Raw genomic sequence first — 72,089 nt, forward strand, 5'->3', positions numbered from 1 at the left:
GTATTCCAACTTTAATTTTAAAATCAAAGACACTGGAGTGATTTAAAAGTTCCAGTTTAAGCCATAGATGAAAATGTATCTGGTAAGAAATGCTTTACGTCCTATTTCTTCATTATGAGAATATTTAACCCAATTCTTTGATTTAAAAATATCTCTAATAAGTCATGATGCAAATAATCTTTCCCCACACCTCTTCTTTCAAGATATCTAATTTATTTCATCACAAAATAATAAATCTCAGGCTCAGAACTCATTTCTTAGCCAAGAATGGTGCCACTGAAATTGTTCATTGCTCCGACTGAAATTTAAAGATGTTTAGGAAGGGTAAGGGCATGACTTTCCCATATATGTTTTAGTCCTACATCTAACATTTCATAGAAATAAATCAGGTTCCACATATTCCTGCGCTGACATCACAGGCAATAAAGATCTGCATCTTTCAGCCTGGGAAGAAGGAGGGCTTGGGATCTCCCCCAGCTTAGCATCTACTTGCGTGATGTTGGCAGGTTATGGGTGATCTTTGTAAGTAAGCCTTTGTTTCTTCATATTATATTATAGATAATTATATTTGCATCGTAGTTTTAATGGGGTAATTAAATGAGGTGGTATATGTAAAGTATATAATAGATTCTCAATGTTATTATGTACCAGCTCTTATTTAAGGTAACAAATAATTGTCCTTCAAATAGAAACATTCATAATTCATGAGTGTCCCTTTTCTACCAGTTGTCAGCATTGTCATAAATCTTGCAGAGTTATAAAATTAAATCTACATTTTTCATGAATTGAAATGTTAATGCCCTGTTAAAGCTACTGAAATGTCTCATTCTGCCACTAATTGGCTCTGTGACCAGGGACAAGCACTTAACCAATGTGAGTTTTGCCTTTGCGTTTGTAAAATGACAAGATTGCACTGCGCGAGATGAATTTTAGAGCCTCTTGCAGCTCTGCCATTCTTTTCTGTGAATCTTATAACTCAGTTAAGTTGCTGTGTGATATATATGAATTGTCATGAGACAATCACATCTCGATTTTAACTGAATTCATATTCCTCTCAAAAAAAAAAAATGCTGCCATCTAAAACTAGTCTCCCAAACAAATATCAGGATAAAAGGAAAGAGACAGAGAGAGTGAGAGATGACAGTTACAATAATTCATATGCTCAGATTTTTTAATTTTGGAAATCTCTAAAAGTATTTCAAAATTTGAAGATGAATTTTGTGACACAGGTGTTGCGAAAGAAAAGCATGTAGCAGGACATGGTGGACGCTTATCCATTAGATTTACAATCTACTGCTCCACATGCAAAGCTCTAAACCCAAGACGCCTTAATTACTGGAAATCTTAATGACTGCTGTACTTCTTTTTTTCTGAAACTGCAAAACAGACTTGTCTAATTAACTATTCCTTTGGTATTTATTTTGAAACCAACTGTGCATTTCTTGGTCCCTTCACATACAAGCGATGCCAACTCCTACACAATTCCATAGAATTCTTGTACAGTTCTCACTTGCTGTGCCCAATTTTTTTTCTTACTCTCCTCTCTATTACCTCATAAATGGTGAACATTTCAGAAATTATGATCCCATTAGAAGGAGATCTCTACACATTGCTCTATAAGACATTGGAGGAAAAATTCAAAAGATGCTACTGCACAAAAGTGGGAAAAAGTCCCATAAATTAAATTTCAAATGGACAGAAGAAAGTTAAGTGCTGTGTATGAAGAGCCCAGATTCTCTATGACAGACGGCACACAGTGCTTGCTGCTCGGGGCTTACTCCATTGCCAATACACAAACAATAAACCTGCTTATTGATTTTAAAGAGATCTGTAATTAAGTATGACATTCGAACAGATAAAGGTTTACCAAGGCAGCACAGCCAGGATTTAAGGGGTCTTAAAATGGGATACTATTTAATTGATGTAAATGTCATTCCCAGGATGGCAAAACTTCAGGAACTCCAACTTGTATGTGTGTGTAGGTGTTCGTGGCTGTGAGTACATGCATGTGTGCACAATGAAATCTAAAGTTTGAAGTGGTGTGTACCCATCTGAAATTTTCTTGAGCTTAGAAAAGCAAAGGTTGCAACCCCTTACATTCAGTTGCCCTGGGCAAGCAAGAAAAATATCTGTCAAGACCCAGGTCTCACTGTTAAGGCTGGAGTTGAGAAATGCCCTCCAAATGCCTTCAAGTCAACATTAGCTATGACAGAAGCAAGACTATTATTTAACGGTAGCAGCAAATGTCAAAAACAAACTGTGCCTGGCATTTTGACAAGACACTTTTGAAAGAGAACCACTTCTTCAGCACTTGTGTAACCATGGGGGAGAACGTGACAATTAATATCCTGAGGTCTGGTAATAGGATTTCCAGGGTGCTTGGTGGTTCCTTTCTGATACACATGAAAGGCGTAGGCAAGTGGCGGACATGGGCAAAAATAATCCAAAGAGATGAGGCCTGGAGAAAAGGGCTGATAGGTTAGAAATCGTGTCGTGTGGCTAATTAAAATGTAACTCCTTCTATGGGAAAGTGCACTCTCACAGTGGTGACACTATAAAGTATAAGGACAGAGCCATCATCCCTAGGCAAAAATAAGATGCTGACAAAACCTATCTACTATTCCCCATATCCTTCCTTCTCTCTGGTGTCCTCATGCCACCCTGCAGTATCTCACCTGAGCTTCCCTCCCTGGATGACACCCCAGCCTAACCTGGCCAAACCTCCAGCCGAACAATTACTCAGTATAACAACGACCAGCCAGCGTTCTGTCCTGCTTCCTTAGGAACCTGCTCACTGGTGACTAAACTGGTGAGGGAAGCTGTGGACAGTGGTCTTCAGCTGAGTGGATTCCTGCATTCTGCTCCCTTCCATCTTGATAAAAAAAAAATTAGGGAAGTTATCCTGATGCAGAGGGGATGCCAACGTGCTGGAAGAGTACAGTACCCGTACTTTGAAATGAATAGACAGGAGGGAAAGAAGAACTAATATTTCACTGGACGCCTGTTTACATATTACTGCATTTAATGTTAACAGCCCTCCAAGAAAGGTGGGAGTGTATCTCCATTTTGTAGACGAAAAACAAGTTTCAAGAGCTTGGGGGACTTGCCCAGGGTCCCAGTCTGTAAATAGCTCCTTGGGTGACACAAATCAAGCCTGAGTTTGTTCAATTCCCAAGGCTCTTTCCTGACTCTGCTCAAACTCAGGATTGCGCCTTGATCAGCCACAGGATGTTCTTTTTCAGTAAAAGTCTGAGGACGATGGGAATGCTCTGAGCTGCGCTAGACGGGGTAGCCTCAACACGCAGGGCTCCCACAAGTAACCCCGCGGGCAGCTGGGGGCCCTGCCTGAGCAGAGCACGTCCTGCTGGTAGGCTCTTTCGGAGCCACTTAAACCCCCAGAGTGAAGTGAAGCCATGTTTTAAGTCCGTCCTCCCACCACTTCCTCAACCTGCAATCTTCACCACCTCCAGAATGGACTTTGGAGTCTTCAGAGAACATCTACCTGTCTGTCCATGTGGTGTTCCTGTCCATCCCATGCCCAAGAGAACTGTCCTACCCTCCTCGAGCTGGCCTGACCCACCGGTACCTGTGCCCCTGCCTTCCAGATGCCTTTCCCGGGCCACCGTGTTAACATCCTCTTCCTACTCTAATAGCACTTACCGTCTACACAGCTCGCATGCATGGATCCCAAGAGGCCAGTACTTAAGTATTGTGGGCACGTCAAAAGCTAGACCAGCCAGCACAATAATTCACACAGACTTCTCTCAGACTGAACTTTTTAAAAGGTCAGAAGTCAAAACCTGTTAAACATTTTATCTCCTTTCTATGCTGTCAGATTTCCATATGGGACTGTGTCTGTGAAGGCTGAGGTAGGATGTCTGCTATCGAGAGAGCCTTCGGGTTCAAGTCCGGGCATTCCCTGACGGCTAAAGTCGTCAGACTCTCCAAGTATGCTTATGTTAACTTCCTAGAGAAGCCGGACCCCAGAGTGAAGCAACACGTGAAGCCCACGTCTATGAAGTCAAGGTCACATTCGTGTCAGAGATGCCTCGGTGCCAAGCCACTTAGTGATGGTCTTGGAAATCTGCTGGAAATGCACATGCAAAAGAGTTTGCAGGGACTTGCAGGGACAGTACCAGGTGCTGGTGAGAATCCTTGACTGTTGGAGCAAGGTTAGACCAGAGTTTGAAATGCTGCTCCGCCATTCAGAAAAACGTGGATGTTGGCAGCTATAAAACGATCCTTATCTGTGTGGTAGGGACATTTGTAGGAAGCACTAAGGAAACACTTGATTCATTCCCTCCCCCTCCCCCTCCCCCCCTCCCTTTCATTTGAGAGGAAAAGACAGAAGTGGACTCCTTCCTTCTTCCCCACCCTTCCAGGACTTGGATACAAAGTTTATGTTTTATGTATTTTAAAGGCTACGGGGCTTCCCTGGTGGCGCAGTGGTTGAGAGTCCGCCTGCCGATGCAGGGGATATGGGTTCGTGCCCCGGTCCGGGAAGATCCCACATGCTGCGGAGCGGCTGGGCCCATGAGCCATGCCCGCTGAGCCTGCACATCCGGAGCCTGTGCTCCGCAACGGGAGAGGCCACATCAGTGAGAGGCCCGCATACCGCAAAAAATAAAATAAAATAAAATAAAATTTTTAAAAAGGCTATAATTTTAATTTTACCACCAAAAGAATTTTCATTTCCTTATAACTGTGTTCACTATGAATCACTCACAAAGAAAAATATTCTAGTGGGAAGAGAGTGCTACAAAATGCTTTAAACCAACTGAGGTGGACATTACCAATGATCACCTATATTTGGTTCTCCTGTCAGGGGAGGGTTTGCACATCCCAGCCCCCTTGCAGGTAGTTGGGGGTCACAGGACCACAACTAATCCTAACAAAGATTTAAGAATCACTAATATACTTTTTCTGGGGAAACAAAAAGTTGAATCTGACTCAACTTTATTATGAGTTTTACATATATTCTAGAAGACTTGCTTCAACATATCCTGACCCGCTTTCTCTCTTGGACAGGCATGATATTGACCCACACTAGGTCTGAGGCATAGAAAATTCCACAAAGATTTGTCTTTACAAACATCTTTAAACTTCGTCTTCAGTTTGTCAGTGTGCAGGCTTCCCAAGTCCAGTGTGTGGAGACCAAGCACAGCAGCTGCCTCCAGCTGATCCCAAGATGATGGGGCGGCAGTCTGTCCTCCCGTAATGTCCTGCTGCAAAATTTCAAGTTTCTGTGAAGGCAGAAGGACCTGTTTCAAAACAGAACTGTCACCGTCATAACTTGGCTGAGCAGACATTCCCAGAAGATCTAGGAGTGCCATGTGATGACTATAAAGGAAATAGAAGTGACTTTCATTCAATGGCAGAAATTCCCAGGGAATGCATTTTAGAAACTTTTCTTCTAAAACAAACAGATTCAGCAGTTGGGTTCTTTCTCTCTTTTGTCTGCTCAATTGCTTATCACAATGAACTGGTCCATGATCACATTCTGTACAAGTTACTCAAAACGTGTTTCTAAGAGAGACAAAATCTCGCAAACTGAACAAACTCGTGGAAACACAGTAGTACTGAGTAAATTTATTAGTTTCAGAGCAGTAGTAAAAAAAGATTATTTTAAATGGAAATAAGTTTCCTAAGTGCTCATTACTTTTAAAGCCCACCTTTGGGGAAGCCACAGAACTATTAGCAGTTACAAATCCTGCCATGACAAAGCATAATAAAACACACTTGTGCCAGCACAGAATTCTGATTTAGAATCAAAACCGGCCCTTGTTCATGAAAATCCTTATAGACACCTCAGCCAGAGCAACGGTGAAAGGGAAAAATTGCCCACATATGGCAATCAGTTTCGACACGAGGCTCATCCATAGCCCAGTCTTTCACAGGCACATTGTTATCTATCTGATCTGCCATACCTGGTCCTTAACAACACTGTCTTCAGAACAGTTGACATACCCTGGAAAAGCCTGTCTTGTAAATCACAAAGAAGGATGACAGGTTTCACAGATTTCATCAGTGATCAAAAGAAGGGAGGCATAGGGGCTTCCCTGGTGGCGCAGTGGTTGAGAGTCCGCCTGCCGATGCAGGGGACACGGGTTCGTGTCCTGGTCCTGGAAGATCCCACATGCCACAGAGCGGCTGGGCCCATGAGCCATGGCCGCTGAGCCTGCGCGTCCGGAGCCCGTGCTCCGCAACGGGAGAGGCCACAACAGTGAGAGGCCCGCGTACCTCAGAAAAAAAAAAAAAAAAAAAGGGAGGCATAAAGGAACAGATACAAGGATATTTACACTTCCTGGCACAATGATCTCAATAAACTAAATGTATTTCGAAGGCAAAAAAAAATCTCCATACCCCAATTTTTATTGAGACCAAGTAGGAAACCACTGACTTAACCCATTTATCTCAGCTCCCAACTAAACTGAATTTTTGAAATGTCAAGACAAATGATCAGGCACATGGCAAGATTTTACAGTATAAAAAATTGTGGGGAAGATTGAATCAGGGGGGCAGACTAGTCAAGCTGTAGCTTTTCCTTCCTATCCCAAATCCATAGAAACAGCAACAAAAGATTTTTAAAAGGTAAAGGAATCTATAAGTATGCTGCTAGATAAGGAGAAGTATCCTCCATGGACTAGCCACTACAAGGAAGCCCTGAAAGCAAGAAAACAACTGAGAGCAGTAGGTGGAAAGAAACCACAGCTCACTCAAGGAAAGGATTTGCTAAAAATGAAACTAGGGACATTCAAAGCTCATAGGTGGCTAATGCCTGGAGCCAGAAATACCAAGGGCAACAGACCTCATGCGTTGGAGCAGGCTCCTGCAGAAGCAGCCATCTGGTCAACCCCTCCACACTTCTACTCGCTGCCTTGGACCGGGCAGAGACAGACAGCACAGTATCTGCCCCCAGATGCAAGCAGTGTGACACTAAGTTCAGAGAGGCCTGGGAGTGTGCCCAAGGCAGACCAAGGAGCACTCACACCCAGAGACAGGCTGGCGCAGGCTCATCCTGCCCTTCCCTGCCATGGATCTTTAGAAGCATTTAGAACTTTAAAAGCTTAATTAATATCCTCAGAAAATACAAGAATGACCCCACACTGCCACACATACACACACACAGAAATAGAGATCCTGGAAATTAAAACTGTCATCACTGAAATTAAAAGTTCAACTGATGGGCTGAACGCTGAATGGGTACAGCTGAAGAGCACCTCACTGAGCTGGAAGATCCAGTTAAGTAGTTCTTCTAGAATGTAGCACAACAGAGAAAAGCTAAGGGATATATAGAAAACAGGAACAAAAGGTCAAAGATCTCCCAAATAGAGGAATTTCAGAAGAACAGAGAAGGTGAACAAAGAAATAATAACAGCAAAGACAGAAAAAAAATTGTCCAGGATTAAAGAGATGATGTCTCTGATTGAACAGGACTAGTAGAAGACGCACTCCTAAACACCGTGTGAATTTTTAAAGCACCTAGGATGATGAAACAACTCAAAATAATTACATAAAAGGGGGGAAGGGACTCTAATTAGCATTCTGATACAATCAAGGCATCTGGATAAGTGTTTCACTCTAATGGTCATGAGCCCACAGAGGAGACCTTCCTTTCCACCCAGCCTCTGCGACCATTCTAGTACCGTCCATACTGGTATGAACAGCTGGTCACCCAGGCCTCAGATCTCCAGCCACTTCTGTAAACCATGGAAACACAGGTGTTCAGATCATACCCTGGACCTCGAGATCTGGAAGTGAGCCATTAAATCCCCCCCTGACTACAAACCCCAAGTCGATCACCCTTCCCATCAAACAGGGTTTTGGCCTCCTTACACGTGCTGTCCTTTCACCTCACACCGTTCTCCCACGCAGTCAGGTTAGCACTGCTGGTTCAACTTCCTTCCCCGATTTGCCTGGATCCCACGATAAATCTCTTGACCTTGCATTAGGAGCCTCCTTTAATTTTCCACAAAGGCTTGCGCCGTGTCTACCAATGAACTCCCCACTAGACTCAATCTACTCCATCACAAATGGCCTAGCCCCTGGGCTACTGAGCCCATTTAAACATGGCACCACCATGTTAACTGACTCCACTGCAAATATCTGATCTCCAGCCTCACCTGGGTCCTGGATGGTCTCAAAACTCTCTGAAAATTCTTTCTTCACCTCTAGTCAGTTCCTGGGTCCGTTCTTCAAAGATACAGCCCAAATCTCCATGATTCTTTCAAAGTTCTCTAGCTGTCCCCAGCTCCTCTTACTAGTAATAAATGACAGTACATGATCAGGCTTTTCTCAAATATATTTTGTATGCAATGACATACTTTAAATGTTAAGATAAAATAGGTTCGAAAAAACATTTTTCAACATAAAACAATCAGATATCATCACCTGTACTTCTAAAGTCAATTATTCCCTCCAACTGTATTTCATTCTACCAGTTACCCTCTGACTGAAACCCCCCTCCTATTTTGGCTTCCACATCACTCTCTTGTTTTGCCTCCTACTTCTGACTATACCCCCTTTATCTCCTTCACCAGCTTCTCTGCCAACAGGCCAGTGTGTCTCAGGTCTCTTCCTTTTCACTATACCACGCTCCCTAGGTGACCTCATCCACTCCCACAGCTGCATTAGTGTCATATGCTGAGGACTCCCTCATTACACCCCATAACCCAGGCTCAAATATCCCACTGCTTATACTCATCTTTACCAGAGGCCTCCTACATACCTCAGCCTCAACATATCAAATCAAACTTCCATTCACCTACTTCTCTGCATTCCTTTTTCGGTTTACAGAAATACCATCCACTTAGTTTTCCAAGAGAGAAAAATTAAGTCACCTTTCACATTTCCTCTTCCTTGACCTTTATACCCAAGTCACCAAGTTCAGATGACTTAACCCAAAGTGTATCTCAGTGTGTCCCTCACTCTTCATTTCCAAGTCATTACATCTCTCTCACCTGGACCCTCCACCTTATATTACATGTATCCATGTAATATATTACATGTATCTACACCTGTGAGAGACAACCTGGGCTGCACATTAGAATCACCTAGGGAACTTATGAAACTCCTAATGCTCAGAGCACACCTCAAGTCAATTATATTAGAGTCTCTGGGAGTGGGATCTAGGCATCAGCATATTTTTACAAGACTCCACAGGACTCCAATATGCAGCCAGATTTTAAAATTTTCCAGACGTGAGCCCACAGACTGAAAGTGCATACTGAATACTAAGCAAGAAAAATAAAAACAAATTTTAAAACTAAACAAGTAAAAGTGAAACTAACCTCGAAGATGAAGGGAAAATCATGAAAAAGCTCCTGGAGAGAAAAGACAGATTCTCTACAAAGGAAAGAAAATTACACTAATAGCAGACTTGTTGTCTGCAACATTAGATGACAGAAGACAACAAGTTAAAAAAATCTTCAGAGTGGTGGGATTAGGGGGAAACTGTGAACCTAGAATTCTATGGCCTGCTAAATTTTTCTTCAAGAATGAAAGAGACTTTTTCAGGCACACAAAGCGAAGACTCTACTGTCCACAGACCAACACTGGAAGAATTACCTTACAAAGAATATATGTCATTATGCAGGTAAGTGAACCGAAAGATTAGAGAAGTATTTAATGATATTGACCAAGTCTGGATTCCACCTAGAAAACAGATGTGTGAAGTAGAGGCACCACTGAGAGGTTCCAATGACCTTAATGAAGGTAAAACAGTTCAGTGCAAACAAATGAAGATTGTAACAAAAGTATTACCAGGGTTCTTGTTAGCTAATTTTAATTATTTGCCTGTGCTTTCATAGAATTTAAGTTTCAGTTTTCAACTATTCAATTTTTAAAACTTTAAATAATAAAAGCCAGGAAGCACTGACAATATAGCAGTATTAAAAGATGTTTACCACTTTCACTGCAAAAAAAAAAGATGTAATATATTTATACACTTATCAAAATATCAAAACAATTTTATTTTTGTCATAAATCTTTTCTTGTTTTCTAGGTGATATGCAAATAATTTAAGAACTCAAAGTGATAATCATTCAATTCCTGTAACACTAAACTTAGTTTCTTTCATTATTTCTGAATAAATTCAACCACCCATGTTAATTTTAATAAATTAATCTTCAGTAATATAATTCTAAGATTAACCACAAGGATGGAAAAAAGACTCTTAACCAAGATGATAATTAGATATTTAATACACCTTGCTTTAAACAGCAAATTTCAAAGTAAACACATCATAGACCTTATAACTTATTAAAGAATTATAGTGCTTACAAAGTTGATTCTAAAAATATACCTTATTTGTTCTAAATGAATAACATTATCTGGAAGATAGAATAATAAATTACAGTAGTATGTTTACCACCACTATAGTTAAGATTGTGTATATATATTCAATAGGAAATCCTCTTAGGATTTTCACACTTTCAGCCTTAAAACATAAGAGCACATTAAAGTTTGGCATACAAGATCTCAGTCTGACAGAAATGGTTTTAAAATCAAAACTGGAAAAATATCTAGTTGACAATAAGAGAGCATGAGCACATGCACATACACACACACTCTCTCTCTCTCCCTCTCTCAATCCTACACACTCACACACATACACACCCCTCCAGAGTAAGCAGATTTCACCCTTGTGTATCAGACAACTGCCATCAATTTCAAAAATAAAAACTGGGGGAAAAGGTTAACTAAGACTATGTTTAAATCACACCTCAAAAGGCTCTAGCTGTTGGAAAAATATGCACAAAACTGTTACCAGGATCTTTACCATGCACAATATGCCATCCCAATACATTCTTAAACAACACATTCTTGAACTGTTCATTAATGGGCACATGGATACATAAGAAATTATGTGCCCATCCACTCCTCAGATGCAATCCACTGACAACCAATCATATGAAGCAGCCCAGCTCAAATGGTTCTCTTTACAGAACCCAACAGATTATAGAACCCAAGACAACTAGAAACTTCATTTTGACCTGTTCAGGAATTCTTATGTGTTCCATGTGCAAAAGCAGTGGAATACTGTACTGCAAATGACAGTTAATATCACTTAACACTTTGTGGCACTCCAGAAGGTCATTCTGTATTTGTAAAACATAGTTACTCTAGTTAAATTTTTCAATGGTCCTTACTTTTAATTATATGTATTCTTCCAGATTTAGACTCAAAACAATTTGATGCTGATAAACTCTCCTGCCGATCAGTTTCACCTCCAGTAAAATCTGTTAAAACAAAAATTACTCTTTGGACTCTCTCCAGTAATGCAGGTATGAAAATGTTCCCTGGAAGTTCTTTTTCATCATATATTAAAACACCCAAAGCTCTCTGAGACAACATTAAAATAGAAACTAACCACACATTAGGGCACCCATAACTCGTACTGCTATATATTAGAAAAATAAAAAGGCACAACAGTAAGCAAAAGAGAATATACCGCTTTCCATTTGCTTTTTTTTTGGCTTTCCTCATATTTTATTTCAGTAAGTCTATAAACTGTTCAAAGCATTCTTATACTCTGCATGACGATAACTGAATATTTTGGCACATCAACATTGTGATACAATATATGGTATGTCTAAAAAATTAAAAATTTCATCTATTAATCAACATGTTTTTTAATGTAGTGCATATATATTTTACAGTTATTTAAATCAAATACATAAAGGTTTGTACTTGATTTACAGATGAAGCAATCACAGATTGCAGTAACATATGTATGTGTGTATATATATGTATATGTGTGTATATATATACACACACCAATTAAGGGAAAAACTGCATCCTGGCAATTTTATAGTCCCAAGTATTGTTGGTATAACTATCATTTACATGCCCTTTTCGTCTTGTTTTTCTGTACAAAAGATATGTTTTTGCCTTCTTCATTCTTGATGAGATTTTTCTGCGATAACTTTACATTCATACTGTAAAAATTAAAAGGTTAAAAGGTTAACAGATTAATGTTTATTTTGAATAGCAATTTCCATATAAACTAAAAAGGTCTAAACTTAATAGTTTATTAACATATGTCCACTTTATTCCTCAAAGAATCTGAGAATTATACAACTATTAGGATTAAATGACAATTATGAAAGGAAAAAAGAAATTCGCATTCTAGAACTAAAAGGGGCATAGCCAAAAGCAGGGAAAAAATGATATTTCCACATTACAAGCAAATTATAACAGTATATGATTTAGGTCAATCCTAGAATATGAAAGGAAGCAAAATAAATTTCTTTGTGTGCTCACTAAGGCATATTAGCAAAGGAAAGGTCATGAACTTAAGGACAGGACTCATATTGTAAATTCAGATAATATTTTTTCAAATAACTTTAAAATTGAAAGGAAAAAATCTACTATATTAGCAAAAGCTTCTGGTCAAAACAATATTTTGAAAGGACAGCTATGAAAATGTCTACCCATAATTCAAAATAAAGTAAACCAATGGAGTTAGGATAACTGGGTGGCTAGACTACCGAAAAGACAGCAATGTAAACCACTCAATTCTCTCAGCTGGCTAAAATGGTAACAGTGACAGCACTTATTCATGAAACTGCTGTGGCATCTGAATGCCAGTCCCTGACCTCTGCCATCTCTGACTGGGCTTATCAACAATGTCTCTTTCCTTCTTAACTAAAATCAAACATCTTGATCTGCTGGAGATAGTCCTAATTTATATTTATTGTAGCAACATAGTTATAAGCAGCGCTTCTTCTCACTTTTAAAACTGTCCCTTTTGCATGGAGTAGAAACGTAGATTAGTAAAATAAATAAATTAATTAATAAAAATTGGAGGATAAATCATATCACCCTATCCGTAACACATTTTAGCTTTTCTATCCAGTGGTTCTTTCCATTTTTAATACACTTGTGATTAAATTCTTCCAAATGACTTATTCTATTGCTGTATGGAGAAAACTTGTCTTACATCTCAATAACAGAAAGGTAAGTAAATGAGCATGAGCTTACCATTGCCAGTTGTCGACCAATGTTTCCCATTGTTATGCCTCCAGCAAAAAATATACATGGTAACCAAGAGCGAACATAGAGAAAATCTGGAGATGTATATCTAGAATAATAGAAATATTTTTAACAACTCACAAAGGAAGTACAATGACACTTATTGAGATACTTACAATGGAAATAAGTTACGAAGTAAGTTACTCTGTAGATTAAAGTGGCTAATGTAATTTTAAAATCTCAATTCTGAGATTTTAGGAAACAAGCACCAAAAAGAATACTTACTGATAAACACCATTATAGACTAGCAGTTGAGTGACCAAAGTTGCCAAGAAAGCAATTCCTATTCCAAGGCCAAAACCACTTCTAGATCTATCAAAAGTCCACCACAGTCCAATGGATAGTGCAGCCAGTGTGAGAGACAACTGTATGTTGTTATCAAAATCCACTTTCTGAGATCACTGTTAAAGAGTCATCTTAAAATTTGTAACCAAATAATATCACCCATTCATTTTTCTAAAATAAAAGATGTTAATGTTGAGAAGGGAATAGACTGCGTAGTCTAGAGTGCATTCAGGTTTTTAATACAATGCACGAGACTAGGGAGGATTAAAACTATTTTGGTATGTACTAAAGACGCACAGAGGGCATGATACTTCACTAATAGATCTCACCGACGTGTTAATCTCTCCAAAAAAATGGTACAGTATATACATTGCCGATTATCAGATCAGATCCATTATTTAAGAAATGCTTTCCTTGCAAAAAAATGTAACTAGAAGCCTCGAAACACAAGTATTGCTAAAGGAACACACTTTTGCCAAAAAGGAAACCGATATCACTTCTCAAACAGGTTTAGAATTACTTGAGAATCATACAGGAACTTGCAAATAGAAGAGTTGACAGCTATTTAACAGGGTACCACATTCTCTGTGTGATTTACTGACAGACACATTTTATAATAATGCAGTTCAGAAACAAGAGTACCAAGGACACACTGTCCCTTTCTATTATGTCAACTGTTCTAGTTTTAATTTGTTGAGGATAAAGCCTTGAAGTGAACATTATCTTGCAACCTGCCAAGCTATTTTGGTGCCTGAGACTTGCTGGTATAGGACAGTTTGCTCAAATGATGTTTTATTTCCATCACCTACTTAAGCACCTATTCACAAATGTACAGCCCTTTTCTACTTCAAAATCTCTGGGCAAAACGAAGCTTTATAAATTCAATTTTCTCATTTCTTTGCTAGAGGATTACACTAAAGGAATTAATTTCAAGTGTCATTAAAAGAGCATTATCTATGTCCCAAAGGCCACATCTTGGCTCTATATCCAGCTCCCCAGAGGATACTATATATCTTGCCAAACTGGCCATGCTGCAACTACAGAGAAGAGAGGGGAAGTTCCAAAAATACATATAAAACCATTTTCCACTTCCTTTAACACCCTGCTGTTTACCACCATTCCCCCATCCTACCCAACCAGCGGGTATCCTGAACACCCAGACTGCCATTCTTGGTCAGTCCTTGTTTAGGCTTGATTTATCAAGAGACCTATAGTCTATGGTATGCTTTCTGAAAAAGCTTTTATCCTTTAGTGAGTATACCTCAAATTCCAAAGAAACACTTGTGCACTCTGATTTCTCTATGCAATAAACATTCTTGTAAAGACTGGAATTTGACATTAACTGGGTTCTATCTTTGCTGACTAAATTAACTTTGCTAAGAGTCAAAGCAAAATAAGGAGGCTTCTAGGGTACAGGTAAAACATCAATCTTAAAAATAGTACAATGTGATTTTCTAAAGTCTAAGTAACCTAATATTAAGTCTGTGTTATATATTTTGTAAACATTTTGGATTCTGCTTAAAGGATGAACAGAATAGCTAAGATGGCTATATTTAAGGATTTCATTGAGAGGAAGAAAAGAATGACCAAAGTAAAGAATTTAAATTAGATATATAAGTCTTTTTAATTCCAGAAAAGGTTATCTAAATTACTCAACTTAAAAATACCTGAACTGTCTAGGATAGAAAGGTCTAATCCACCAGACAGAGACAAATTTACACACTTGTGGGGCTCCTGGGTAGGAGAAGGAATGTTCCTAGACTCGAGTCAGGATCTCCAGGGTCTGGCCTCAGCTCTGGAGCAGGCTTGCAGTATGTATGACTTAGCAAAGTACGAAACCTCTCTAGCTTTCATTTCTCTTATTATCTTTATAAAGAAAATGTGGAACTAGGGGATTTCTACGTTTTCTTCTAGATATAATATTCTACGAGTCTACCTTTTTAAAGTCCTCCTAACCACTAGATTTGTTTGTTATAAAATCCTAATTCTTAAAGATTTCACCAAACTAAACATGTTGGGAAACTCTTTAAGACAAAAGGGTAAAAAACAAAATAATAAGAGCCACTGAGGGACTTCCAAATTCACAGATCTCCAAGAGCCAGCGCAACTAGGAACAGAAAGGTAGACGTGCTTTCAGAATCTAGGACCCTGCTTCTCTCCCTGGGTCCTCTTCTCCAGCTTCTCTAGAATACCTCAGTACATGCTGCTAGAGACGCTGGAATCTCCTGTTGCCCTGTGACCCACACTCTCTCCAGCTAACTGCCAGCCCTGAGCCCAGCGCAGAGTTACAGGGGGAAACCTCGGGCAGCCTGAGTCACACATCTTCTTTTCCCCCAAGAGAAGGCTCCTGCCACCTCCATCCTCTAAGCCATCTCTTCCAGAAAAGGGAAGACTGAACTAGCATTTCCCAGATCCTCTTCTACAAAGGGAAGTTGGGAGGTCAGCGGGGCGGGGAGGAAGTAGGGAGGATGACAGGATAAAATCCTTATGAGGGCAAAAACTTTTGTTCTGGGGGTGGACATTTTGTTCTGGGGGGTAGAAGCAGAGGAGAGGTGGGAATAGAGGCTACCTTATCCTTCTAGCCAGGACACTATGAAAATACTCATTAATCACTAAATTAAAATATCAAAATCCTCAAAATGATCAAACTTTAAAAATATGTAACTTAGGAAAAAAAGTTCTTTTTGGCCACAGTCTAAGTTGGCTATTTCTGCCTCTGCCACTGTTAAGAACATTTATGTGGTTTGTTGGTGTTGATTAAAACCAATAAATAACAGTCTTTAAAATATATATATATACATATATATATATATTCTTCAAATTAAAAACAAAACAGAACAAAAAACCAACCAGCACCTGAAGCCACCAGATGTCCTTACTGACAAATCTTAAACGAAGAGAGAAAAGAAATTCCTTAGATAATGTATCTGTTTCAATGCTAGTTACCAAAACTAGATGGAGGTAATCAAGTAACCTAATTTAAGAAAACCATGTAAATTTTTTAAATGGGCAAAGTTCTGAGTGATATCGAAAAATAGGGATTGAAATGAAAGGCTATACCCCACACTGTAATTGCATAGGTGCTCCCATGATGCTTCAACGATGCGGCGTGCATTCTTTTTATGACTAAGTGGGCATATCACAATTTGACAACAGTGGAGTTGCGAGGGACTGTTTAACCTTTGGTTTGTCAAAAGCTGCTTTGTTATTACGCATTTCATTACAGCAGGAAGGATACAGCGCTGGCATGATTTATACCAACAAAGACGGCTACACACCGCATTACACTGGACCACTCTCTTTTAAATTTATGTGGTTCTCCTAGATGCCTGTCAATGCAGGGGTATAATAACCCAATCACAGCTGTGGGGAAAAAAAGGGAAAAAATTAAGTCATCTCCAATGGTATACAGGCAAAACTTAAGCTAAGAGTCACAACAACCATCATAAGCATTTGAAAGATTCTCTAGAAAAGCTTTTCAACTTACTTAACATTAATCGTTGATATTTTAAACTTACCTTCCAAAAGAAAAAAAAAAGTGAGGATAACACCATTGAAGACAGCATTGTAAATGAGTACAACAGTACTCTCAATTATAATAGGCAAAACACTACTTCAGCATATGATTCAGTATTTAGCAGATTGGACCAGATGATTCATGCTACTTTTCTACTACTAATATCTCTGAGACTTGGAAAGCATCAAAGCAGTTGGCAGTTAAGCAATGTTCTCTCTAAGCTATATAACCATGAAGCATGCTATGAAATGTCACAAATCTAAAGAGAATCTCGAAGTGTAAACACGTACAAGCTCATCATATACATTCTATTAGATGGCTATAGCTGTCCTGCTACACATACAATCCTTGTCCCCCCAGCTTCTTGTCTCACTCAGTCTCTTGTGTCTAGTGCCTTGTCCTGACAACTCCCTTCCAACCTGGCCCTCTAATGAGACTCTAGGTCAGACTGTCAAAGCAGGGAAACTTGCAACAGAAATCTACTTGTAAGATTCATTCTGCAGAGGACAAATGGAGGAAACATGGTCTACAGAATTATATATTTTCAAGTAAAATTTAAATCCACTGTTAAAAGATGAGAAGGAATCTTTTTAGTATATTTCTGCATTTTGTAAAGAACATTTTGAATACTAATGGTGCAATTAATTAGTATGAATAACTCAATTTTTAACTTAAATACTTGTCAAACCCCAACATTTTATTCATTCACTGGGAAAAGATTTTAAATGCTAAGTTAGTCATTAAAAAAAAAGAGTATTTCATGAACCAAAACACTCTTCAACAAGTTTTAAGGAAAATATACTTCTACAGGAAATATACTTTAACAGGAAATAGCTGGGCAGCTTTAATTTGCTAATCTTCCTAAAAACAGAATGTTCCTGCTGCCCTTTGGTAATAAAAACACAACTGTCACATCAGTTGAAAAGTATGTTTAAAATGTCCAGTATTACCTATGATGTATCATGAAATTATTGTACCCAAACCTACGCCTGAGGGGTTAGAAGCCCCTGCCTGGCCTGGTACTGGCTAGCTCTATCTCACAAACAATGCATTCACTCTTAAAGGAAAAACAGAAATCAATTAATATCAAAAATCAGAGGCTAGCAGACCAATGGAACAGCATGAAAAACAGGCTGCACCGTCACCCTTTCACCTGGAGTGGAGATGTTGCAATGATGCAGACATTTTCTAATCCACAAAACTGAAAGTGCTCTTCTGATTAGGCTTTTGCTGAGGATAGATGGTTCACAGACCATCAAGGCATTAACAACAAACTTCAGCAACGCAGAGCTCCAACAGCTACTAGTAAATTTAAAAGTTTCAAATTATATTCCTATTTAAAAGGCTCTGCTCTAAAATCCTGTGAGATTAACTGACAGCATTTCCAAATTTCTACAAAATTAAAGTGGCAACAAGCATGCCTAACAGTTGAAATATATCTAAATGAATATTACCTCTTTTTTGTTCTCAAGGGGTCATGAAACTGGCAGCTCATGTGCCATCCCTCACTCTCTCTCTCTCTTTCTTTCTTCCCTTTGCCTGTTGCTGAGGAAATCAACTAAGATCAGATATTCCAAGTCAATTTTCCTCAGCAGCTGGTGCCATAGGTAAAGAATTATCACACAGAGAGTACTGACGTGTGTGCAAAGATATAAATAAGTAAAATTGACTATTTTTATGCATGTGATGTCAGACACACACGAGAGGCAACTGAGGAGAGAAAGCAAAAATACAAAAAGAAATTTAAACTGCCACGCTGCCAACCTTGGGATTTGCCAATAAAAATCAAATCCATTGAGTATGCATGGTTCTTGGACGCTCACTGAGAGGGAGAATTCGAGGGAGCTTGTCACTTCGCATTAAACGTCTTCTTTCTTTCCTTTAGATAAAGGCCTGGCAGAGGCTGAGAGCAACATCTACAGCACATGAGGCTGCACTGTTGAGAGCTCAGCAGAAGTGTGTCTGGCCTTCTTGTCCTCTTCCTCCACTTTCTTATTGTAACAAGAGAGACCATTAAAATCACGCCTGTGTAAAATCATATGCAAACACAGTCCTGCTTAATCAGATGGTTCTCTGATGCAAAAACCACATTTCTGGGGATATATTTCAGTTATTTCCCAGTGACTAGTTGAAGGGTACCAAGACCAAAAACAAGAGAAGTTTGTAAAACGTCAATATTAAGTCATCATTTTTCACGGTCATGTTTTTAATGCAGTGCTGCACTAAAAGAAACAGTTGAATCAAACATTTTTCAAGGAAAAGGGGCTGAAAAAGCACAATCACTGAATGAGATATACTTTCATGGAAAACTAGGACAGGATGAGCAATGTGTTCATCCAACAAATACTTAAACCTCCATAATGTGTCTAGTTCTTGGTATTTACTGGGGATTTAAAAAGGGAAAGTGAGTAAGACACGACCCCCATCCCAAAGCGACCACAGAAACAATTAAGTAGAGTAACGTGTTAGGAGCAGCACTGACAGGGCCCGGGGGTCCAGTCTTCTCCTGGTGTGTGCCAAGGGGAAGCAGGGTGCGAGCATGTCAGGAAAGCTTCCTAGAAGAGGTGACCCTGGAGGCAGGAGTGTCCAGCAGGTGAGTGGTCTGGAAAGGGCTTTCTAATCAAAGGAAAGCATTTGAGGAAAAGCACAGACAACAGAAAATACCTGGTATCATCTGGAAACTGGAAACTTTAGGCAGAAAGGGAGTTTCGGGTCCAGAAAGAGTCTGAGAAGGATACAAGTTGGCGGGGGCCATATCACAGAGACTTGCCCCACAGTCACTGGGAAAATAACACCATCACACTTGTGCCAGAGAGAGGGCCAATCGTTCTTCCAGCAGTGAGTGTACAACACAGGACAGGAGAGGAGGGACTTGGGGTGCAGGGGGGACAAAATCAGAGGCAGAAAAAGAAAAGACTGAAAATCCCAAGCAGAGCGGTTGAGGGCCTAGACCAAGAAAGAGACAAGGGAGAGATGTAAAACTTGGAAACCAGATGTGGGCAGTGAGAGACAAAGGGAGGAGCCTTCTAAGACTCTCCAGGAATTGGGTGACTGACTGCATGACTCAACAGAAAAGATCTGTTTGTTTTCATTTTTAAATTAGATATTAATTTGACTCGTGATTTGTTCGTCAACTTCTCCGGTTATTTTATCCACACAATCTTTTTTCTCCTATTTATTCTTCAGAGAGATTCCTTTGTAGCTCTCAATCACATTCAAGAGGTTCTTAACTCCAATTCCAATGCACTGCACACGTAAAGAAGTTAACCAACTTGATACACCAAACATTATTAAACTAAAAATAGAGAACTGGGAAAAGGAAAATGGGATCAAAAGGAGTTTATCAGAGTTCTCTACTAGTTGTCCCTCCAGAAGCACCACTAGCAAATTTTCCAGCACTGGGTTTACATGTAGAAAGTGGTGATTCTGGAGACCCTCCAGAAGGTAGCTGCTGAGTCAACGAATATTAATTGGACAGGAAAATCAAAGGACAGTTATCAGTTTTTCTGATTTAACATGATAAGAGCTTTGAAAATGTACACCAACACATATACACAAAAACATATACATACCATATAGACACGCAAACTGTACACAGTTTCTTACAGCATTTACTTTTTTTCCTTAATATTTTCCCTAAAATTGGAGGGGGCAGCGATGATGCAAGAGTCCATTTTCCATCTTTGGCAACTTCCACAAACCTGGTATCCTCACCCCCACCTACTAAACACCATAGCCTACCCAACATCAACAGCAGCGTTAACTGGAATCTCAATTCCCCAAGGCCCCTCTCCTTTCATTTGCTGGGCACCTCATAGAATGCACTGCTTTCAGAAGAAACACTTAAGCAAGAAACGTAAATGCAAATCCTCCACATGAAATGATATGAGGTTAGGTTTGTAAGTGTGACAAGCCTAGCAGCTGGGAGAAGGTAGGAAGGTAGGGACAAAGTGACTAAAATGTAGCATTAACATTACAAGTTTTCCTTCCTAAATGTGAGCTTGTGGCAAAAGTACCCGTACCACAGGCAGAGATGTAACCCCTGTTCCTCTCCATAATGCAGGTAGAATGAAACCTCAGCCAAGTCCTCCTGCCCTAGCCCAGAATGTGTAGCACAGGCCAGTGTACTCCACCCAAGCCTGGCACTTAGTCTGGAAGGTTCAAAAGAGATACCCAATAGAGGGAAGGATGAGTGGCTCCCTCTGCCCCCTTCCCCAGCATGTGACGTTTCACCTAGCCACGCCATTCCTTGGCTCTGGAACCCTGGACTCATTGATAGCCTCTCCTTATCTGTTTCCTCATCCCCCAAAATAGGCACAATGCAAACATCTCACTCCCAACGTTGCCCTACAGATCCCTGGGGTTAAGGGATATGCCTAGAACATTAGTAGACATTCAATAAGCAATCATTTCCCTCCCTTGACCTTCCTTTTGTCTATTCTGAAAAGACACGCTCTTCCAAGTCCTGAAAAGCTTCTATTAGTAGCAAGACAGCAGCTCTACCATACGAGAAAATAAACAAAGAAGTAGAAAAAGTCATTGGGAAAACTTTTCTTCTGAACTTAAGTGAAAGAAAGGAAAATACATGAGGACTGGTAGACACAACAGAGAATAATAAAACACAATTTATGCTTTGTCTGTTTGGACTATGTTGCCTGTTCTCTCAGAGAATAACAACAGCTCTGGGGAAACTAAGAATCCTCACCTTTACAAGTTCTCTTTTAATGGGAATATTGTAATAGTGAGACATCAATATATAAACCATGCTGAAACCTTACCACGAAAATGCCCTTCAATCCACGCAATGGGATTATGTAATTGTCCAGTAAGTTTCACAAGGTCATTTTAAAATGTCTCACACCTAACTCCTCAGTGTTGGCCCTCTAGCTCTAGGACGGAAATCAAGGAGGATCTACATTATATTGCAAGGTAGTTATGTATATTAGGTGTGAGACACCAAATGGACATTCATAAAAGCACTTTTCTCTCTCAATGAGAATTATCTTCTACCACATGATTATGGTTTCCTTCTATTACTTTATTATATAAAATAGTATCAATCTATTGGTCTCATTAGAAAAAGCTGAAGAGCTATCCATTATGGAAGCTCATCACCAATACAGCATTCTGAAATGCTCCACTTTATCCAATACACACTGTCCACCAAAAAAAAAGATCTAAATAGGATAATAATGATTTTGAGCAAAGAGAATCTACCTTACTGATCTCTTTAAGAATCTATTATTCTGAATGTATATCTAAAAACAAGATACCAAGAAAAAAAGCATATACAAAAATCTAAAAAATAACAACATGAAGCTTTAAACTTGAATAAAACTATAGTCAACCTTTGAACAGCATGAGGGTTAGGGGCACCAACCCTCCATACAATCAAAAATCTGAGTATAACTTTACAGTCAGCCCTCTGTATCCACAGTTCCACATTCAGAGATTCAACCAACCTTGGGCTGTGTAGTACGTATTTATTGAAAAACATCCACACATAAATTCCAACTTAAGTTGTTCAAGGGTCGACTGTCTCCATCTTTCAAGTTTTTATCTAATTCATAAACCAGAGGATAACATACATGTCAAAACCTTAAAACCAAACAATGATGATGATCAACAAAATAACTTAAAATAAATTTATATGAGATGGATTGACGAAAGAACAAAATTAAGAGGTTAAAAGTCTCATCCCTAAGAGAATCAAGAATGTTTTTAGGATTGAATTTTTAAAAGTCATGTGGGTCAGTCAGATAGAAATCAGACACAAAAGAGTACAAACTCTATGATTCCATTTATATCACATTCTAGAACAGGCAAAAATAATCCAGTGACAGCCTGAGGATGGGGGTAGGCTGCAAAAGGGCACAGGAGAATTTAGGGGGTAATAGAAATGTTCTATACCTGGATTGTGGTGGTAGTTACATGACTTGTATGTATTTGTCTAAACTCATCAAACTGTTCATTTAAAACAGGTCTATTGCACTCTATTTAAATTACACCTCAATAAAGCTGATTTTTTAAAAGAATTGCCCAGACAATATTGACACTCATTTACCCTAATTCCTTTCTAAGCGTTACAGACATGGCCTTCACGTACCTGAAGCTGTGCCACAGCATGGCGGTACCCACCATGCTGAAGAAAAGATGCTTGCAATCACATCAGGTGGAAAGAGCGTCACATTTCTCTGAATCTGAAGTAAATTTAACACTAATGCAAGAAATACTCCAATAAAAAACAGCACTACTCCTCGAATCATCAAGTTCACACTTCGGCTAGTGACAGACGAGATATAGGGACCACACTTTTTGGGCCCAGGTGACTGTGTCTCTCCTTCCGCCATGGTTTCATAAGTTCAGTAAGTCAGCAAAAAAATTTAAAAAAGAGGAAGAAGAAATGGCTTCTCAGCTGAAAAGCCAACTGCCTGAACCAAAGCAGATTGGCGTTTCAACAATATTGCATCTCGTCCTAAAATAGGACCTACCAGAAATCCTGCAAGAGATAAGAAAAAAGAAATCAATGTGTCTAATAAATGACTGTACAATTTTCCTGATTTCAATACTAATTCATTTTAAAGGCCAAATAATGAATTGACAAGCTTATATATTTATTTAAATTATTTACTGAATAAGAAGACATTTAAAAAGCATTTTTATATGAATGATGTAATAAAAAATAAAGTGCTAAATCTATATTTACTAGGACAGAATTAGTGACCTAAGAGACTAAAAGGTTAGAATAATAGTAAAAACAGCTAGCCCCACATCAGTGAAAAAAGCAGGACGGCTTATCTGAGACACTTCTCCTAGAAACTGGAAGATCAAAATCAGGTTTCTGTTTCTTCTACCCAAATCTCCAAGCCCAAGTACCTAATGGGCTTGGAGATTTAGGTAGAAATGTTTACCCTTTACAGAAAATAAATAAATTTATACTTTACAGAAAATCAACATATTCTGACTGAAAATGTTATATGGTTCTCAATAAAATGTGACTTGCTCGTGAGGACAATCTCCATAGGGGAATGAAATGACCTCTTTTGATGTTTAATGCTGATATATGTGAATTTCTGCACAAAAGTATCTTACAAAGAAAACAGACCACCACCCACTCACTCACACGTACACCAAGCACAGAAACCAGACCTGACCTGCTGTCACCAGGGCCCAAGTTGTGTCCCACCCCTGCCCTGACCCAGTCTGCTCTTGCTGCAATCATAGGAGCTATTGTGAGAAAGCTGCAGTAGGAAGCAGAAGAAAGCGAGCTAAGAAAATAAAGAATAGCCTCTTGGCTAGATGCTAAGACGTTTGATCCCCATGGCTAAAACCTAGAACTTTGCAAGTACAATCACTCTAGGTATTCAGTCACCCCTCTAAACCAAAGTGAACTTTCCTTTGTATATGTTTAAGACAAATAACGTATGAGGCTATCTGTGAGTTGTCCTTTTAACTCTCACAATAACCCTAACAGGTAAGTGCAATTATGTCCATTTTACAGGTGAGGTATAAAAGCAAAGAAAGGTTAAGTCACTCAGCCAAGTTTCCAGCCTTAGTAAGAGGGCAAGCTGGGATTCAAATCCATGCAGTCTGTCTGGCTCCAAAGCCCTCATTCATACCATTATGTTCAGCCTCCCAAATTGTTACATGTCGCCCTAAATTCTTTTTCTATGAATACTTTTTTTGAAGTGGGAAAGTAATATACAGACTATTTTCATAACTTACCATTATCCTACCTAACAATATATCTTGGGATATTTCCTTTGAATCTCTAAGTATTTTATTTAAACCTTTACTATGGCACTTCTAATAGCTACCTTATGATGATATGTATAGTTGCTTTACAGACTATAAAATTTCTATGTAGGGCTTATTCACTATCAAATTTTCACTGTGCCTACGTACCCAGATAGGTACGTGCCTAGCTCATAGTGGGAGCACTACATATTCATATTTGTTTCATTAAATTAGGTTAACTCTTTTTGAATCAAAGTATATCGGGTTAAGCAGGCCTTTTTTTTAAACATCTTTATTGGCATATAATTGCTTTATGATGCTGTGTTAGTTTCTGCCTTATAACAAAGTGAATCAGCTATACATATACATATATCCCCATATCTCCTCCCTCCCACCCTCCCTATCCCACCCCTCTAGGTGGTCACAAAGCACCGAGCTGATCTCCCTGTGCTATGTAGCTGCTTCCCACTACCTATCTATTTTACATTTGGTAGTGTACATATGTCCATGCCACTCTCTCACTTCGTCCCAGCTTACACTTCCCCCTCCACGTGTCCTCGAGTCCATTCCCTACATCTGCATCTTTATCCCTGTCCTGCCCATAGGTTCTTCAGAACGTTTATATATATATATATTTGATTCCATATATATGTGTTAGCCTATAGTATTTTATTTTTCTCGTTCTGACTTACTTCACTCTGTATGACAGACTCCAGGTCCATCCACCTCACTACAAATAACTCAATTTCGTTTCTTTTTATGGCTGAGTAATATTCCACAGCATATATGTGCCACATCTTCTTTATCCATTCATCTGTAGATGGATGGAAGGTTGCTTCCACATCCTGCTATTGTAAATAGAGCTGCAATGAATATTGTGGTACATGACTCTTTTTGAATTATGGTTTTCTCAGAGTATATGCCCAGCAGTGGGATTGCTGGGTTGTATGGTAGATCTATTTTTAGTTTTTTAAGGAACCTCCAAACTGTTCTCCATAGTGGCTGTATCAATTTACATTCCCACCAACAGTGCAACAGGGTTCCCTTTTCTCCACACCCTCTCCAGTATGTATTGTTTCTAGATTTTTTGATGATGGCCATTCTGACTGGTGTGAGGTGATACCTCATTTTAGTTTTGATTTGCATTTCTCTAATGATTAATGACGCTGAGCATCCTTTCATGTGTTTGTTGGCAATCTGTATATCTTCTTGGGAGATATGTATATTTAGGTCTTCTGCCCATTTTTGGATTGGGTTTTTTTTAATATTGAGCTGCATGAGCTGTTTATAAATTTTGGAGATTAATCCTTTGTCAGTTGCTTCATTTGCAAATATCTTCTCTCAATCTGAGGGTGGTCTTTTCATTTTGTTTATGCTTTCCTTTGCTGTGCAAAAGCTTTTAAGTTTCATTAGGTCCCATTTGTTTATTTTTGTTTTTATTTTCATTTCTCTAGGAGGTGGGTCAAAAAGATCTTGCTGTGATTTATGTCATAGAGTGTTCTGCCTATGTTTTCCTGTAAGAGTATTATAGTGGCTGGCCTTACATTTAGGTCTTTAATCCATCTGGAGTTTATTTTTGTATATGGTGTTAGGGAGTGTTCTCATTTCATTCTTTTACATGTAGCTGTCCAGTTTCCCCAGCACCACTTCTTGAAGAGCCTGTCTTTTCTCCATTGTATATTCTTGCTTCCTTTATCGAAAATAAGGTGACCATATGTGTGTGGGTTTATCCCTGGGCTTTCTATACTGTTCCATTGATCTGTATTTCTGTTTTTGTGCCAGTACCATACTGTCTTGATTACTGTAGTTTTGTATTATAGTCTGAAGTCCAGGAGCTTGATTCCTCCAGCTCCGTTTTTCTTTCTCAAGATTGCTTTGGCTACTCAGGGTCTTCTGTGTTTCCATACAAATTGTGAAATTCGTTCTAGTTCTGTGAAAAATGCCATTAGTAGTTTGATAAGGATTGCACTGAATCTGTAGATTGCACTGGGCAGTACAGTCATTTTCACAGTGTTGATTCTTCCAATCCAAGAACATGGTATATCTCTCCATCTATTTCTATCAACTTTAATTTCTTTCATCAGTGTCTTATAGTTTTCTGCATTCAGGTCTTTGTCTCCTTAGGTAGGTGTATTCCTAGGTATTCTATTATTTTTTTTGCAGTGGTAAATGGGAGTGTTTCCTTAATTTCTCTTCAGATTTTTCATCATTAGTGCATAGGAATGCAAGAGATTTCTGTGCATTAATTTTGAATCCTGCTACTCTACCAAATTCATTGATTAGCTCTACTAGTTTTCTGGTAGCATCTTTAGGATTCTCTATATATAGTATCATGTTATCTGCAAACAGTGACAGCTTTACTTCTTCTTTTCCAAGTTGCATTCCTTTTACTTCTTTTTCTTCTCTGATTGCTGTGGCTAAAACTTCCAAAACTATGCTGAATAACAGTGGTGAGAGTGGACAACCTTCTCTTGTTCCTGATCTTAGAGGAAATGATTTCAGTTTTTCACCACTGCAAACGATGTTGGCTGTGGATTTGTCATATATGGCCTTTATTATGTTGAGGTAAGATCCCTCTATGCCTACTTTCTGGAGGGTTTTATCATAAATGGGTGTTGAATTTGTTCCAAAGGTTTTTCTGCCTCTATTGAGAGGATCATATGGTTTTTCTCCTTCAATTTGTTAATATGGTTTATCACATTGATAGTTTGCATATATTGAAGAACCCCTGCATTCCTGGGGTAAACCCCACTTGATCACGCTGTATGATCCTTTTAATGTGCTATTGGATTCTGTTTGCTCGCATTTTGTTGAGAATTTTTGGATCTATGTTCATCAGTGACATTGGCCTGTAGTTTTCTTTCTTTGTAACATCTTTGATTTTGGTATCAGGGTGATGGTGGCCTCACAGAATGAGTTTGAGAGTGTTCCTCCCTCTGCTATATTTTGGAAGCGTATGAGAAGGACAAGTGTTAGCTCTTCTCTAAATGTCTGATAGAATTCAACTGTGAAGCCATCTGGTCCTGGGCTTTTGTTTGTTGGAAGATTTTTAATCACAGTCTCAATTTCAGTGCTTGTGACTGCTCTGTTTATATTTCCTATTTCTTCCTGGTTCAGTCTGGGAAGGTTGTGCTTTTCTTAGAATTTGTCCATTACTTCCAGGTTGTCCATTTTATTAGCATACAGTTGCTTGTAGTAATCTCTCATGATCCTTTGTATTTTTGCAGTGTCAGCTGTTACTTCTCCTTTTTCATTTCTAATTCTATTGATTTGAGTCTTCTCCCTTTTTTTCTTGATGAGTCTGGCTAATGGTTTGTCAATTTTGTTTATCTTCTCAAAGAACCAGCTTTTAGTTTTACTGATCTTTGCTATTGTTTCTTAATTTCTTTTTCATTTATTTCTAATCTGGTCTTTATGATTTCTTTCCTTCTGCTAACTTTTGGGGGTTTTTGTTCTTCTTTCTCTAATTGCTTTAGGTGTAAGGTTAGGTTGTTTATTTGAGATGTTTCTTGTTTCTAGAGGTAGGATTGTATTGCTATAAACTTCCCTCTTAGAACTGCTTTTGCTGCTTCCCATAGGTTTTAGGTCATTGTATTTTCATTGTCATTTGTTTCTAGGTATTTTTTGATTTCCTCTTTGATTTCTTCAGCGATCTCTTGGTTATTTAGTAGTGTATTGTTTAGCCTCCATGTGTTGGAATTTTTTACAGAATTTTTCCTGCAATTGATACCTAGTCTCATGGCATTGTGGTCGGAAAAGATACTTGATATGATTTCAATTTTCTTATATTTACCAAGGCTTAATTTGTGACCCAAGATATGATCTATCCTGGAGAATGTTCCATGAGCACTTGAGAAGAAAGTGTATTCTGTTGTTTTTGGATGTTATGTCTTATAAATATCAATTAAGTCCATCTTGTTTAATATATCATTTAAAGCTTGTGATTCGTTATTGATTTTCATTTTGGGTGATCTGCCCACTGGTGAGAGTGGGGTGTTAAAGTCCCCTACTATGATTGTGTTACTGTCAATTTCCCCTTTTTATGCGTTAGCATTTGCCTTGCATATTGAGGTGCTCCTATGTTGGGTGCATAAATATTTACAATTGTTGTATCTTCTTCTTGGATTGATCCCTTGATCATTATGTACTGTCCTTCTGTGTCTCTTGTAATAGTCTTTGTTTTAAAGTCTATTTTGTCTGATATGAGAATTGCTACTGTAGCTTTCTTTTGATTTCCATTTGCATGGAATATCTTTTTCCATCCCCTCACTTTCAGTCTGTATGTGTCCCTAGGTCTGAGGTGCGTCTCTTGCAGACAACAGATATACGGGTCTTGTTTTTAGATCCATTCAGCTAGTCTATGTCTCTTGGTTGGAGCATTTAATCCATTTACATTTAAGGTGGTTATCGATATGTATTTTCCTGTTACCATATTCTTAAGTGTTTGAGTTTGTTATTGTAGGTCTTTTCCTTCCCTTGTGTTGCCTGCCTAGAGAAGTTCCTTTAGCATTTGTTGTAAAGCTGGTTTGGTGGTGCTGAATTTTCTTAGCTTTTGCTTGTCTGTAAAGGTTTTAATTTCTCTCTCAAATCTGAATGATATCCTTGCTGGGTAGAGTAATCTTGGTTGTAGGTTATTCCCTTTCATCACTTTAAATATGTCTTGTCACTCCCTCTGGCTTGCAGAGTTTCTGCTGAAATATCAGCTGTTAACCTTATGGGGTTTCCCTTGTAAGTTATTTGTTGCTTTTCTCTTGCTGCTTTTAATATTTTTTCTTTGTATTTAATTGTTGATAGTTTGGTTAATATGTGTCTTGGTGTGTTTCCCCTTGGATTTATCCTGTATGGGACGCTCTGTGCTTCCTGGACTTAATTAACTATTTCCTTTCCCATATTAGGGAAGTTTTCAACTATAATCTCTTCAAATATTTTCTCAGTCCCTTTCTTTTTCTCTATTTCTTCCGGAACCCCTATAATTCAAATGGTGCGTTTAGTGTTGTCCCAGAGGTCTCTGAGACTGTCCTCAATTCTTTTCATTCTTTTTTCTTTATTCTGCTCTGCAGTAGTTATTTCCACTATTTTATCTTCCAGGTCACTTATCTGTTCTTCTGCCTCAATTATTCTGCTATTAATCCCTTCTAGATATTTTTAATTTCATTTATTGTGTTGTTCATCATTGCTTGTTTCATCTTTAGTTCTTCTAGGTCCTTGTTATATGTTTCTTGTATTTTCTCCATTCTATTTCCAAGATTTTGGATCATCTTTACTATCATTACTCTGAATTATTTTTCAGGTAGACTGCCTATTTCCTCTTCATTTGTTTAGTCTGATGTGTTTTTACCTTGCTTCTTCATCTGTTGCGTGTTTCTCTGTCTTCTCATTTTGCTTAACTTACTGTGTTTGGGGTCTCCTTTTCATAGCCTGCAGATTCATAGTTCCTGTTGTTTTTGGTGTCTGTCCCCAGTGGCTAAGGTTGGTTCAGTGGGTTGTGTAGGCTTTCTGGTGGAGGGGACTGGTGCCTGTATTCTGGTGGATGAAGTTGGATCTTGTCTTTCTGGTGGGCAGAACCGCGAGGGACCCCTATAATTCAAATGTTGGTGTGTTTAGTGTCCCAGAGGTCTCTAAGACTGTCCTCAATTCTTTTCATTCTTTTTTCTTTATTCTGCTCTGCAGTAGTTATTTGCACTGTTTTTTCTTCCAGGCCACTTCTCTGTTCTTCTACCTCAGTTATTCTGCTACTGTTTCCTTCTAGAGAATATTTAATTTCATTTATTGTGTTGCTCATCATTGTCTGTTTGTTCTTTAGTTCTTCTAGGTCCTTGTTAAATGTTTCTTGTATTTTCTCCATTCTGTTTCCAAGATTTTGGATCATCTTTACTGTCATTACTCTGAATTCTTTTTCAGGTAGACTGCCTATTTTCTCTTCATTTGTTTGGTCTCGTGGGTTTTTACCTTGCTCCTTCATCTGCTGCATATTCCTCTATCTTCTCATTTTGCTTAACTTAGTGTGTTTGGGGTCTCCCTTTCATAGGTTGCAGGTTCATAGTTCCTGTTGCTTTTGGTGTCTGCCCCCAGTGGGTAAGGTTGCTTCAGTGGGTTGTGTAGGCTTCCGGGTGGAGGGGATTGGTATCTGTGGCCTGGTGGATGAGGCTGGATCTTGTCTTTCTGGTGGGCAGAACCACATCCAGTAGTGTGTTTTGGGGTGTCTGTGACCTTACAATGATTTTAGGCAGCCTCTCTGCTAATGGGTGGGGTTGTGTTCCTGTCTTGCTAGTTCCTCTTGGCATAGGGTGTCTAGCACTATAGCTTGTTGGTCATTGAGTGGAGCTGGGTCTTAGGATTGAGCTGGAGATCTCTGCGAGAGCTTTCTCTGTTTGATATTATGTAGAGCTGGGAGGTCTCTGATAGACCAATGTCCTGAACTCGGCTCTCCCACCTCAGAGGCACAGGCCTGACACCTGGCTGGAGCACCAAGAGCCAGTCAGCCACATGGCTCAGAAGAAAAGGGAGAAAAATAGAAAGAAAGAAAGAAAGAAAAAATAATACTAAAATAAAATAAAATAAAGTTATTAAAATAAAATTATTTTTTAAATTATTAAAAGTTTACAAAGAAAAAAAAAAGAAAGAAAGAGAGGAACCAAACCAAAAAAATCCACCAATAACAAGCGCTCAAAACTATCCAAAAAAAAAAAAAAAAAGCAGACAGACAGAACCCTAGGACAAATGGTAAAAGCAAAGCTATACAGACAAAATCACACAAAGAAGCATACACATATACACTCACAAAAAGAGAAACAGGAAAAAATATACATATATCTCTATGTAAAAAAAAAAAAATGGAAGAGAGCAACCAAATCAATAAACAAATCTACCAATGACCATAAACTCTAAATACTAAACAAGATAAACATAAAACCAGAAACAAATTAGATGCAGAAAGCAAACCCCAAGCCTACAGCTGATCTCAAAGTCCACCACGTCAATTTTGGGATGATTTGTTGTCTATTCAGGTACTCCACAGATGCAGGGTACATCAAGTTGATTGTGGAGATTAAATCCACTGCTCCAGAGGTTGCACGGAGAAATTTCCCTTTCTCTTCTTTGTTCGCACAGCTCCTGGGGTTCAGCTTTGGATTTGGCCCCTCCTCTGCATGTAGGTCTCCTGAGGGCATCTGTTCTTTGCTCAGAAATGACGGGCTTAACATAGCAGCTGATTAGGGGGCTCTGGCTCACTCAGGCCAGTGGGGCAGAGAGGGGTATGGAATGCAGGCCGAGCCTGCAACGGCAGAGGTCAGCATGACATTGCAACAGCCTGAGGTGTCCTGTGTGTTCTCCCGGGGAAGTTGTCCCTGAATCACAGGACCCTGGCAGTGGCGGGCTGCACAGGCTCCCGGGAGGGAGTGACCTGTGGATAGTGACCTGTGCTTGTACACAGGCTTCTTGGTGGCTGCAGCAGCAGCCTTAGCATTTCATGCCCATCTCTGGGGTCCACGCTGACAGCCACCGCTCGTGTCTGTCTCTGGAGCTTGTTTAGGCGGTGCTCTGAATCCCCTCTCCTCGTGCACCCTGAAACAACGGTCTCTTGCCTCTTAGGTCCAGACTTTTTCCCGGACTCCCTCCCGGCGAGCTGTGCACACTAGCCCCCTTCAGGCTGTGTTCAGGCAGCCAACCCCAGTCCTCTCCCTGGGATCTGACCTCCGAAACCCAAGCTTCAGCTCCCAGCTCCCGCCTGCCCCAGCAGGTGAGCAGACAAGCCTATCAGGCTGGTGAGTGCTGGTCAGCACCTATACTCTCTGTGGAAATCTCTCCGCTTTGCCCTCTGCAGCCCTGTTGCTGTGCTCTCCTCTGTGGCTCTGAAGCTCTCCCCCCTCGCCCACTGCCCATCTCCGCCAGTGAAGGGGCTTCCTAGTCTGTGGAAACTTTTCCTCCTTCACAGCTCCCTCCCAGAGGTGCAGGTCCTGTCCCTATTCTTTTGTATCTATATTTTCTTTTTTCTTTTGCCCTACCCAGGTACATGGGGAGTTTCTTGCCTTTTGGGAAGTCTGAGGTCTTCTGCCAGCATTCAGTAGGTGTTCTGTAGGAGTTGTTCTACATGTAGATGTATTTCTGATGTATTTGTGGGGAGGAAGGTGATCTCCACGTCTTACTCCTCCGCCATCTTGAAGGTCTCTCCTAAGCAGGCCTTTTGGAAGGTAAACCTAACCTAGTACTTAATCATCTTTAAAATATATGTCCTCTAAGCTTCCAAGTTTCAAACTACCTTATAAATGAATTTTGGGAACAAAACCCATGTGGAAACTGGAGGGAGGGGTGGGGGTGTTGAGTTTAGAAATAATCAGTGTGAAAATGAGAACATCTGTAAGCACTAGTAACTTTCACAACCTATCAGTTCAACGTGATAAACAGAGACAATAGACTTTTTTACTGTACCTCTACCACACTCAAAGCTCTGTGCCCAACACCCAAGGGGGTAATTTTATCCTCAAGCCCACAAACCTACTTACTCTACAACATCACTGAGCTCTATAGCTTAGCAGCCTTGAGAAAACAGTACATATTATAGCTGCTTCATAGGAAAATATATTCTAAACACCTACTGAAAATCCTAGAAAACATAGAAAACATCTCCCCCTGACCTGGTCTTGCAGACTATTCCTTGCTGTGGTATCCAGCATGTCAGCATGTCACTCACGTGTTCTACAGTGTTCAGTAGCTACAGAATTCATCATCATCATTATCATCATGATACAGCACCCATTTATGGAGGGCTTACTCCATGCCAGGCATATAGTAACTCTAATCTTCAAAATAATGCTAAAGGTAGGTATTATCATCCACATTTTACAAATGAAGATATAAAGTCAAAGAGACTTAACAACTTGCCTATGGTCACATGACATGCAGTATTAGAACTGGAATTGTACCTTACATCTGACTGATGCCAAAACCCATCCTCTTTCCTCTAAAACTTGAGTCCCATTCCAGCCCAACTCCTTAGACTGCTTTTTTGGCATCCCCTATAGAAGGGGATGTGGTTACTGAAAAGATGGACAGACACTGGAAAACAATCTTAACTGTAAATATTCTCAAGGTACTAATGTCAATTAATGTCCAAGCAGGAAGACCATAAGAATAAATGTACAGGGACTTCCCTGGTGGTGCAGTGGTTAAGAATCTGCCTGCCACTGCAGGGGACACGGGTTTGAACCCTGGTCCGGGAAGATCCCACGTGCTGCGGAGCAACTGAGCCTGCACACCTAGAGCCCGTGCTCCCCAACGAGAAGCCACCGCAATGAGAAGCCTGTGTGTCGCAAAGAGTAGCCCCTGCTTGCCGCAACTAGAGAAAGCCCGCATGCAGTGACGAAAATCCAACACAGCCAAAAATAAATAAATAAAATAAATTTTTAAAAAAAGAATAAATGTACAAACACCTTGAAATTTTCTTTAAAAGTACTAGGTCCAGGAGTAAAACGATGTATTAAAGAAAAAAATCATATGGCCAACTTACATACGGTATTAGACCAAGAGTTGACGCCTCATTTCCCAAACTTCAGCAGACACAGCAATGCCCCCCGCTTTCTGCTATTAAAACAGCTACTAGAGGACAAAGAGTAAATACACATTTTAAGTAACCCAAATTGCTCTAGTATATCTAGTAAATTGTTTCTGTCTGTGAATTTTTCCAAAAGGGAATTTTATGTTGAATAATATTTTTAAAAGAACAAAACAGCTTCAGTTTTAAAAAGCTACTCTGGTGTGGTAGGTCCCATCTCACATCACTCACCAGTGTTTGTCAAAGGGCACTGGCATTTTGGGCAGGGCAATTTCTTGTTGTTTGGAACTGCCCTAAGCATTGAAAAACATTTAGCAGCCCTGGCTCGTGCCCACTAAATGCCAGTGCACGCCCCCTCCCCGCTCTGAGATAACCAAACATGGCCTTACATATTTCCAAATTCCCACAGAGAGGCAATGTTCTCCCACTGAGAGATACTGATTGCTAGACTCTTCCCGCATTCTACTTCCAGGCTGCTAGAGACTTTCTACAATTTTTATTTATGTAATTCTGCCGCAGCTATTTACTCAATCTTTCTGAAAGTGCTTGTTTATAGTTTCCTACTTCACCCCAAATGTTGTCTTTAAAAATAACACTTGTTTCATGTTTACTTGAATAAAATTTTTTAAGCTATTTTTTAAGTCCAAAAAGCTAATTTTGTGACTACATAATAATACAGTAGTATATAATTACTGGAGACAAAAATAAAAGTTAAAATGCTTTAGAATCACAGTATCCTAAAATGTAAGAAATTGAAGGGAATTGGGAGTCCATCTCTTCCAGGGGCTATGTGAGTCTGATGTAAAATAAAACCAAAAAAGTTGTGGATATGTGCATTTTTCTGGTTAGGGAGTTGGACATTTTTATATCAAGTACTCAAAAAGTTCATGATCCAAAGGAAGTTAAGAACCAGTGATCTGTTTCCTGGCAAAGCAAATGAGACCCAAAGTGGTTAAGTGAAGTGACAAGATCAAGAATGTATACCACTGGGTCTTGCTACGACAAACATGTAAAGTGAACTCCTAGAAATGGCCAGACTGACTCATCAAAGGGGTAAAAAATTCCACAAGACAATTCACTGCCTACTACGCAACAACTAAGTTCCTAAATAAAGTATGTTGTTTATAATAGTCACACATTAGGGGAGTAGGTTATTTTAAAGTGAAAGCTCTTGGAATAAGTATCCCTAATTTGTTTGTTTTCAAGTTTGGTTTTCTGATTATGTATTGATATTATCTTCCTAGAGTGTATCTATACCTTTAAATGTTACTGTTACATCAGCAATAAATTAGATTCTCAAAATTTTTTTAAAAACCTATATTTGAAAAATTTAGATTACCCAAGAAATAATTTTCTGATCAGGGAAGAAGCCTCTGGTACAAAGATACCATTTAAAAGACAATATCTCAACAGATCCTCAACAATAATCCTAGTAAGTAGGAAGGTGTTTTTAATCCTTAATCTTTTTATTTTACAAAATAAAATACATTAAGTAACTTTCTGAGATTATAAAACTGTTGCCAGGTAGTACCAGGACTAGCCTCAAGCACTCTGACTCCATGTCCAGAGTATTTCCCATTTCACAATTGCCTTTTCTACAAACACCATACAGAAACAATTTAAATGCCACAAAAGAAACAGTTTTTAAAGCCATGTTGATAAACTACAGTTAAGACCAAAATAATAATTTTTTTTTCAAAAACTGACAAAGAAACTTCCACAGAACATGAAAAATTCTACCTTGAGCCCTGACCTACAATTTCTATAAAGTACGTTACTGAACAAAAAGAAAAATAGTTCAAATACTTTGGATAGATAATAACAAATCATCAAAACTGGAAAAACATTATGGCTTCCTGTCAATGGATTATTATTACCTTTAGGTAAATAAAATAAGTGATTCTCAGCTTTGTGGATAAAAATCAAAGTCTACATTTGCCACTGAAACAGCTTCCAGGCAACAGGCATTTGAAAACAAGCATACAAACAAAATCTCCTTAAGAACTGATTAAGTACCAATTGTAATTTAACAATTGCAACACCCCCAAAACCATACAAGATCATTTGTCTTCAAAGGAAGAGCAGTCAAAGAAGTATGTTTACTCCCTCAGATTACCTGTCTCTTCAGGTGCTTAGGTCAGAAAGGCTACTAAATAATAAAATTAAATTACTACCTCACATCTTTTTTATCCTATGCTCTTGTAATTAGAATGGCATTCTCAAAATAGAATAAGCATTACAGTTAGGAAAAACACACTTAAATCAATGAAACTCTCCTTAAGTAAAAGCACACAAATGTGAATCATAGGCTATGGACGCTAAAAACTACTAGGAAGAAAAACATGCTTGCCTTGAAGACCCTGCAACTCATCTTTCCTGTCAACATTAAAACCCAAACACAGAAACCATTAAGCAAGCAACATTTGCATCCCATTATTGCTTTTAAATGACAAATCTCAGTCCCTAAAAAGGTTACTCCATCGTTTGAGAATAATTTTCTGATAACAATGAAAACAAGCTCTGTCTTTAAATTACTAAATTGCATTTTATCCTTTCCTTTTCAGTCCACCACACGTAAAAGCAACAGTTGTCAGTTTAAAAAGAATCAACCTCTTTCCCAAATAAATGTTCATGATTCACAGTTTCGTCACTTTATATCAGATATGTACTGAGAACTATAACAAAACAGACTACTCAACGTAATGTCCAGAGAAAGAATAAAAGGAGGAAACAGGAAGAGTACGGGGCTATTCTCTGGGGGGCCCCTATTAGTGGGGGCATCCCTTCATTCATTTTTCACTCAAAGGTTCCCTATTAGGGCCAAACCCCAAAGTTGGAAGATACAACCTAGCCTCTGCCAGACTGCCTTCATTCCTCCTGCACCCAAGACAGGAGCCTGTCTTCCCCCTGCAATCCTCAGCTCCACTGCAATAGTGATCCCGGCCAGTCTCAGTGCCGCAGCTGTCAAGACTATTCATTCCTTCTTCAAGCATTTTCTCAATAAGCCTACAAAATAGTCAGCTCTCCCTGGTATATTTTCCTAGACTATCTAGCTAAGGCCATACTTCACTAACTTTTTGCCAGTGCTAACTGGACATGGGTCACTATCACTTAAGTTTTATCCACACTGCTTTCCTCTACCAGATCGCCAATCCCCACTGACCAACCCTAAAATCCCAGAAACTATCACCAACCGACTTCTAGGTCCTGAAAAGAGTTATCTTTGTCTTTACCACACACCTACTCCAGAGGTTTCCAATTCCAATCCAAAATGCCGAAGTCCCCCTCCTCAACCCAATATCAACATACCTTTTGGCGGATTCTAAGCATTCTACAATACCTACCTTTTCGGATCCTTCCCCCTCCCAAGCCTGAGTCTGGTCTCCCTGGCTACGAGCCTGCCGAGTCCTGACAGCTCTATGCTTGACAGCCCGCCGACCTCCACCCCATCAGATCTCCGGGGTCGCCCTTCCCGCCGTCCTCCAGCCTTCTTTCCGCTCGGACACTCTTCCACTGTCTGGGGAGCCTCGGCCTCTCCTAGACCCTCTCCCCGACCCAGGTGTCCCCTTCCGGATCTCGCCGACCCTTCTCCAGGTTAAGCGGAGCCCCTCGCCCTTCAGGCCCCATCTGTGGTGCTCCTCGCACTTGCCAGCAGGGTTCCCAGGTTGCAAAAACGCAAGCGGTTCCTCTTCCCGAGTGCCACCACCTTCCTCAGGCCCCTTCCCTCAGCACCAAGTCCACCGCGCTTCCCCGGGGAAGCCCAACTCACCCCCGCCTCCGCCATCTTCTGGGACCGGCCCCCACGCCCCTCCGCCGCTTCCTCCTCCCCTCCCACAACTCCGCCCCGAGCTCCACTGCGCCTGTGCGGCCGACGCGGACACGCTCGGACGATCGGGGCAGAACAACTTCCGGTTCCCACCGGCGCCAGGTGGTGGGCCCGCGAGCCGGGGCAAAAGGACTTCCGGTCTCCGCGAGGGTAGCGGCCGGCTGTAGGCGTGGACTGTCGAGCGGTGGAAGGCTGGTAGATCTGCTGTTGTTTGTTGACGGGGCAGTCGTCGTTTTTACTGGTACATTTATTAATGAAAATTGAAGGAGAAATTAAATTTGCAACAAAATGCATCTAAGCAAGTATTTATATGGCCTTTCTTGTTTTCTCTAATGTTTCCTAAAGGTCTTAAATTTGTCTCCTGTAGATTTTCACACTACCAGTAAAAAGAGGGATGTGGGTGGATTATACTGAATGGAGGAGGAATTTTAAAAAGAAAGGAGAAGAGCACCCAGAAAAGAACCCAGAAAAGAGGCAATAACTTCAAAATGTCCTGACATCATTGCTCTCTTTAAAGCAACATGAGTCCTGTTCATCCAGGTCTTGCCTCCTCTAACCCAGCTTTTTCAAACGCTTCAAAATTGCCTTCAATGAAATCCTTATGGAAGATTTTAGCCTGGAGAGACCTTTATTTTAGTTTAAGTATTTACTGATTGCAAGGAGGGACAAGACCTAAAAAGCAAGAACTGTGTGGCCCCCAGTTCCTAAGGTTCTTCCATCCAACGCAGTCATTCCTACTTCAGTATGAGGCAGAATACAAAGTCCTCAGGAGAAATACAGAGAGCCACTGTCTTCTGATTAAGTTTGGGAACAGTTTTCATGCATGATAAGGAGGCAGATATGATGAAGCTGTGCATTCTCTGGGAGCTCAGAGATGGAAAAACGTGAAATAGATGGTGGAGCCTGTAGCGTAGACAGATGTATTGAGACATGAGATCTAAATGTCACACTCATGAATTTGGGCTAGATATTTGTTATTATCATGGAAACATGAAAATCACAAATTACTTGATGCCAGAGTATAAATTGATGAAAACGCTGAGAAATCAGAATAACTGGGTTACTTTGAAGCTAGTGTAATATGGCTGAGAGAACACTGGTGAAGGATTGAAACCTGGCGCTGTGACAGCAAGTGCATAATCATGTCCAATAAATTGATTTCTCTAGGCTTTTTTGTTCTCATTTGTAAAATGAAGGATTGGTCTAGATTATTTCTAAGGTTCTCTTCATAGGCAAAAGTATCAATGATTTGCTAATTCTGTGACTTCAGAAAAGTTTTTTCCATTAACCTTACATGTTGTTTGGTTTCCCAACTGAATGGGACAAAAGGTAAACTAGAAAACAAAAACCTTTTTACTTAGCTAACACAAACAACCACAAAAGTTTATTTGCCTTGTTGAAGGGAGATATTGTTAGACTAACATTAATGATTGTCCAAGGGTTGATGATGACTAAGCCTCTAAGAACCTTGGACTTGGAAGCCTTTCCCGAATTAAAAGCATCTGGAGTTTTCCTAGTCAGTACCTAGAACCCAAAACACTAGAGACTCTAGTACTAGTTTTGGTGGTGTTTTGATGTAGGAATACATATAGTTGTGGGACACAAAAAGTCAAGGATTTTTGCCTTTTTGAGATTACAGGATGGATCATTTGTTAATCCATTCATCCCTCAACAACTATCACCTGAACATCATGCATATCCCAGGCACTGGACCCCAGGAGGAAAAAACCTTGTCTGCCTTGTGAAGTTTGCAGTACAGTTGGGGAAACACACAGTAAACAGTTAAATTAGTGTATAATTTCAAATTGAGACAAGTGCTACAAAGATGATGAACATCTCCATACTGTGAAAGGGGACTGGGTATGACTTCGGGTGTGACTTGAAGATAGAGATCTTCTAAGAGCAGGGTGAAGAGTAAGTGTGAAGGCACTAAAGCTACAAAATCTTGGTACATTCCAGGAACTGAAAGGAAGGCAAAGCAGCTAGTGGGTAGCCATTGAGAAGAAGGTTACATATTGAGGTTGTGTGTTAATTTCATGCCTTACTATGTGCCAGGCACTATGCTAAATTCCATTTCATTTCACGTGCTCAAAACCCCTTCAAAACAGTTACTATATAGTAGATGTGAAATTAAGTCTAAGAGCAGCGATTCTCACCCTGGCTGCATATTAACATCACCTGTGGATCTATTACAATTTCTAGTGCCTGAGCCTCACCCTCCATATATTCTGATTTGATTGGACTGAAGAGGGGGCCTGGGCCCTTTTAATAAATCCCTTGTGTAATCCTAATATGAAGCCAGAGTTGAGAATCACTGTCTTAAAGTTAATTTGCCCAGGGTCACCTGGCAACTAAGTGGCAGAGGAGAGAAATTAAACCTAGATCTGTCTGATTCTACAACCTATGCTTTTAGCCACTCACTAGTGCCCTGTCAACATTCAACTACATGTAGCACCAGTTGCATGCTAAAAACTTTGTAAAACACTGAGAAATAAAAATGAACAAGACAAAGCCCTTGCCTTCATTAAATTCACAGCCTTTTAAGGCAGAAGTCTCAGTAAATGAAACTAGGCCAGCTCATGTAGGCAGAAGCAAGTCAACTGAGGACTGTCATTGAGATCAGATATGTTCTTCCTATTTTAAGCTAGATTGGCACTGAAGGTAACTGGTGCATCAGGGGATCTACGTAGGCAGCTATTGCAATCATCACCTGAGAGATGGTACAAGCCTGAACTAAGGCAATGGTGAAGGTTCAAAGAGAATTGGCAGGACTTGCTGACCACTGACATGAGGGTGAGGACAAGAAAGAAGTGGAAGATGACTTCAGAGTTTTGAGTTCGATAGACTGAGTGGAAGTGAACACCACTGATCTAGAACAAGAACAGAGGAATTGAATCTGGGGTTGAACGAGTTTGAAATACTTGTTGAACATTTAGGTAAAAATGTCGAATAGAGTACTGGAAATGTGCATCTGGAATTCAAGTGAGCAAACGGATGGAAATAGAGATCTGGAATCCTTGACCTCCAGGTGGTAGTTGAAGGCATGCCTTGCATAGTGTGTATGCTGTGTATGGAATTTTTTTAAAAGACAATAGAGATCAAGAGGAAAAAAATTCACAAAACCTGACATTGCTGTATTTGAATAGTTCAATAAAGCTATTTTTATCTGCAGTGATATTAAACACAGTCAACTCATGATTATCTATGATGAGATTTTAATACTTTCCAGACCTTCCCTGGGCACACAGCAAAGTTAACAGATGAGGCATAACCATGGAATGCAAACCAATTTTAAATATTGGCTAAATATTTAAGAATGCTATATGATGCACTCAGAACTGTAACGGAAATATCCTACAACAGTGTTTTCACACATAAATAATTTGTATGTAACCCTAGTTTTGACTTCAATCATTTTGATAATATTACTTAAACCTACAAAAATTATAATGTTCTAAACATAAAACTAGGTAGAAAATCCTTAGGCTTAACTCCTACTTCTATAAACCAAAACATTTGCAAAATAAATATGAACAAAAGCATAAAATAAGTAAGCTTCAAATTATAGTAATGTGAAAGGTGTTTTTTGAAACTGAAGCATTTCAATAAAGACTGAAGTTGTTGCTACAGAATGAATTATTTTGAGATGAAACATGCTCTTATTACTGTTTATCATGTGATGGCCCAATTCTTTCACTACTTCTCTTTATTAAACCTTTATTTGTACAGTCAACCCTACCATTATTTGGCCTTCATTTAGAGCAAATGATAATTTAAATCCATCCCTGTTGGTTTTTAATCAATGTAAGACAATTAGAATCCAATCTTAAGAGAAATCATGTAGCAATGCTCTGCTAGAACGTGTTTATCAACATGATTCACAACATGCTTGTATTAATATTTGAAGGTTATCATGTAATTAAAATCACATCATTTAAAAATTCTCCAGTAAATTTATGGACCACTGAGAATATACTCATGTCCTCTAAAGATCTGCAAACACTACTTTGAAAAAAGCTATCATAGGTTATCCAGAGTTTTTGCTTATTTATGCCTTATAAAATTCCTTAGCATAAATCTCCAATTCCCAAAATGTATTCCATAGAATTAATATTAACAGGAATTTGTGGAGAAAAAATAGGATTCTGTGATCATATTTGGTAAGCATTGGATTAGAAAAAATTAAACAGATATTGTCAATATGGGAATTTTGAGACTCTGTAATATTCCAGGACACAATTTGTTCCATGAAACATTTGTTTCTTCTCCCCTTTGGAGCATCTCACAGAGCTAGTGGTTGGCTATGTTTACATACTGTCAAACATCCCTCTCTAATATGTTTAGGGGAAGTTGAAGTAATGAAGTTTCATTTTACGGTGAAAGCTGTTTATAAAATCCTCTGTCATCAATCAATCCACAATCATCTACATAGAAAGTAGGCTCTTAGGGCATATGGCACACTTTTCAGTGCCTAGGGTGGTGCCTGGTTTGTATTGTAATACGAGTTCAATAAATATTTGTTGGGTTAATTAAAATTTTGTTGTGTTTGTTATTTGTTTTATGTCAATAATGGTTGCTACTATTTTGGTTTCATGAACTACATAGCATCTGGAGAGAAGACTGATCAGAAAACTATTTTTATATAGCCTTCTTAAATAATAATGTTTATCCTGAAGGAGCAGAAAGAAATTTGTCTTAGAATCTGTACTGTCTAATACAGCAGGCACTAGACACATGCATCTATTTAAATTAATCAAAATAAAATAAAAATTCAGGTCCTGAGTTGCACTAGCCACATCTCAAGAGTGCAATAACCCATGTGATGGACAGTGCAGATTATAGGACACTTCTATCATCACATGAGGTTTTACTGGGAAGCACTGATTAGATGATTTATGTAAATTTAGCTGCCTCAAAATACTGACAAGGTAAGAAAAAAAATCAAGAAATAGAGGCAAAATCATTATCTATCCACCAATTTGTCCATCTAAAATTTATTGGTTCTTTTAGCATGTTGGAGACAGAATTATGTAATGCAGAGGAGCCCAGTGGTTTTAGTTTTACTTTAGGAAAAAGTTTGAGTTATGGCATTCTAAGCTTTCAGACTTAGCACCAGCCTCTTCCAGAGGGACGTGCCAATTTCAGAAGGCAGTTTGGTTTCTCAGCAAGAATCATGAGTAGGTGACCTGTAGAAAGTCTATATAGCACATTAATGTGGGCCAGGTTATAAAGAAAAAGCCTCCCACTGGAAACAGTGTTTGTTGGAATGTATTTTAAGTAACACCTTGAAAGCATCAAACATCCGAAAAGATAAAGAGGGATTAGCAGGCTAAAATCTTAAGGGGAAATGGGACCCCAGGAAAGTAAGCAGAGCAGGGAAGCCACTCTTGCCCTGAAATTATTTGCTGATTGGGAAAAACTGAAATTCTGTTTTGGCAGCCCTTTCAGACAAGACACAATGTAACATCTTGGCTGCGAACTTTTGGCGTCAGAGACCTCAAATTGAAAAGGCAGGACCCCAAAGAACAGCACCTTTGACCATGTGAAGTAATCCCACTCCCCACCCACAGGCGGAAATGAGCGGAGCAGTGGGAAATTCAAAGGTATGAAATAAGTACTTGTGGAAATGTAGCCAGAAGCTGGCCTTCAGGCAAATTTGCATTCCAAATTCACTCCACCCCAGTAAATACAAAAACTTCCTGTCTTTAGTTTTGTTTAAAGTGGTCTTAGAACGATAGGGTCCAAAATGCCTGTGAACGGAACCCTTCTAAATGTTTTCCAGTCTTTTCCAAATACCAAGCCCACATCTAATACATCTAGAAGTTTCTTTAGTAACACTCACCTTAACCAAGTATCCAGAGCTTTCAACTTATTTGTCATAGGAAACAAAAACCACCCTTTTCATATATTCATTTCATCCAATTACAAATTTTGTATTACTTTATGTAATTTCAACAACACAACTGATAACAATCACAATGAACTCTTGGTGGACACACAGCCTAATTGCTGGGCCACGAGAGCCTGGGGCAGCCGGCTGCCGGAATGCAGGAGGCTCTGCCAGGGAAAGGGGGCTTTTACTCTACTCTGAGTGCAGGATCTTCTATTTTTATTTATTTTATTGAAGTACAGTTGATTGACAGTACTGTGTTAGTTTCTTCTGGACAGCAAAGTGACTCAGTTACATACGTATATCTATTCTTTTTCATATTCTTTTCCATGATGGTTTATCCCAGGATATTGCATAGAGTTCCCTGTGCTCTGCAGGAGGACCTTGTTGTGTATCCATCCTCTATATACTAGTGTGCACCTGCTCACCCCGCACTCCCTCTCCTTACCTCCCCTACCCTCCTCCCCACACCCCAGCCAAAAGTCTGTTCTCTTTGTGAGACTGTTTCCAGATCTTCTTACATCCTTTGTCAGCGCTGGGAGGAGACCGGGAGGCTCACAGAGGGAAAGGACTTGTCCAGGGTTTATTATTAGTTGGGTCAGAAGAGCAACCAGATCTTTGATTCCTAATCCTGTGCTCTTTTTTTTTTTTTTAATAGAATTCATCTTGATCTCAGGACCATGCTTTACATCTTTTAGATCATGTAAAAGACATTTTTTCTACTGTATTAGCTTAACAGACTCTAAGACAGTAATAGATAATTCTTGGTATATTTGTAGGTAAAGCTTTTATACATTTTCTTAATAATATGCCCAGAATACTCAATATAAGTTATTTGTCATTTCATAACTCTGTACACTGAGATCACCCACTATTCGATAATAGTTACAAATGTGAGGTGATTTCATAATAGGGATGCTTATCTTCTTGCACGTAAACTCATTAAATGTCTACTGCAATTACTGACCTTAGCTTAATTGTAATTTTTTTTTAATTGGTGGCTAGCTCTACACCACATTCAAACAAACTGGAAGAAAAGAGGAATGACAGAGGTGCTTATAAATCAATCTAGTCACAAGCCGGCAAACTAACCTGAATTCTCATGGTTGCAACTGCTTCAATCCGTGATGATTAGTGATGTGATGATCAATGCTGGCTACAGAAAAAAAAAAAAATGTGGTCAAAGAGGGGGGCAGGACGGGGAACAGGACAGGTTGAACCTCCAATATTCTGAAAGAAGAGGGCAATGAGAAGGGTATTCACCATTTAGTACTGGCCTTGGGGTAACCCTTTCAGGGCGTTTTTCGGGTCTGTTAGGAAGCAGTGATGACTAAAGTCAATAATTGACTTTAGTCAACGTATATAAAGTCAAATGGTCCCTGTAAGGCTTGGTATGTATCACCAGGCAACAAATAAACTAAACACAGCCCAAACAAGGTCACCATGGATGAGCAAGCAAATGCAAAATACAACTCTGAGACAAAGTCACTGAGGTATAAAACATCAGGGTGAGAAGACAACTGGAAAGATTATAGACTATAAACTATTTGTCAGAGAGGCAATGATAGAGACCAAGAAAAAAGAGGCGACACTAGCTATTAATTATTACAAGGGCCCATACAATGTGAGGTCAAAAAACATAACAAGGTGCTTTCTAAGGGATTTCTCTCCTGCTAATTCACCGCACTGTCGTTCCAGCTCTGCAATACTCCTTCATTCAAACCGAATCACACATGAGGGGCTTATTATACAGCTTTCACTCTCCCAAAGGCAATATGTGTATTCTAAGCTCTTATTGTGCTTAAGCTAGACTCACAGTTGTCTAAAAGTGTATATTGCTTTTATAAGGGGCTGAAAAATGTAGCAGAGAATTTCCTCTGACTTGCCAGTTATATATATATAAAAGCAGAGGATTTTATCTGATAACAGATGGAGGACACAAATGATTAAATAGTTTAAAATTTCCCAAAAGAAATATGTATAAGGTAGGTGATGTAATAGACATAAAACACACCTATAGAAATTCAAGGGCTTGAATTTAGATTTCTTTGGGGATTTAGATTTCCCCAAACAGGAACTATCAAAATAATTTTCCATAGAAATAAATTATTTGAAATGCTTTTAAATTCAAAGGGGAAAGGGAGGAGAGGGATAAATTAGGAGTATGGGATTAACAGATACACAGTACTATACATAAAATAGATAAGCAACAAGGATTTACTGTATAGCACAGGGAACTCTATTCACCATCTTGTAATAACCTATAATTGAAAATAATCTGAAAAATAGATATATATATATATAACTGAATCACTTTCTGTACACCTGAAACTAACACAATATGATAAATCAACTATATTTTGATAAATTGTTTTAATTAAAAAAAAATTAGGGCTTCCCTCGTGGCGCAGTGGTTGAGAGTCCGCCTGCCGATGCAGGGGACACGGGTTCGTGCCCCGGTCCGGGAAGATCCCACATGCCGCGGAGTGGCTGGGCCCGTGAGTCATGGCTGCTGAGCCTGCACGTCCGGAGCCTGTGCTCCGCAACAGGAGAGGCCACAGCAGTGAGAGGCCCACGTACCGCAAAAAATAATTAATTAATTAATTAATTAAAAAAATTTAATTTAGTTCCTTTGGAATTTGAGAAGCATTGCTTTTTTCTTAAGGAAATTAATGCTTTAATAATGATGACAGAAAATTAAAAGAACTTAAGACTTTTCAGAAACAGATCTTAGATTCATATAATTAATTTTAGTATTGAAGTATGACAGAACCATCAGTAGAAAAGACATTCCAAACTGAGAAATAGTATATGTTGCTCAGTGATGGCCTGGAGAGTCCTGGTGATGCTTAATATTCTCAGAGGGTTTATTGGACACCTTATCTCCAGTAGATCTCGTAGCTCCTCTGTGATTTTAAAGACTGATCCTCTGCTAGAGCTCAGTTTTCTTTGAGGAAGCCTGCACTAGTGGAAAAGCGTGAGCACTCTTTAGAAGGAGGCATATCTACGTTCTGGTCTCTGCTCTCTATCACCAGCTGGGTATTCTTGGGCCAGTTGCTTGACTTCTCTGATCCTCCATTTCCTCATCATTAAAGCACTGGCTTGGCCCAAAAGTTTGTTCGGGTTTTTCCGTAAGACGGTACGGAAAACCCAAATGAACTTTTTGGCCAACTCAATACTTCCTGTTGTCAGGAATATATCTGATAAAGTCATAAAAGATCCTAGTTTTGTGGGTATTATTATTAATGACTTTGATATACATCTTGACAAATGGCCTTATTTCTATTGAATGGCTCCAGGATTGGGACTCTCTCGCCTCTTCATCTTTGCAAGCACAGCTCCAGGTATGAGAGAGTTCCTCCTGGGGTACAACTGGACTCAGCTTCTTTATGGCTCCCACCTCTTGATTCCATTCCACATGACAGCTTTTAAATTGTTCAATTCTCCTCCCATTCCACGCTCCCCACAGATTCTTGTCCTGGCTAAATACACTGTTTCTTTACTCATTTTCCATAGCACAATTTCTCTGCCCCCTTCTATAACTGTTGCTTTCTTCTGGACATACTTCAATCTGTCAATTTACCTGCCATAGGGCTACTTCCAGAACAAACACCAGAGTTGCATCCTCACATCCCTTGTTTTGGATACTTCTTTTAACACAATGTGCTATCACAGTAGCATTTGTTGGCAGCTACATCCCACTATTAAGTTGTATTGAGTTGTTAAATTTAAACAACTCTTAAATCCTTTCCATGTACACAAACCACATTTTCTTTATCTTTTTCTTTTATAGTTGTGAGTAGAATTGGGGCTGTTTTGGATGTTTCCACCTTGTCCATTGAGGGTGAGGGGTGGATGCCTAAACGAAAGGGTTTATAATTCAAAAGGGTTGAATTTCTTCTTCTTAAACCATGTTCATAGTTACTGCCTATAAAGATCTCTGGGGTTCAAATTCCACCATTTAACATAGTGCCTTTCAGCTTTGTGTTAGCTACAGCCTGTATCTTCATGCCATCATGCTATCATAATCTTATTCTAAGTCCTTAGTAAACAATTTGTGTAGTACAGTGCCAAGCCCAGAGGCCTGTGGTGGGCTCTAGAGAGAGCCCTGCCTTTTAGTTGACATAAATCCATTCATCAGAAAGAACTCTGCCTACTGTACACTCAACTCACATTCAGAGTGCTATCGTTAGAGGTTGGTAAATTCATGTAGAAATTCAAGCTAAGCACTTCATCCTCGCTAATTTATGCTGTTTTCTTTGCCAAAGGCTTACAAATCATCTCCTTAACAACTGGTCTCAGGTGTCAAGCCCATCTCTGGAGTTCACAGGATTCACCTCTGTTTTGAGAAGAAGACATTGTGCATTTTCAGTCTTCCCTAATTCTCAGGATTCTTCAAAAATTATTGACAGGGATTCCTCTATTTTATCCCAAAGTTCTTTCAGTGTCTAAGAAATGCACCTCATCATGAATGTCATGAAATGTCTATGCATTTTGAACAGCCAGCACCTACAGATTCTTACACATTCCTTCCCTATCTGACAGTCTTTCAGCTGGAGAAAACGTAGGAATTAAAGCAGATAAGCAGTTCTGCTTTCTTCCTTTTCTCTTTTAACACTGTAAATGTCTGGGTCTACCAGGCTCCTTAAATCATGGGCACCTTTCTGGGCCATCTGTGACTCACCACCTGAGTCCTGAACCACATACATTTGTACTGTTCATAACTGCACCCTGAGTGCTTGCACTCTACAGTCTGACCTGTTTTCAGCCTGACTCTGTGACTTATTTGTACTTTTCACTTCTACTTGCCTTCTTAGACCTGATAGTTCTCATACTTTGACTTTTCTCTTTGCTCCTAACCCTTTGGTCTCCCAAGGGGAAATGCTTCTCTTCAGCCAATGGGTTCTTTCCTTAGGGTGATACTCTTGGGTCTGACATCCTCACCAGGTATTCCGGCTATTCATTGCTGTGTATCCAACCAAGTAGCAGCTGCATCACCCTTAAGTCACAGGGTATCACTTCTGCCATGCTCAGTTGGTCAACTGCTCACTAGGGTTGGCCCAGATTCAGAGAGAGGAGGCACAGATTCCACCTCTCAATGAGAGCAGTGTCAGGAGATTTGCAGACAAGATTTTAAGACACCATACCAGATTAGCAGAGCCCAGCGAACAGAGACCAAGCATCATGCAGCAAAGGCATCTGTCACTTGCTTTTCCTCCTCCACATAAGTGGACAAGTCCTTTTTGATGACTGCATATGTTTTACATGGCTCCCTTCATTCTGGACATTAACATGTAACATTCTTACAGACTTACATGGCTGTTTAGTCTTTGAACATGACTGCTTGTCTATTTTCTGTTTGGATTCATCAGAGGAGATCTTTTGAACCCAAATCAGTTTATTAGGAGCACTTCCATTGCTCCTACCCCACTCTATTGCCCACACTTAAACTTTTTGAAAATGTTTAACTTCTTTTCTTAGCGTCCTTATAAATGGAATGCTACCAATCCTTTCCTTCTTCTGTGTGTATAATCCACTTCCACATACACACATACACACTAGGTATTTGCCTCTTGTCATCCCTCTTAGCGTGCAGAAGGTATAACGGCATGGTCAGACAGACGTGGCTTAAACTCCCTCTCTCACATACTAGCTATCCAGGTAATCTGAAGAATGTGATTTTACTTCTTAGTAAAATTTAGTAAATTTTATGTGATACATGGGGTTGACAGTGGGATTAGATGAAAGAATATGTGGGAAGAATTTAGTACAGGTCAGGCACTCATTAAACGGTAGATCTTAATATTATTCACCTCTTATCCTTTTAACTGAAAACTACAATAATTACCTCCATCCTGTACTCCAGTTCTGCATAAAACAGCACCTGTATATCTGTACCAAACACCCTGGCAGGTGACTTTATAACACCATGTGTTCTTTGTGAGTTGTTTTCCTGGTTTCGTCAGCAATTTTCATAAGATCCTCTAGGGTCACAGTCACCCACTTTTTTCTCTTCTTTTGTAAACCTTCTAGCCCCTGGTTCAGCTCTGAGCTTCACAGTCCAGAGGTGCAGCTTAGATTATATAAACTCCGCTACATTGAACAATTGAATGTAGGAGCCAAGACTGTTGCCCCAAATTTCTCTCCACAAATAACTCTCAGACACGTTCCTACAGGGAACCTAATGTAGAGGAATGCTGCTTGTCCAGAATGATCGCAGTGCTTGTAGGTGTATAATTAGTCACTAGTCAGTGCGTAAATACTGTCTAAATTGCTTTATTTGTGAATGTGAAAAGCTCTGCAGAAATACAAAATATTATAGGAACCAGGGCTGGACACAGGAGATAAGGTACTGTGGTGGGAGAACAAGTGAGTGAGGTATCAGTGTGTGTTGTGTATCCCTCTGAGGGGACAAAGCTTCTGGGTTCTCCCCGCCGTCACTTTCTAAGAACACTGACTCCCCTGGGTGAATAATTTAAAGGACAAATTACCACTCTTCTGAGTACCAAAGCTAGCCATAAGCTGAAATTAAATTAAATCATAAAACCCTACAAGAAACCGAGGGAAGAGTCAGAAATATAAAACCAAGGGAATCCAGAGCTAGCATGAAATATTAGAGTCTGTGCGATGTCCTTGCCTTCCTGTGCTGATGAAGGGAAAAACTGAAAACCACCCTGGTACAGACTTAAAGGACCACCATCAAATATCCATTGTTAAGTACTTGGCAGTGGCTATTGCAATGATTTCAGTTCCAATGGGGTATTGGAGGAAGAGCACTAGATCAACTTCAAGTCCTTGCACTTCAGCTAAATAGCTGGGTGACCTTGAGCTAGTCACTACCTAATCTGGGCCTTAGTTTTCCTTCATCTTTGAATTGAGAAACATGAAATCAGAGTTTGTGTTTATAAGATCTTTTCCCCCATAAAAGCTCAAAGATCACAGTGAGCTGATAAAAACATGTATAAAATTTGCTACCTATTAAACATATAATAAAATATAAATATTAAAATATATAGCAAAACATCTATTAGAATATAGAAAGTTCATTAGCTTTTTTTTTTTTATAGCTCCAGCCCTAGTATCACCATTAAAAATTTCCTTATATGTGCTCCAGGCCAGGAGACACAGGGACAGCTGTGGAAATGGAAAACCATAAAGCTTTGTACTAAAACACCGTGTCCCCACATGTGTTTCCTCCAGAGGGGAATGAGTGTTTACGTGGTGGCTTACAGGGGTGGTCCCACCCTGTATGTTGGAGTCAAGGGGCATTTTAAATACCCAAGAGTGGCTTCAGAGGAAGGAATTCTGCATGCCTGTACTAAAGTAGAAAGCCAAGGATCAGGCATTCTCCATCAACGGAATGAGGAAGAGTTGTGAAAGAGTTCTTTTATTTAATCAGTACAAAGCAGGGACTTTGGTAAACAGGCTGGCAGCACTTCTGCTGCCAATGTGGCATGGAGCTCTAAAATAAAGTAAAAGTCAACAAAGCAGCTGGTGTTTTCTAGGTTGCTATGTCATTGAAAGGCCTGGGACATGTCCTAGGTCCACCATAACGAGCTTAACTCTACCAGCATTTACTGCCATGACAACATCACAGGAACAGGGAAATAAAATCCTAAGACACAATGGTCCTTACCCCTGCTGGAAAGCTGTCCTCAACCTCTTGGCTTACATGGGGGAGGGCTATAGGAAAGGCCACATGTCAGGAAATGCTCACCTAACTGGTGGTGCCCAGGTCTTTGGATTTCACGGGTCAGTAAAATTTCAAAGGGAAAGAGAGAGACTGTCACATGGAGGCCAAATTTGACGTCATTATTTCACAAACTAAAAACATCTACAATCACTATCATTTTACAAAAGAGTATGTTAACACTAAAATTAAAGAAGGACACTGTCTCAAAATAAGAGTCCTCTAAATTGCTTACATTTAGTTTTCAGACATACTCACTGCATTGCCCTTGACTTCTTTTAGTAGTCATGATCAGTGAAAACTTCTTGGACCAGAATGGTCCTTAGACCTGCATTTAGAAGTCCTGCTCTTTGTAAGATACACTTAGAACTAGAAAGCCTCTTTCTCCAACAATTCCAGGTTTAAATGTCCTTAAGGCCAAACTTGCAGCCCGATTTCTACTTTGAAGCTTCTCCTGATTACCTATAACCATTATGATCTTTCTACTCTCTGAATTTTTTTTTTTTTGCGGTACGCGGGCCTCTCACTGTTGTGGCCTCTCCTGTTGCGGAGCACAAGTTCCGGACGCGCAGGCTCAGTGGCCATGGCTCAGGGGCCCAGCCGCTCCGTGGCATGTGGGATCCTCCCAGACCGGGGCACGAACCCGTGTCCCCTGAATCGGCAGGCGGACTCTCAACCACTGCGCCACCAGGGAAGCCCCTCTCTGAATTCTTTTAGCACTTATAATTTTAATATATAATTTAGCAACTTTACTTTGTGGGAAAAGTTTTGGAAATTTAGAATGTTTCATAGATAAAGTTTTTTAGTTAACATTTGTAGTTTTATTTTTAACTAAAAAATTTTAAATTTTTATTACTGAGAGAACCACAAGTTAGACATCGTTGAAGAAGATCTCAGCTCAGGAAAGAAAAAAAAAAAACAGAAATCTAGAACAAAGATAAACCATCCATTATTCTAAATGCATCTGAAGTTGGATACGGTCTTTTAAGGTTGACAGAATAGAATCCAATATATTTGGATCAGGAGACTGAGGTGTTGAACAGACTGTAGTAGTACATTAAGAAAAGGTCACTAGTGCTTCCCTGGTGGCACAGTGGTTGAGAGTCTGCCTGCCGATGCAGGGGACACGGGTTCGTGCCCCGGTCCCAGAAGATCCCACATGCCATGGAGCAGCTGGGCCCGTGGGCCATGGCTGCTAAGCCTGCGTGTCCAGAGCCTGTGCTCCACAACGGGCGAGGCCACACCAGGGAGAGGCTCACGTACTGCAAAAAAAAAAAAAAAAAAGAAAAAGAAAAGGTCACTAGACCTTTCATTTTAACATTATCCCTTCTTTCTTCAAGCTCAGTAAACATCAGGACAATCGCTCCCCTACTTCTTGTTCTAAATGGTCCCATATTCTCATTTATGTAGAAAAACAGAATTCTATACACAGAAAATTATCTTAGAGGTCATTTAATCTATACCCTTGTTTAACTGATGGGATATCTAAGACCCAGCTAAGTGAAGCAACTTGCCCCAAATCCCAAGGAGATCAGTATTAGAGTTAGAATTTCTACTGTGATGATGATCTTGTAGGTATTTTATATAAAATAATCTTATATCCCCATATCTCCAGATATGCAGTACACTATACATCAGTGAATCCCTGAGAGAGATTATAAGGAAGACAAGGTTTTCCCAGTCCCATAGGCTCTGTTTTCTGCTTTCTTTTCACTCTTGACTATTTCTTCTTCCCTTCTTTGGTACCCATTACTCCTACCCTCTCCATTCACCACGCTACCCCACCTTCAAACTCATTAAAACCTAAGTTCTCAAGAAAGGTTATGATAAATTTATCCACACAAGGTAAATTCCTAATAATCTTTATGGAGTAATTGTCATGTGCCAAACATTGAGCTGGGCATGGCTTCATGTGTTACTTCTCCTGGGGTAACTTGCAATTTTACAAGGTAGTGAACTAAGACAACAAATTAAGTCAGGTTCCCTGTTTCCTTGAAACCACCACATATAGGCAATAGTCTACTTCCAAAGTCAGCCAAGCTCTTTACAGTTGGAATTCTGCCTTTCTTTTGTCCCCTCAAGGTAATTATCACAGTCCTAGATATTTAATAATATTTATAATCTATGTCGATGACATGAGACCCTTCTTTATTTTCTTTTTTTTGGTGCTGGTCTTTTCTTCCTTAAGTAAAATCCAAGCCTAACCTTCCCACTTAAATACATCTCTGAGATATTTTAAACATTTTTGGATGTTATTATCAAAACTACTCACATCCAAACCTGGAAATAAGGATTATCACTTCTGGAAAATTATACCATATGACCTCTGCCAATTCTCTAAACTTCTCTGGCCTCAAGTTTTCACATTTGTGAAATGGAAAAAATTGCCTTTAATAGACACTGAGGTATTGGAGGGTTGGGACCACACCTTTTAATCTTCCGTATGTTACCATACAGAGCTTTGTCTCGGGCTCTGCCCACACAGATGCTCAGGAAATGATTGCTAACTAAAGATTTTTATGAGCACTGATAGACACATATATGCAAAACACGATTTTTCCCTTGCCCCAAGTTACCCGGGAGCATCATTCTCATTCAGAGATGACCACATTTCAGAAAGTGGGTCTCATAAAACATACAATTTAATGAAGCCATCTGGGAAGATGATTGTCGTATAAATGCAAGGTATTGATATTATCTGGCTACTTGGGGAAATACCACGTAAATGAAAGTACAACCCCTCTCCATAATTCAAATCAAGTATTGATGTACAATGTCTTTGGATAATGGACTTTGAAGATTGATATTTCTTGCAAATCTGACGTTACTTTTCTTCCCTCCTTTGCAATGTTGCTATTTTTACAATAAGATTTTATTTTATTTTTCAGAAAACATCTCTTTTGTTTAACAGGAATCTATCAGTGTCACCTGGGAGTCTTCAAACAGAAATTTTACATCTGACTTTATCGGGTTTTTTTTTTAGCTTTTCTTTTGAAGCAAGAAACGATGCAAACAACACAGGCATTTCTTTCCTGCTCCAATAATTATGCAGAATGTTGTTCAGTAATTCAGCATCTGAACTTTAGCTTTTCTTTTGAAGCAAGAAATGATGCAAACAACACAGGCGTTTCTTTCCTGCTCCAATAATTATGCAGAATGTTGTTCAGTAATTCAGCATCCCAACTGACTCAACTGCTTTCTTTTTCTTTTTTTTTTTTTAATTATTCTAACAGGGAGGTGTGCTCTCCTCCTGACATTATCCTGAGGGCTGTTCTGGATGGAGCCACCCAATGACCTTTTTAACCAATGTTAACCTCTTTTCTCTGAGAGACAATTGCTAAAACAATACCAAGCTCACTCATGCCAGTAATCACAAAATGAACATTCAACCAGCTTCGGCTCTCAATCTTTTATATGGTCGGGGAAAGGGATAGAACATTTCCTCCACATGTAAGACTCTGCCTTACTGCGTCTGCTGAAGAAATTACCTCTTGCATTGAGGCATCAGCTGCCCCCATTCTGTAAACCAAAGTTCCTCTGAGCTTCTCACACTCTCCGCAGGAAAAATCGGATGCAGTGTTTGTGCCTGATTTCCAGAAAACCTGAGTCCATTTAGCCCTAGCTAGCCTCAGCCTCCCCACTCAAAACACAGTCACCAAATAACAGTTAAATACAGTCGATCAGAACATGAGTCCCAGATGTCGGTAGGATTCATGGACATGGTCTGGGTGTGTCTGCGGTGGGTTTGCTGGTCCCAGGGGCCACACAGAGTGTCCTTCTCAAGCATGTGCAGGGGTGGGGCATGGAGGCAGAGAGGTTGTTCTACATGCTTTGCCTAGCTGATGACTGGAGTGGGATAGATAGGGAATTGGTGCTATATCCTTGATCTTTAATCCTTTTCATATTCACTGAAGAAACTCTTTCTCCCATTGCTCATCTTCTTGCATCTCTAAATCATAGCCTAAAAGTAAGTGTGCCCAGAGCTGAGGGTCAAGACATGGCCTATATCTCAGGGACAAATTTGCATACTCAGAAGCAAGGTAAGGAGGATGTGCTAGCCTTTTTTTCTCCTCGGGCTCTGCCAGGCACTGTCACTGCCCATCCCTGATGGAAAAAGAATATTCTGAGTTTCAGCTTAATGAGGCTGATGGGAAGTCTAGCATCTTGTAAGCCACATAAGCAAGCTCATTTAGTGAGTGCTATGGGCCAGACTGGCTACAAACATGAGGGTATAAGAAGGAAGAAAACCCAGTTTGTGTCCTCAGAGAGTTCTGAGCCTGGTAAGGACCTCATAGTAAGTTTGACTACATAGATCTGTTGATATTCTCAACATTATTCTAAATTTTAAGAGCCTCCCAAAGTATTTTTTTTTTTTTTTTTTTTTGCGGTACGCGGGCCTCTCACTGTTGTGGCCTCTCCCGTTGCGGAGCACAGGCTCCGGACGTGCAGGCTCAGCGGCCATGGCTCACGGGCCCAGCCGCTCCGCGGCATGTGGGATCCTTCCGGACCAGGGCACGACCCCGTGTCCCCTGCATCGGCAGGCAGACTCTCAACCACTGCGCCACCAGGGAAGCCCCCAAATTATTTTTCATGTTGTAAAACATGAAACTAAATTGCAAAGGTGATGACAAAAATAGTCTGAACACCCCAAGGGATTGGAACTCTGACTGCAGAGATAACAAGTAGAAAAATGATCCCATCCAAATAGCTGATGGTAATGAATCAGCAGCTAGTATGTTGAGAGAAGCAGCAGATTTGCTGCAAAACAAAATAGGTATACTGGGAAAAGCATTTCAATTTCTCATAAAACATTAGGCAATTATGGGAATATTTATTTTAAAAAGGTACCTTTATATAGAGACATTAGTCTTTCAGATAACAACATATTTTCTTAGCTGACTTCTATGCATCAGAGATAGGAAACCACAATATGAGAAGACAAAGAAGTGTGACACAATCTTTTCTTTGAGTTACAATATTGGTGGGAAGATGAGGTTTTGCACATGGAAAAATTAAAGGGATATTGTCTCACATTGTGAAAGATTTTTAAAACCCTTTGCCTAATATCTGAAAATTCTATGGACAAAAAAACAGATGTGTGACTATAACCAAGAGGTAAAAAATTGGGTTTAGAGGCTTTTTGTAGTCAATACGATGGGGTGGGATTGGAGATGACAAAGGACTTGAAGTTAGGAAAATGGGAAGAGCTGATAAAGTGTTTTTCTGTGCAAACAAAAAAGCAAAATCCTTTCTAATGATTTTCCCCCAAGTGATTTTCTGTAAGCCTCAAAATTATTAGACCAATAGGGTTTTATACTCTGTCATTAAAGTGTTTGGGAATTTTTGAGTCAAATATAGATATGTTCTAAAAAATTAGAAATTGTTTTTCTGATTATTTATTCTTCACAGCAAAGCATTCAGACTGTATAGAAAATGGTAGAGAGAAAAGCAAAGATCATCCATAATACTACTACACAGAGATAATCAATATTAACATTTTGGGGGATACTCTTCTACACATGTTTCTACATATGTATACACACATGTTAGTGTATACTTTTTATAATAATGAAATCATATTAGGCATGCTGCAATTTAATGGGTTTTTTTACTTAATAATATATCATTTTGTATTTCAATACATATAGGTTTAGATCAATGGAACAAGATAGAAAGCCCAGAGATAAACCCACGCACATATGGTCACCTTGTCTTTGATAAAGGAGGCAGAAATGTACAGTGGAGAAAGGACAGCCTCTTCAATAAGTGGTGCTGGGAAAACTGGACAGGGACATGTAAAAGTATGAGATTAGATCACTCCCTAACACCATACACAAAAATAAGCTCAAAATGGATTAAAGACCTAAATGTAAGGCCAGACACTATCAAACTCTTAGAGGAAAACATAGGCAGAACACTCTATGACATAAATCACAGCAAGATCCTTTTTGACCCACCTCCTAGAGAAATGGAAATAAAGACAAAAATAAACACATGGGACCTAATGAAACTTCAAAGCTTTTACACAGCAAAGGAAACCATAAACAAGACCAAAAGACAACCCTCAGAATGGGAGAAAATATTTGCAAATGAAGCAACTGACAAAGGATTAATCTCCAAAAGTTATAAGAAGCTCATGCAGCTCAATAACAAAAAAACAAACAACCCAATCCAGAAATGGGCAGAAGACCTAAACAGACATTTCTCCAAAGAAGATATACAGACTGCCAACAAACACATGAAAGAATGCTCAACATCTTTAATCATTAGAGAAATGCAAATCAAAACTACAATGAGATATCATCTCACACCAGTCAGAATGGCCATCATCAAAAAATCTAGAAACAATAAATACTGGAGAGGGTGTGGAGAAAAGGGAACACTCTTGCACTGCTGGTGGGAATATGAATTGGTACAGCCTCTATGGAGAACAGTATGGAGGTTCCTTAAAAAACTACAAATAGAACTACCATATGACCCCGCAATCCCACTAGTAGGCATATACTCTGCGAAAACCATAATTCAAAAAGAGACATGTACCAAAATGTTCATTGCAGCCCTATTTACAATAGCCCGGAGATGGAAACAACCTAAGTGTCCATCATCGGATGATTGGATAAAGAAGATGTGGCACATATATACAATGGAATATTACTCAGCCATAAAAAGAAATGAAATTGAGCTATTTGTAATGAGGTGGATAGACCTAGAGTCTGTCATACAGAGTGAAGTAAGTCAGAAAGAGAAAGACAAATACCGTATGCTAACACATATATATGGAATTTAAGAAAAAAAATGTCATGAAGAACCTAGGGGTAAAACAGGAATAAAGACACAGACCTACTTGAGAATGGACTTGAGGATATGGGGAGGGGGAAGGGTAAGCTGTGACAAAGTGAGAGAGAGGCATTGACATATATACAGTACCAAACGTAAGGTATATAGATAGTGGGAAGCAGCCGCATAGCACAGGGAGATCAGCTCGCTGCTTTGTGACCGCCTGGAGGGGTGGGATAGGGAGGGTGGGAGGGAGGGAGACGCAAGAGGGAAGGGATGTGGGAACAGATGTATATGTATGACTGATTGACTTTGTTATAAAGCAGAAACTAATTTTAAAAATCTAGAAACAATAAATGCTGGAGAGTGTGTGAAGAAAAGGGAACATTCTTGCACTGCTGGTGGGAATGTGAATTGGTACAGCCACTATGGAGAACAGTATGGAGGTTCCTTAAAAAACTACAAATAGAACTACCATATGACCCAGCAATCCCACTACTGGGCATATACCCTGAGAAAACCATAATTCAAAAAGAGTCACGGGCCTCCCTGGTGGCGCAGTGGTTGAGAGTCCGCCTGCCGATGCAGGGGATACGGGTTCGTGCCCCGGTCTGGGAGGATCCCATATGCCGCGGAGCGGCTGGGCCCGTGAGCCATGGCCGCTGAGCCTGCGCATCCAGAGTCTGTGCTCTGCAACGGGGGAGGCCACAACAGTGAGAGGCCCGCATACCGCAAAGAAAAAAAAAAAAAAAAAAAGAGTCACGTACCAAAATGTTCATTACAGCCCTATTTACAATAGCCCGGAGATGGAAACAACCTAAGTGTCCATCATCGGATGATTGGATAAAGAAGATGTGGCACATATATACAATGGAATATTACTCAGACATAAAAAGAAACAAAATTGAGCTATTTGTAATGAGGTGGATAGACCTAGAGTCTGTCATACAGAGTGAAGTAAGTCAGAAAGAGAAAGACAAATACCATATGCTAACACATATATATGGAATTTAAGAAGTAAAAAAATGTCATGAAGAACCTAGGGGTAAAACAGGAATAAAGACACAGACCTACTAGAGAATGGACTTGAGGATATGGGGAGGGGGAAGAGTAAGCTGTGACAAAGTGAAAGAGAGGCATGGACATATATACACTACCAAACGTAAGGTAGATAGCTAGTGGGAAGCAGCCGCATAGCACAGGGAGATCAGCTCGATGCTTTGTGACCACCTGGAGGGGTGGGATAGGGAGGGTGGGAGGGAGACGCAAGAGGGAGGGGATATGGGAACATATGTATATGTATAACTGATTCACTTTGTTATAAAGCAGAAACTAACACACCATTGTTAAGCAATTATACTCCAATAAAGAAAAAATAAATAAATAAATATAGGTTTAAATTATTATAGTGAGTTGAGTAGTGTCCCCCCCCCAGATTAATGTCCACATGGAACCTCAGAAAGTGACCTTATTGGGAAGTGGTGTCTTTGCAAATTTAATTAGTTAAGGGTCTAGAGAGGAAATCATCCTGGATTTAGGATGAGCCCTAAATCCAATGACTGGCATCTTTCTAAGTAAAAGGAGAGAGAGATTTGGACACAGAGAGACAGAGGGAGAGGACCATATGAAGATGAGATAAAGATTGGATGGATGCAGCTACCAGCCAAGCAACACCTGGGGTCACCAGAAGCTGGAAGAGGCAAAGAAGGATTCTCTCCTAGAGCCTTCAGAGGGAGTCTGACCCTGATGATACCTTGATTTTGGACTTCTGACCTCCAGAACAGTGAGACAATAAATTCCTATTGTTTAAGTCACCAAGTAAGTGGTAATTTGTTATGGTGACTCCAAGAAACCAGTACTGTACAGTTAGCATTTTTATTGGCTGCATAGTATTTACTGTATTCCATTCCTCATGGATTACCACAAGGAATGGAACACAATGATGGACATTGTTGATGGCTATTAAGGTTGCTTTCAGTTTTTCACTATTGCAAACAACATTGCAATGAATATTCTTGTTGAGGCAACTTTATGCCTTTTTATGGGAAGGGAACACAGCCTAATGGTTAACAGCATGGGTTCCAAAGCCAAAGATACTGCTTGTGTTGGAATTTTGGCTTTATCACCCACTAGCTATTACTCTAAGTAGTTACTTAACTGGAGGCTTGCTGTTGTGGGAAAATATTTTTTTACAGTGTCTGACATATAGTAAGTAATAAATAAATATTTTCTATTTATGATAAATGACTAGAGATGGATAATTCTTTCCAGGTCAAAGAAGAGATACATTTTCAAAAATCAAATGCAAGTATAAAAGCCTGAATAATAAGCATCAGAGTTCACTTTTACTCACAGGAATACACATTTTCATAGTAAAATTATAGGTGTAAAAGGCTATAAATACTTAATTTCTATCATCTCCAACAAAACAAAGAAAGAAAGTTAGTAATTTCTATTTATTGACCCTGAAAAGGCAATTGTTAATTGCTCAGCATGTTGGCATTTAAGTCAGACTACATATAATTTCAACCATGGGTCTGCCACCCTCTAATATGGAGGAAAATTACTAAACTTCTATGTTCCTCACTTTTTCAATCAAAAACTGGGACAGTTTTCCCAGTCTCACTAGGACAATTCTAAAAGTTAACCAAGGTACTTTATGCAAAGTGCCTAATTCAGAACCTGGAAGTTGGTAGAGGCATAAAATAGTGTGTTACTATTACTAAAAATAAATAAATAAATAAATAAATTAATTAATTAATGTCTAGACACTGAGGAATAGTCTGTTGAACAAAAAAGACAAAACCTAAGATATTTTCAACCACTTCATAGATGAATAACAAATACAGGTGCTCTACAAGCTTTTGAATGCTGCACTCCATCAGTAAAAAATTTGCACCATGCACCTCCAATATATGTATATTTATTTATAAATTATAAATATATATAATGACATTCATATGCACTTCATAAAACTCAAAAATACAAGTTTCGAAGAGATGAGGTAAAAATTTTAAAGTTGTAGTATTTCTTTTCTACACTTTAGTGGATCATCTGCAATGTCCCTCACCCTGGGTTCACATGCTTCACTTTGAAGATCACTGATGGTACTTAAGGACTTGGTGATCATTTAACTGCACATGGAACAAACCAGCAACAGATATCTGGAGGATGTGAATACCTGTCTGCCTGACAAATACCGTACTTGCTCATTTTTCAAGATTTGGTTCTAAGACCACCCTTTGCATGAAGCTTCTGGGATTTCCAGGTAGAACTGACAACTGCTTCCCTTGAATTTCCCTCTGTCTATACAGATATCGAGCATGCATCTAAACACTTGACTGTAGCTTCTGTGTGTCTCTCCCCATATTGATTATCAGCCCCTCAGTGGTGGGATCATGCCAAGTTCTTCACTGATTTGCTAGTTCTTGTTGTATAGTAGATCCTAAATAAATACATACCAAGTGAACGAGCTGACACAACTAGGTTGCGATACAGTGCCTAAAATTAGGACGTTTCATAAGCACATAGAAGAAAAAAAAAAGAAACTGCTTTGAAATGAAATGCCAACTAGAGCTTCTTCACCATAGGGTTAAATTTAATTAGATTGTAATGTCTGACTTGTTTGCAGCAAATTGGACAGAATTTCCCAGCGTATCCTCCAGATACTTCAACGAAATTCTTGGTTGCCTCACTCCTCTGCACAGCCCCTCCCCTGCTCTACAGAGGAGGGGAGTTAGGTCTGGATAGGGATGTTTATGTACTTGCTAATCATACGTTTGTTTTCCCTCTAAGCTCAGCTCTGCCTGCCATGAATCGTTCCAGATGACAATCATTTTCATGCTTTCAAACAAAGGCTCCAGAAGGACCAGGAAGAAGAGAACAAAGCCAGAAGTTTAACATCAATAACAACAAGAAAAGAAGAAAAGACATTTAAGTATTCTGCTCCCTTTTTTTTGCTATCTTATCACAGCATTTTAGTACTCCTGTTCACCTGAAATTAGAAGGTTGTGGGTAGGTTGGGACAAGAATTCAAATGGCTACAGTAAACAAGAAGGCTCAGTTCCACCTTATACTTACATCCCTCAAGAGTCATCTGAGCTTTTAAAACTCTCTCTTTCTCATCTCCCGCACTGTCTTTCATGTTAACTTGCAGCCACAACTAGTAACTGTTAGCAATATTTATTTCCACACTTGTTTCCCTAAAGCATTGTTTTCCAAAATGGGTTCCATGAGATGTTCATAGATGCTCCATGGAAAAAGGTTCTGTGGTCAAATGTTTGGGAAATTTATGGTTATTACAAGTTAAACAGATTTCTCTGCAACAGGTCTTCTCTTGCCCTTTAATTTACCAGTGGACCTGGTCAATCTCCAAAAGGAAGCATAGTTTGTACCACAGAACCCTCATTTTCTGGAATCATTGAGCCAGACTAGTGTTCTGATTAATACAGTGGAAGAAATGCCACCCTTTGATGTAAGGGTTTGTCTTAAACTGGGAGCTCTTGTCATCAGAGACATAGACATTCAGAACCACCTCAGTCACTTAGATTGGTGTGCAACTCTTGACCACATAGAGAAAACCTCACCAAGGAACTCTCCTAAACACTCATACAACAAATTTCATTCTTCCTGTAGGCTGACATCCCTGTACACTGGAGTCTGAAATGCCAATTCTGCAGAAAGAGATAGGCTAGAAATATAGCCCAGTGGAAGGGCAAAAGGACCTGAACAGGCGCCATGGCTTTAGGAATATGCATCTCAGGACCTATATTGTGCATTTAATCTCTCAGCAGTTGCTTGCCAGAAGTGGAAATGCCCTTGCCTCTTGGGGTGCTTTCACAGAGAAGCCCATTTTTTCTATTTACTCCCACCCACCACAACACAAATCCTTTTTATTATACACAGCTTTTGTTTACACTGTGTTCCCACTAAGAATTCCTACTTAGTCTTCAATCTCCTGCTACTGCATGAAGACTGTTAAACTCTCTCAGTTCTCTGAATACCCACACCACTTAATGACTATACCAGAGGTCAACAAAGCATGGTCCTCCTTCCAAATTCAGCCTGCCATCTATTTTTGTAGATACAATTTTATTGGAACACAGCCACGCCCATTCATTTATGATTGTCTATAGCGGCTTTTTCTCTAAAAGGGCAGACTTGAGTAGTTGACCCAGAGACCATATAAAATGCAAGCCTAATATAATTACTATCTGTTCTTTATAGAAAAACTTGCCAAATTCTGGTATATGCCATTTCTTTAGTACTTATCAGAAGCTTCATGTAGGGATCATACTTTGATGTTTCTGTATGTCTTCTCAATGAGTTTGAAGCCCCCTGAGGACAGGGTCTATGATTTGTACATGTTTTGAACACTTTTTAATACTTAGCTCAGAATAAGTTATTAATGAACATTAACTAATCAATCAATTTCTTCTTGATTTTCTTTGAAAGAGCACAATTTACCCAAATTCTCTGTAAGATATTTCTGGTACCAAAAAAGAAAGAGAAAATGATATCTTGTTATTTTCACACCATTTCAGTCTAGTTGTTTGTGATGCAAAGTGGGCACAGCCTACTCACATTGGTTAGCTTCAAATTTTCTCTGAAAGTAAAGTAAAACTCAAAGGGATAGCTAGGTATTTCTTCCTAGTAGTCCGGAAAATATTACCTTTTCTATACACAATTACATAACTGTAATACTTTCCCCATCTACTATATACTGATTCCAACAACCCCAAAACAGCTGCAAAACACACGCACACACACACACACACGCGCGCGCACACACACACACTATAAGTACTAGCAGACATAATTTAGATTGGCAGAAGTTGATCAATACTGTTAAAAAAGAGAAGGCCCAAAATGGAGTCACTTTTGCTATGCCCCACATCATTAAACTAAGACTTAATACCTAACTTAATTACAGTTTCAGCTTCTCCCAGGAATGGAATCTTAAATCAGTCAATCAGGAATTACCTAGGCAGCACTAGTGAGGTAATCCATCTAGTAGACCCTGCTGTCCCCTAGGGGAAGGTGACCTTGCCACAACCAATCCATTTTTTGCTAATATAACTTTCTTGTCCTGCTCCTTTCTGCCTATAAAAATGTTTAATTTTCTACAGTTCCTTGGAGCTCCTTTCTATCTGCTAGAAGGGATGCTGCCTGATTCATAAATCATTGACTAAAGCCAACAAGATCTTTAAAATTCACTCAGTTGAATTTTGTTTTAACAGTATTGGTTGCAGCAGTGGGATCTGAAGGAAACTTCTGATGGCTTCAGGGATGATGAGAAACACAGGTCCTGGTACCAATGAACACTTTGGGTTCTCTGCCTTCCTCACCATCTCCAAGAGCTGTGGGTAAGTTCTACTCAGTTTTGAGCTCCACTGTCTTTGCATTAAGCTCCTGATCTAATTGGCTTTCCAGTCCAGAGCAGCTTAGCTTAAGCTAGCACAGTTCCACCCAGAGCCCAAGCCCCTATTCCTTGTTTCAGTCTGCAATTCCCCATTTGATTAGAATCCCAGCCCTTGGATCAGTCTCCAGATTCCACATTGAGAACTGCTGGTGGTTCAGTCTGTAGTTACACGTTTGATTGGAATCCCAGTCTGCAGTCCCTTTTTGTTGGGGTCTGTTGGCTCAGTCCTTTCCCCATTGCCACATTGGGAACTGCTGGAGGGCCACACAAGGCCTTCTATTGACCAATTCACAGTAATATCTCTTTGACTACTACTAGTGTGTTAAGGTAAAGCTATTGCTAATGGGAATCTTGAAAGCTAAAACCTGAAAATTTGGTGGGTGCCAAGCACTTAAAAGCTGTTAGAGCACATGCCACCTAACTCTAAGACTCCTGTGTTAGGATAAATTGGTCATAGAAAGGGTTAGATGGACACCTGCAACCTCAAGAAAGTTTCCATGCAATGAGGTACACTGAAAACACAATCCCCAACCCAGCGCAACATCCCTCTTAGGTATTAGTTTGGCTCTGAGAGACCCAAGATTTAGCTAAAGAAATGGGATCCTTAAGTTCCAAAGAGTTGAGCATGCTACCTCCAGCACACCTGCTTATTTTATATCTAAGAACTGTGGTCCCAGAAGCTGTAGATATCTACAAAAATGTCAAAATATTATGAATACCACCTAGAATTACAATGGCCATTAAGAGGAGCAGTCCAATCAGAAAAGATTATTTAAGAAGTTCACTTGAAAGCAAAGACTACCAAATCAAATGAACAGAATGGGACACCTATTTTTTTTTATTAGTTTCTGCTTTATAACAAAGTGAGTCAGTCATACATATACATCTGTTCCCACATCCCTTCCCTCATGCATCTCCCTCCCTCCCACCCTCCCCATCCCACCCCTCCAGGGGGTCACAAAGCACCGAGCTGATCTCCCTGTGCTCTGCAGCTGCTTCCCACTATCTATCTACCTTACGTTTGGTACTGTATATATGTCAATGCCTCTCTCTCACTTTGTCACAGCTTACCCTTCCCCCTCCCCATCTCCTCAAGTCCATTCTCAAGTAGGTCTGTGTCTTTATTCCCGTTTTACCCCTAGGTTCTTCATGACATTTTTTTTTAATTCCGTATATATGTGTTAGCATACGGTATTTGTCTTTCTCTTTCTGACTTACTTCACTCTGTATGACAGACTTTAGGTCTATCCACCTCATTACAAATAGCTCAGTTTCGTTTCTTTTTATGGCTGAGTAATATTCCATTGTATATATGTGCCACATCTTCTTTATCCATTCATCCGATGATGGACACTTAGGTTGTTTCCAGCTCCGGGCTATTGTGAATAGAGCTGCAATGAACATTTTGGTACAGGGACACCTATTTTAATTGACATGCCAAAGCCTATAAATGGCTTCAAAATTCCAAAACAGCTTTATTGAAGGATTCATTACAAACTGCTAGTGAAAAATTGAAGACACAATAAGTACCTAAATCAAAGGACTATGGGACTGACACAATTCCTACTACTCTCCTCTATCTTTCTTTACTTGAGTATTCATTCTACTACTCCTTTTTCTAAATTGTCTTTCCACCCTGCAGACTATTACATGACTATAAACAAAAGTCGGCCAAATTAGTGGCCTTACAGATACTCCCATAACTACCCTAGAAGGAAGGTCTCCATGAGGCAGGAGACAGATGGGCCCCAGGCTGAGCAGCTGGAAACTGTCCCCTGTGGACAGATACTCCAAGATAAAGATAATGGCAGGAGCAAGGAGGAGTTGAGTCCTGCTTGAATAGAAGGTAAAGAGACCACATATTTTTCATTCTTGAGGTCAAGGAGATGTCCCAAACTACACATGCACAGAAAGGCTCCTCAGAGGTCACAGAAGGAAGGAGGTGCCAGACCATAATGTGTTCTTATTCCCAGAAAACCTTGCACTGGTATCCATCTTGGCTAAAAGATGCACACACACACAGGGGAGGGCCCTGAGTTAGACCAAATATGGACTCAACGCCAGACAAAGCAAGATGATTGGCCAGAGGAAACCTAGAAAAACTGCCCCATATAAGTGATTTGAACTACCTTATGGATGCAACTCTTTCTCTGAGCCCTCCCGTGTGTGTCTATCCATACGTGCTTTTTTCCTCCTAATAAACACTTTACTTGTTTCACTACATTTTGTCTCTTTGTTGAAATTCCCTTCTCTTAAGCAGACGACCCAGGACCTTGTCACTAGCCACTGGCCCTCATGATCTAGTGGTTAGGATTTGGCGCTTCACTGCCATGGTCTGGCTTCAATCTCTGGCCAGGGAACTGAGATCCTGCTTCAAGCTTCTGCAAGCCAAGGCTACCCAAGATCACCCATATTGACTCTTTCCAGGTTAACAGGACTCTGAGAGAATTTGTGGTAAACTGCTACATTTTTCCCTTAAGCAGTGAAGGGGAAACTAAAATTCAAATTAATGGAAAACCTTACCAAATTCTGGGAGATGCCACGCTTGAAGATGGGATCTTGGGAAAACTGGTAAAAGCCAGAGAAGCATGAGAATTCTTACCAGTGTCAGCATTCCTGAATCTCTGTAGTACACTGTTGAAAGAGAAAAATAAAATTTCATGTTGTCCTTTTATTTCCAAAATCAGACCCATTGATATTGATCCTTTGTCTCCCAGAGATAGCTGTTACCTTCTTGTTTGTCCTGTTTTGTGTCCTGAGAACTCAGCTTGGTAACCATCAGAAATGTGGGTTGAACTCCATTTGCAGCTAGAGTCTATTGCCAGCATTCAGAGAAATTTTCTATTTGGCTATCTTTGGGAGTGGCTCTGGATCTTAGGAGGGTAATATTTTTGCACTCTCTTTGGAAACACATCTTAGGCCCATGGGGTTGTAAATGAAAAATGTTGCCGCCATATTAGTAAACAAAGGATGTGCAGCCATCAAGCCACTAGAGCCGCCCCCAACGGTGCACCCTGAGGGAACTCAAGATGTCAAAGAACAGGATACTGGCCCTAGATAGCTAAGGTGCTTCTCAAAGGAATGATTTTGATGAGCCCAGAATCTTGTGTCTTCCCATACACAGAAATCTACTAAATTCATTAACTTGAGATATCTGGTTTTCTTTAATTAACAGTAATCTTTTGATGTTCCAACTACCTGATTTTTGTTGCAAAACTCCTAAATATCCTGGCTACTCCCTTACCTGCTCAGAGCAGTCTTTCAGAGCTATCTGAGAGGCTACCTCCCAGGCTTGAAGTCCTCAGAAGGTCCACTGAATAAAATATAATTCTCAACTTTTAGGTTGTGCATTTTTTTTCAGTTGACAGCGTTGTTCAATACTGCCAGAAATATTTTTGGCCTCTTCCCCTAAACTAAACCAAAATTATGTACCCAGAGGGATAGAGAAAACTTCTGAAGCTTTTGTGAAAGAATTCACTAAAACATTCCAAAGACAAACAGCTCTAAATTCTGCACATAAAAATCTTTTGATTTCCATCTTAGTTGGAAATCTTCTCCCTGATATAAAAAAGCAAATTAAAGATAATATGGTTGGATGGAAGGATCAGCCCTTTGATATCATTTAGGCTGCAAACCAATTCTTTGAGGTATTAAAAGCAACTGTCCTTATCTTACAAATCTTTGCAAGACCAGAAATGTGCCTCCAGAAAGAATTAAAAATTCACCTATCCTTTTAACCAAGCCCCAAACCTCCCCTAATTTATCTCAAAAGGCTTGTAAGTATTGTAAAAATTCTGGCCTTAGAAAACAAATGTCCTTCTTGGAGAAACTTGCATACTTTCCCTGTGCTTTTGAGATGTAAATGTTCTACCTGGTTTTCTTCAGGAACTCTTATCTAGGCCGTCTCTTTGGAATACACACTTTAGGAAAATAATTCTTACCAGAAGGAAAGGGGAAAAAGTTATCTGGAATTTAGGTAAATGACAAATCTTAAGTGTCTTCTTCATAACTATTAGTAAAAAGACTTACCATCTGAGAAGATAATCTTAACTTATTCCATTTGCCAAAAACACAATTTGAATCCTACTTCTTTTATAAATTAGTTGAGTTTAGTATTGTCATACTCATCTCATGGCTACAATTTTAAGAAAAAAGTTATAAGATCTCTGTTTGTGTCTTTATGTTTATGTATGTCTATAAATGTATGTTAAAGATGTGTGTTGCAAAACTTAATTTGTAAAAGGCTCTATTTAACTGACTTAAAAACAAACAAACACTGTATAAATTAAGTATACTCTCAGAACTATAAAAACTCTCCCAGATATTTTTCAAGTTCATGTGATCAAGGATAATCTTCAGTAAAGAAAAGCTACTTTAAGTTTGTTGGTTTAATTAAAATAGACATGTCTTTAGAGTTATCAACATTGATATTATTGAAAACAATGCAACCATGCAACTCTTACTTTACCTGGGTTTATTAGTCAAATAATTTCATGTTATCTCTGTTGCAAAATTTTTCAGCAAGAAAAACAGCTTGAGGTGATGGCTGACTTTGCCTAATATCTCATGAAGCTTTTGTGGGTAGTCTAAATGTAATTGTTGGGAGTAAGTTAAATAGGTGTGAGTGGGATAAGGATTTTTAGGTGAACTTTGCAGCAATAATTGTTTTTTATGGTATGTCTAGTTAGTTTCCCCAAATCTTTTTGGTAACTTGAAACCTTAGAGTTTTACTAAGTTAAATTAAATTATGGATAGTCATTAAATGTCTAGCTCATTTCCCAATAAAATAAAATATTGAAACACATTAATCACTGAACATAAGTTTATCTACTTTTGACTCCTTATTACCAAGAAAATAATATCTGTTTCTGTTGGTAAACATGTATTGTGCCCCATTGAAAGATTGTGCTATGAGGAAGCATGTTTCTAGAAGTTATGAAATGTCTTTATAAATTTTCCAATTCACAGAATGCTAGTGTAACAGACAGTCCACAATTGCTTACATCTTAGCTTTCACTAGGAATTAAGGATTCTAGGGTTAAGAATTTTAATTAATATGTGTAATTAAAACTACTTAGAAGTAAGAAGGGTGAAGGGGAACAACTGTGTGTGAAAAGTAAGTAAGGAAAGTAAAATGATTGATTGTCACAAAATGAAAAAGAGGAAAAACATGACAAAATCTGAAGAAATATTTTAAAAGTTGTAGAAGGTTTGTGGAAAAGAATCTATGGAAAGGAATTTTATGTGTGGTCAAGATAGTTAAGATTGTGATGAATTTATCTAAGTTAAAAAATGAATTTTAATATCAAAATACACTAGTGCAAAATTGGAATTTAGTGTTCTCTTTGTTAAAAGGACAACATTTTTACTCGACTTTTGGTCTGTTTGGATAAGAAAATTGTGAAAGTTTGTTTACCTTTTAAGTAATCTACCTAGACAGCAAAGATTTTCTATCTTATCAAAATAATTTACTGGGTGCCATATTGTCTTTATCAGCTCTTTGATTATCAGCTCTTTGATTAATACGAGAAAATTCAATCTTCTCCATATTAAAAGAGCTAAGTTTTGTTCACAACTATGTGGTCTTCTGTATTTGCCTTTAACATCTTCTATCGTTACTTTGGTCAAATGGGTAATTTAGCATTGTTTCATAATTTTCTGTGATCTTTTTAGTCAAGTATCCAAAATTTTTTATATTCTTGACACACTTCCCAAAATCAAATTCTAAATGAAGTCTTTTTGACTTGAAACTAACTTTGGGATTTTCCAGAGGACTTCTGGAACATCTCAAAAGAATTGTTCTCTCTTCTTATAAAAAAAAGAGAGAGGGAGACAGAGACAGAGAGACAGAGAGGTTAAAACTAACTAGGCTTATTTGATATGTTAAATTACATGGGAAGCATTGTCAAATAAGAAGTAATACTAAGCCTTCTTTAAGTTTTTTTTTTTTTTTTTTTTTTTTTTTTGTGGTGTGTGGGCCTCTCACTGTTGTGGCCTCTCCCATTGCGAAGCACAGGCTCCGGACGCGCAGGCTCAAGGACCGAGCCTCTCCACAGCATGTGGGATCTTCCCGGACTGGGGCACGAACCCGTGTCCCCTGCATCAGCAGGCGGACTCTCAACCACTGTGCCACCAGGGAAGCCCAAAGTTATATTTTTCCAGGTATATAAGTTCTAGAAATTGAATGAAATTTCTGGAAATCTGATATGTCCTAGTATAATATTATCAGTCATAGTTCCGGTTGTTATCTTAAAATGTATATCACAGAAATAACTACATTTACTTATCAAATGAACTCTCATCAGATCTTTAACAATGGTCATTTTTAACTCTTTTGTCATTTATAGATAGTTATTGTTTTACTCTGATGTTTTTGCAAAAGTGATACTCATGGAAAGAGCCTTACCAAGTACTCCTGACCATTGAACACTACTGTGAGACTAGAAGGCTTTGAATCTTGGGTACACATCTCACAGCTGAGGAAGGCTCAGATTGCTGGAGACCTCTGAATCCAACTGACTAGGAAGAGAAGTAGCTGACATCAAGGTAGACTGAATCCACCCAAGATACCAGATCAAAAGGCTTCATACTTTACCTAAACATAAAACCTTTTCTTCTTCTTTTCTTTCCTTTACTCTGGCATTGGCCTGGAAAGATAACACTATCATCTGTGTCTCCCAGGCCATTACTAAGGAGAGTAACTTCAGACTGCTGGATTTGTCATCAAAAACTCTGTTCATGAGGCTAAAGACCCCCTGGTCCTTCCTGTGACCAATTTTTCTTTGATTCCCACTGTCACCATAAACTATAATTGATCCCCTTTAGAAGTCACTTAGAGTCTGACGTTTATAGCCAGATTATCCAATGCCTTTTTTTGACCTTTCCTTTATTATAACTGGACTTGCCCAATTAGACACAAATATCTATGCAAATCATGGTATATTTGCATCTCCACATTCTTACGTTATCTGATATTCTTATATGATCTGATTTAGATCTGTCCTCAATCATGAAAAGATCTCACCAGCAGCACCAATCTTTGCAAGGAATTTAGAACAACATTCTGTTTCAGTTTGGGAGATTTACTTCCCAAATGCACTGAAAGCCTAATTGACCCCTGGCTTGCAAACACAACAATTCCTGCAAATGAATCCATTAACAGTGTCACCTTAGTAGTAGTGGTTTGTGCCCCAACAGGATTTCTTTGCCTGTGGTGGTTATCATTCTCCTTGAGCCTATGAATGCCTAGATGACTGGTGCATAACGAAACAATGCCTCACAGTTTATCTAACTGTGCTCCTAACTGTCCACAATCAAACTGAGATATCTCATTGGTCAACTCCCCTGAATTTATACTATCA

At 39.3% G+C, this 72,089-nt stretch overlaps 1 protein-coding gene across 10 annotated transcripts; it reads right to left on the minus strand.

Moving 5' to 3' along the window:
• Positions 1-4,918: 4,918 nt before the first annotated feature.
• INSIG2 (insulin induced gene 2) lies at positions 4,919-37,948 on the minus strand. Of its 10 annotated transcripts, XR_009533192.1 has the most exons (8): positions 37,894-37,948; positions 22,944-23,336; positions 16,559-16,683; positions 13,261-13,427; positions 12,985-13,084; positions 11,151-11,240; positions 5,968-6,240; positions 5,162-5,243 (listed from the first exon to the last, which is right to left on the minus strand). XR_009533192.1 is itself a non-coding variant. In XM_060106524.1 (7 exons), the coding sequence occupies exons 3-7, from the start codon at positions 23,185-23,187 to the stop codon at positions 4,980-4,982; spliced, it is 918 nt and encodes a 305-aa protein (XP_059962507.1). In that variant the 5' UTR covers positions 23,188-23,336; positions 34,080-34,168; positions 37,894-37,927; the 3' UTR covers positions 4,919-4,979. The 10 variants fall into 10 exon arrangements, 9 of the variants coding, with proteins under 9 accessions (XP_059962507.1, XP_059962508.1, XP_059962506.1 ...); XM_060106524.1 differs by lacking the exons at positions 5,968-6,240; positions 11,151-11,240 and adding an exon at positions 34,080-34,168 and having other exon boundaries at positions 4,919-5,261; positions 37,894-37,927; XM_060106529.1 differs by lacking the exon at positions 5,968-6,240 and having other exon boundaries at positions 5,167-5,243.
• Positions 37,949-72,089: the final 34,141 nt, after the last annotated feature.

The sequence above is a fragment of the Mesoplodon densirostris genome, chromosome 8 (assembly GCF_025265405.1).
Source record: "Mesoplodon densirostris isolate mMesDen1 chromosome 8, mMesDen1 primary haplotype, whole genome shotgun sequence".
Classification (NCBI taxonomy): Eukaryota; Metazoa; Chordata; class Mammalia; order Artiodactyla; family Ziphiidae; genus Mesoplodon; species Mesoplodon densirostris.

Coding starts and splice junctions, on each gene's coding strand:
- INSIG2 (XM_060106523.1), bottom strand. CDS start 23,187: ATGGCGGAAGGAGAGACACAGTCACCTGGGCCCAAAAAGTGTGGTCCC. Junction 16,684..22,943: donor ATGCTGTGGCACAGCTTCAG/GTACGTGAAGGC, acceptor TTTTCCCCACAG/CTGTGATTGGGTTATTATAC. Junction 13,085..13,260: donor GTCTATAATGGTGTTTATCA/GTAAGTATTCTT, acceptor CTATTATTCTAG/ATATACATCTCCAGATTTTC.